Here is a 67,241-nt window from a genome sequence, read left to right as displayed (position 1 = left end):
ATCCTTTATTTCCTTGCTGGGAGCAGTAAGGCCCATTACAACAACTTCATAATAATGCAGTCTGTGATATTAATGTCTATCATTTGCCCTATGTTATAGGAAGAGAAGCTAGAAAGATGGCTTATAAAACATGCCAGGGTCTTCCCAATGCCCTCAGGACTCCAGTATTCTTGCCTGGAAAATTCCATGGACCGAGGAGCCTGGTGGGCTACAATCCATGGTGTTGCAAAGAGTCGGACATGACTGAGTGACTTTCACTCACTTCTTTATTTCATCTGCTTCTCTTAGATCCATACCATTTCTGTCCTCTATTGTGCCCATCTTTGCATGATATATTCCCTTAGTATCTCTAATTTTCTTGAAGAGATCTCTAGTCTTTCCCATTCTATTATTTTTCTCTATATCTTTGCATTGATCACTGAGGAAGGCTTTCTTATCTCTCCTTGCTATTCTATGGAACTCTGCATTCAGATGGGTATATCTTTCCTTTTCTCCTTTGCCTTTAGCTTCTCTTCTTTTCTCAGCTATTTGTAAGGGATCCTCAGACAACCATTTTGCCTTTTTGCATTTCTTTTTCTTGGCGATGGTCTTGGTCGGTGCCTCCTGCACAATGTCATGAACCTCTGTCCATAGTTCTTTGGGCACTCTGTCTATCAGATCTAATCCCTTGGATTTATTTCTCACTTCCACTGTATAGTCATAAGGGGTTTGATTTAGGTTATACCTGAATGGTCTAGTGATTTTCCCTACATTCTTCAATTTATGTCTGAATTTTGCAACATGATCTGAGCCATAGTCTGCTTCCAGTCTTGTTTTTGATGACTGTAGAGAGCTTCTCCATCTTTGGCTGCAAAGAATGTAATCAATCTGCAAATCAGCAGCAAATCAATGACCATCTGGTGATGTCCGTGTGTAGAGCTGTCTCTTGTGTTAGAAGAGGGTGTTTGTTATGACCAGTGTGTTCTCTTGGCAAAACCCTGTTAGCCTTTACCCTGCTTCATTCTGTACTCCGAGACCAAAATATGCCTGTTACTCCAGGTATCTCTTGACTTTCTACTTTTGCATTCCAGTCCCTATGATGAAAAGGACATTCTTTTTTTGGTGTTAGTTCTAGAGGTTCTTGTAGGTCTTCATAGAACCATTCAACTTCAGCTTCTTTGGAATTAGTGGTTATCAAGAAGAACAGCAAAGTGAAACAGTTATCTGGAAGAATTGCAAAGACTTAAGAAGTTTAGTGTATGGTGTTTGCATAATTGGGCTTCCCCGATGGCTTAGCGGTAAAGAATCTGCTGCAGTATAGGACACGTAGGCTTGATCCCTGGGTCACGAATATCCCCTGGATTAGGAAATGGCCACCAACTCCAGTATTCTAGCCTGGAGAATTCCATGGACAGAGGAGCCTAGGAATCTATGGTTTATGGGGTCGCAGAGAGTTGGACATTACTGAGTGACTTTCACTGTGAATTTAAAGTGACTCCAGTCAGAATGGTTGTGTGTTTTTCTCCAACTTGTTCAGCTCCTTGGGGCATCTGGTTCAGGGTCTCTCAAAAGGCTATGATCAAGATGTTGGCCAAGGGTTATCTTTCTGCTTCAAGATCTCACTGGACTGCAATCAAGGTGTCAGATGGGCTGCATTCTGGATGCTCAATTGGAGTAGAGTCCACTTCCAAGCTGTCAACTTTTAGCAGAATTTATTTCCTTATGGCCGTAGGACTGCAAATTTCTGGATTTTTGTTTGTTTGTATCTTTGCTGGCTGGAGGCCATTCCCAGCTCCAAGAACATGTGTGAAGCTTCCTCCCATGTGGCTCTCTCTGTAGGCGGCTGTCAACATAGTTTGTTTCTTCAAGGCCAGTAGGAAAGTGGAAGTACGTCTGCTAGCAAAACACCTTAAATAATACAGCCTATTAATTGGTGTGACATTCCAACACTTTTGTCATATAGCATAGTGTATTCATGGGAATGATGATCTCATCACCTTTTCCATATTCTGTTAGAAGTGAGTCACAGGTTCTGCCCACACTGAAGGGGAAGAGATTACACAATCCCGGAGGTAGGGATCACAGAGTCACTTTAGAGTCTGCCTGCTGCAGCATTCTAGTCCCAATACCTGATACGCAGTAAGCCACACTGAGTAAACACTATTTTTTAAACAAAACTTACTGAGCTCTTATTCTGAGTCAGAAACTGCTGTAAGCACTTTAAAAATATTAATCCCCACAGCAACCCTAGTAGGTAGGTATTAACATCCCCATTTTACAGATTGGGGGGTAAGGGACGGAGACATCAACTAACTCAGTTCAAGGTCATTTAATTAAGTAACTAAATGGGACTCAAACTCATGCTCATTGGCTTCAGAGTCCATATTCTTACCTATTATGCTAAGTGACCAAAAACAAAGTGAATGAATAAATGAATGCTATTGAGAGATACAAGAAATAGTTACCCAGCAGCTCTGAGAACCAAATAAGTTTTGAAGTTGCATTTTGTAGTTCAATTTTGATGCCATGCCAGTTGATACTATCAGAGAGTTTTATGATTTTAGGTCTTTTTTTCTATTAATATTAAGTAACACAGGTGGAGATGTGAAGACTAGAACAAAAAAATGTGAGGAACTTCTACTGTGCCTGAGGTTTCCTGGAGGTGACATGCCATTTTTATCTTTTCCTTAAAGATATTACCTGGAAGATATAAAGTAAATTTCAGCTATAGTAGGTTCATAAGGAAAGAACAGGTGACTAGGAGATACCTCCAACAAGAATAATACTGTCCCTTGTGTTTGTCATTTACATTGAGTTGAGAGGCATAAGAAGACAATGACCAGATAGGTGGTGAGACAGGTTTAGGACAAAACATGTTACAGTTCTGGTTTTGGTCCTGGCCAGATGCCATTCTAGGCTAAGTTTCTGTGGAATTTCCCCTGGGGACAGCCCCACTGTGCATTAGAAATATCAGTCAAGTGGCCTTTCAAGAGTGGGCATTAAACTGACCACTCAGAATGGTAGAGAGCCATTTGGCTTGAAGAGATACTCCAGACATTTATTATGGCGATTGATGTTTTTAGTGATTGGATTATTTTTCCATTCATTAGATCCAGAAAAACCCTGTTATACAACAATAGGCTTCCAATACTGGTTCCACTTCTTAACTCTAGGGGGGAGTTATTTATTTGTTTATTCATTCATTCATTCATTTATTGGCTCTGCTGCACGGCACGCAGGATCTTAGTTCCCTGATCAGGGATAGAACCCGTGCCCCTTGTAGTGGAAGCGTGGAGTCTTCCACTGGGCTGCCAGGGAGGTCTCATTGTTTCCTTTTCTATGAATTAAGGGAGATGGACCAGACAGTCTCTGGCTAACAGCACTGGAAGGGAATTTAAACTCCATTCTCCCACACCGTAACAGCCTACTCAATTTGGAGTCCTGAGGCTGTGCACCTCTGTAAGTATCACACACCAACACTCTCATCTACTCTCTCCAGGTTCATTTCTTTCTGTTATTTATTTACCTCCTAGATTATAGTCAGTTTAGAGGGACTGTACTTTGAGTTAAAAAAACAGTTAACAGGGTGTATTCGTTATTTCACAATATTTCAAAACACACTCTGAACTACAGAAAATTTAGAGAGTGGGAGGAGTGATGAGCTAAGTCAGGATGATTCCAAGTGAGAATGAAGTGTTCAAGTCCTAGGAAACTGTCAACAGGAAAGTTAGAGCCCTAACTCCTCTACTGCTCATTTATTTGTCTCTTGGAAACAGTGATCTAATGATATGCTCAGGCTTGGCTTCAAACTGAGCCTTGAGCTAAGCCAGAGGCTCCTAGTGATCTGATAAACTGCTGGGAAATAACCTTGGTCCTTTTAGTTGTTCAATGGCCTTGCTGAGGCCATCATGTTCAGGACAGTGAAGGGAGGACTCTGGTGTATGCTCGATAATACCAGCCCACTGTCTGAAAAGCCTGCGTGGGTCCTCACTCACTGTACAGCAATAGGAAGTATGGACAGGCTGGCACATATCTGACATGACCGCAGGGAAAAACAAGCAAGCAAATAGCCTCTATAGTTATGAAGTAACACATCTGCTTTTCTAAAATTAAAAATATATATTCTCTTAAATGTCAAACAATTTTCACTTTAGTAAATTTAGGAAAAAAGCACCCCATAGTCACCAAAATCCCACTGTCCCTAAAAGACAAAACATAAGACCTTCTTTTGACTTCTGAATTTTTGAATGTGTGTGATAATAGCCCATTTAAAACACCTCTCTTCTGATTTCACAGTTTATTTAGTACCATCTTCTACATAAATCTCTTGCCTGCTAAGTTCTCTGAGTACAAATCCCTTGGTTTCTTCTGCTGAGCAGGCATCAAGTGTTGCCAGGATGAACACAAATAACCGTCTCGTCTTCAGCCTAGGCTGAAAGCCTAGGGGTAGCCTTTGTAGAGAGTGAGGCTTCTCACCTCCTAGCTCTCTCTAAAACTCTATTGAATGCATGTCCTTTTAAGAAATGTCTTCATTTCTTTATTCTCTCTCTCTGAGCTCTGAAATCCTTCACATGTGCATTCACCATGGCACTTATGGCCCCCTGGCTTGGAAAAGGAATCTCTCCCCCACGCTTACTTTTGCACTATATATCCCCTGGAGACCCAGACACCCTAGCTTTTGATTCCCCATGGTTTCCATCACAAGGACCCGCACAGAACTACCTAATAAACATATTCTCAAGAAGCACCTGTTTGTTCTTGATTGAATGCTGAAAAAAATGTGTCAGTTTGTTCTTAAGAGAATAGTTCAACCCCAGGGACAGGCATATAAAATATCCAGGGGTTCCAGGCCATTCCCCACTCTGCACATGTTCCCACACCCCTCATCTAAGCCTACTGTTTTCAACTGGAAGGTTGAGAATTAGAGAAAAACACTTTCCTAGCATTATTCCTGTCCCAGGGGAGCACAGCTGCCACCCAGAACAGCACTGTGTGGTATCTACAGCTTCCCAAGTGATGTGTTTTCCCACCTGGTGGAGGAGCTTGTGACAGAGTCTCTCATCCTTGATCCTTTCTTCCAGGGTTGAGTGCTCCACGGGATAAAGATTTTCTTTTGGGCTGACAATGACAACCACCATTAGTTGTATTCTAATTTTTTGAACTTGAAAATTTGTATGTAATTTCAGCCTTATGGAGAAATTATTGAGCGGTATAAAGTTTCATATACCTGTTACCCAAATTCACTAACTGATAGCTCAGCCCCCACCCCAAATACACAGTTCTTCCACATATGCACATGCATCTATGCCAATTTCTGTATTGGGATGAATAATCATGAGTTCATGCTAACTTCAGTTCCAATCTTCACTTAAGAGGTTATTCTAGTCTCACTCCCTTTCCATATTTGTAATTAGCTCACATGAGTGTGGTAAAAATTAAAGACTTTATAGGGCTTCTTTGGTGATCCAGTGGTTAAGGATCCACCTTCCAATGCATGGGATGTGGGTTCGATACCTGGTTGGGGAACTAAGATCCTGCGTGCTGCGGGACAACTAGAGCGAAACCTCCACGCCTCAAGTAGCGAGCCCTCAAGCTCTAGAGCCTCTGTTCTTTATCAATAGAAGCCCGCACGGACCAACGAAGAGCCCTCGCACCACAGCGAAGACCCAGCAATGCCAAAATTTTTAAAAAAGACGCCATGTGCTGCAATGAAAGATTCTGCACGCCCAACCAGAACTGAGGGTAGCCAAACAAATAAATAAATAAAAATAAATATTTTTAAAAAGAAAAATATCTTTAAACAAGACTCTATAGTAGTGTCTGGAGTATTACAGGCAGTCTATTAATTTTAGATGACTGAATGAAGAGAAAAATCATTATTAAAGAGTTCATTTATTAAAAAAAAAAAGGTAGAACTAGTCCCAACACAAGTGTTTCAAATGAACTATTATAAACATTAATGGGAGCAATTTTGTTCTTAGTTATGAAAGGTTTAAGAGAAATGTTCTTTATAGTATCAGGGATCCAAACAATGAAAGGTTTTCCAAATGATGAGTATATCAAGGTTTCCAGGACCTGACAGCACGCGCACTCATATAAAAATTACAATTTATTTAGTATTTACTCTGTTCTACATTGTGTTATTGTATTGACTGATTTAGTTCTCACAACAACCCTAAGGGGCATTTTTATTATTGTCTATATTTTATAGATAAGAAAACTGATGAGTAAGAGTTAATCAACTTGCCGAAGATTCCAAGCAATAAAGAAGTTGGAATTCTGTCTGTAGATGTCATGTTCATAATCATTTATACTATAAATCGAACAAATGGATGACATTCTGGGATAATGAAAGATAGAATATTCAACCTCCTGAATGTATTACTACCAGCAGTACTTATCTGGTGTAAATTTTTCTGTTACTTAATGCAGTGGAAATGTTGAAATTGATAAAATTAAAAGGTATTTTCACTCAAGGAGGCAGAAGAAAGGCACCTAAGTAGCTGAATTTCTGTCAGGTGTTTTGTTAAATCTAAATGTTTTCGTATTTCAACATATTGGACTTCTTGCAAAGGCTGTGCCGCACGTAAACACAGCTTTTATATGCCAAGTACGTAATCTGCAGGGCACATCCACACAAAGATATATGGTACACACCCAATTATAAACAGTTGCACTGCCTTGGAGGGCCTTGGAGATCAGCCAGCCCAAAGACCATTTTCCTGTCACATACGGAGGCCCAGGCAGGTTAAGACCACAGTCACACAAAGCTGATGTGGGGGCTGTCTCAAGGGCGCACTCTTCATTTCCTCGGGCTACCTATTACGTTTGCTTTCATTTCCTATTTGTGTGTGCTTATTTATGCAAAAGTAAATGGGCCTGCTTCAGGTGCTTGGGACGTAAACCACGATTAAACAGAAAAGACGGTCAGGGCCCTGCCTATCTGGCCAACTCGAGACGAAACAGCAGCCCCAGGTCAGAGGGCCCGCCAGGCCCGCCCCTGGTGTTGCGCGCTGAGACGCTGGCCGACGCGCTTTCGCAATCCTCAGTGTGGGAGGTCGGAAATCCGCCACTCGATGACACAGCTCCCGGACTAACTCTGCGGTCCATTTCGGGAAAAGGGGGGAACGCCCCGAGCCGCGGGGCCACTGGGCTGACTAGGAGCCACGGGGCCACTGGGCTGACTAGGAGCCACGGGAGGGGCCCTCGAGGGACAACGCAGTGAAGCCAGGGCGCTTACAACCTGGCGGCTTTAGCTTCCACGGGCCTCGGGCCTCGGCCCTCAATCGGACGCAAAGGACACCGCTCGCGGCCTGGGCCCTGGGGGGCGGGGCCGCTTGCTGACAGGACCCCCGCGCTGTCCCCATTGGCCCGGAGGATGAGTGACGCGGAGGCCCCGCCCCGCCTCCCGGCGCTCCTCCGCGCGCCCGCGCCCTTCTTGTCGCCTGTGCTCAGGGAGCTGACGTGTCGGGGTGGGTGGTTGCGGCCCCTCCCCGCGCGGCAGCCACTCGTCGCGGAGACGGAGGGGCGGGGTGGCCGGGGCCGGCGCTCCCCCTGGCCCCAGCTCCCGGCCCGCCCCGCCGCCCCGGCCCCCCGGATGAAGGTATATATTAGGAGCTGGCGCTGGACGCAGATGAGTGGCCGCGCCGAAGGAGCCGGAGCCGGGCGGAGCTGCGGTGGAGCCGAGAAAGGTGAGGGGCGCCCAGCCCAGTCGCTGTCTCCTTCTCCCGCCATCCTGCGGTAGACGGCGGGATTCGGGACCTGGGGGGGTCGGGGGCCTGGTGCCGCCACGCACACGCTTCCAAGGCCTCGCGCGCGACGTGGACACGCGGTGCACGTACGTGCACAGAGCCGGCGTCCGGGCACACGCGGAAGAGCCCGCCTCACACCCACACCGCCTCCTGTGCCCCGCGGCGCTTCTCAGCCTCGGCTACCTGGCCGGGAGCGCTGGCGTGAGGGGCCCCAGTGGGCATGGTCTCGAATCGGGGGCTTGTCGTGCCGTTGGGCGTGGAGCCTCACCTGGACCAGGGACGGGGGACTTGAGGTTCTCAGCAAGGGACTTGGGCCAAGCTTGGGGTGGGATCCTACAGTGGGGAGAAGTCGTTGGAACTGTCCCGTGGGAGCGAGTTGGGGTGTCTTGAATATATGAGGAAAAGACTCTGAAAGCGTTGACAGTACACTAAGGATTCGAGATGCCTGTGGAAGACGTCAGATGGACAAAACCTACCTGTCACTTTTGTTTTAATACTGGTAATGGGAGAGGGTTGAAATTTCTGGCTTTTCCCTGGCTTGGCCAAGCAGAAAGATGGGATTGGAGGGTTTAGAGCGCACATGTGCTAAACATATGGTTTCCTGAAGATTTTATTAAGTTTGGCCTGACCCGTATATTTATTTGTACGTGGCTTATGATATCTGAAACCAGGTAATAGTGATTATGATACTAAGCATATGTTGTTACGTAGTGCCTTTAGTTTAAGGTCTTTCTGGTGAAATCAGGAAAATGAAGGCAGTTTCTATTCCTTCACTGTTGCAGAACTGTCTCGCTTAGCTAAGGCTAAAAAAGATTTAATATGGTATGCTCTGAAGTATTTATAGGATTCGATGGTTATGGCCCCTCCTGTTTTTCTAAAGGTTTGAGAGGTTTACTTACCAATTTGGGAGGCATAATATAGCAGCAGAAATAGGAGTAGAAAGGAAAGCAGAAAAGGAGCTTGAAGTACTAGATAGCTTTTATTCCTGCCTGCATGTGTTTAGTCGGTCAGACTCTTTGGGACCCCATGGACTGTAGCCCACCAGGCTCCTCTGTCCATGGAATTTTCCAGGCAAGAATACTGGAGTGGGTTGCCATTTCCTACTCCAGGGATTCTTCCCAACCCAGGGATTTAACCTGTGCCTCCTACATTGGCAGGCAGATTTTTCACCCCTGAGCCATCTGGGAAGGCCAGGTATCTTTTATGCTAGGATTTAAATTCCAATAAAGGTATATTTGCTTCCCTCATAGCTCAGTTGGTAAATCATGTGCCTGCCCTGCAGGAGACCCAGGTTCAATTCCTGGGTCGGGAAGATCCCCTGGAGAAGGAAATGGCAACCGACTCCAGTATTCTTGCTTGGAGAATCCCATGGATAGAGGAGCCTGGCGGGCTACAGTCCATGGGGTTGCAAGAGTCAGACACGACTTGGTGACTAAACCACCACCAAACCACCACCATCAAAGGTATATTTGATAATGGTGGACTAGTACAAATATGTCATTGTTACTGATGCATTGGTATGGGCATATAGGAGATTTTGTCATAATTTATAGATTTTTCAGATTTGGTTGTCAAAATAAAATTCCAATCTAGTCTCTTATTCACTACTGCTTACCATTACACACCTGCACACACCTCTTGTCAGAATTAATGGAGGAAGTGCTGCACTTTTTGTGGCATGAAGGCGGTTCTATCTGGCCCATCCTGTGAAGCTCCTCTCCTGCTGTCCTGCACGTGTCCTTCCTTTTCTGTGATGGCGTATGAACTCACTTGCACAGTGAGTCAGATATGAGAACATCAAATGTGTCTATTTTTCTGAATGAAGAAAGTCCAGATTACTTCTTTTTCTTGCCGTCTCTCTGTTTTACACACACACACATATACACACATAGACATGTACATGAAGATAACAAAGTCTTTTTCTCCTGAGAGGCAATACAGCATGATGGTCAAGAGCGTGCAGTTAGGAGTCAGGCTGTCAGGATCTGAGCCCTAACTCTACCACTCTCCTGGTTTTGGACTGTCGGCAAGTTATCTCTGTGGCTCAGCTTCATCCTCTGTAGAGTAATCGCAATCACAGTACCTAAGGGTTGTTTTGAGGATTAAGTGAACAGCTGTCTATAAAGCAGTTAGAACTGTGTTTCTGTATATCTTAGTGTTTGTTGTTATTGCCCCTTCAGGGGACACCCAGATGTAGGTTTTCTCAACCTGAGATTGTAAATGGTGTTTGATGTTTAATAGTCTTCATCATGTAGGGAGGATTATTAATCCCACTTTACTGGCAAAAGGGAACAGGGAAAATAAGCAGTTTAACTGAACTGCAGAATTTTGCTCTGAACTACATTTTACTGTTCTTAGAGGAGAAGATAGTTGGCTTTTGCCTTGGTAACTAGAGTTACCAAAAGTTTGGTAACTTTGGTAACTTTCTTTTCCTCCGTCCTTTATATCTAAGTAAAGTAATTATAATGCAATGATGCTTCTTTACCGTATGTCTCAAATTATCCTTCTCCCTTTATTTCCTCGGCAACAAATTCTGGTTCCTCTGTGGTTTCTCATGCCTGCGGATGACTTTTAACTTGTTTTCCTGCTTCTAGTTGCCTCTCCTGACCATCTCTTTTATGCCATGCTCTTTTCTCTCATTTCTCTAAAGCATGGTGGCCCGGCCGTGTTAATAATCTGTGTTGGCTTCCTTTTACTCACTCGGTTAGATCTGAATTGCTTAGTTTTCAGGGCTCTTCGCACGTTAGCTCTACCTTAAATCATTTCCCATCATTCTACATAAAACTTTAACTTTCTTGCCTCTCTCTGTCCTGTTGGTGTTTACTCCTCCTGGACACCAGGCTCTCCTTATTTCCTTGTTGTTGCTGTTTTTAGTCACTAAGTCATGCCCAGCTTTTTTGGACCCTGGGTGCTGTAGCCCGCCAGGCTGCTGTATCCCTGGGGTTTCCTACAAAGAATACTGCATTGGGTTGCCATTTCCTTCCACGTCTCATGCTTGGCAGATGGATTGTTACCATTGAGCCACTTGGCCCGCTTATTTCCCAATCTTATCTATATAATCTGCTCAGCCCTTGAGGCATCCTGCTTCCTTTGTGAACCCTTTCTGAACAATGCCTGTCTTCTCTTGCATTTATCTGTATTAGGTGAGTAGACTAAATATTTCCTCATTCTCTTTTTATTGTCTGCAGTTTAACATTTTGCTGGATTATCGTGGAATACTCTTAAAAAGCATTGTCTTATCTCTTTTGATTGTTTTGTGTATATTGCTTGTCCTTTAGGGTTCAATTCTTAGTAAAGATGGTCGACTTATTCCTTGTTTGCAGAAGTTGCTTTGAGATAAAATTGTATTTTTTATGACTGTGTTTCTGTCTCCTTGATATTGTTGTATTCTGAATTCTCTGTTTCTGTTCTTAGAGATAAAAGGAGAAAGGTTGAAAATATTAAACAGGTATTCTTTCAGTAGTAGTTTAGTGGTCAGAGGAGTGTAAAGAGGCAACTAGAGCCTTAGAATCAGACTGCCTATACTCGCACCTCAGCTCCACGAGTCAGCTGGGTTGCTTTGCTTCTCTGTGCCTTGGTCTTCTCACCTGGAAAGTAATGATAATAGTAGTATTTGTGTCATGTGTGTGTGTTCAGTTGCTCAGCCATGTCCGACTCTTCTGCGACCCCATGGACTTTAGCCTGCCAGGCTCCTCTGTCCATGATGTTTTCCAGGCAAGAATACTGGAATGCGTTGACATTTCCTATTCCAGTAAACAGGGTAAAACACTTCATTAGGTTAGCATAAAATTTAAGTTATGTCTTTCTTTGGTTTATTTCTTGTTTTCTACATCAGTAAATATTTATGTTAGGTTTCAAGTTGGCCAGGGCCCCGGGATAGCCAAAAATAAATCACTGTATAACAGGCAAAGATCAAGGGCCATGTGTGCTGTGCTGTGCCTAGTCGCTCAGTCGTGTCTGACTCTTGGCGACCCCATGGACTGTAGCCTGCCAGGCTCCTCTGTCCATGGGATTTTCCAGGCGAGAATCCTGGAGTGGGTTGCCATTTTCTTCTGCAGGGGATGTTCCTGACACAGGGATCGAACCTGTGTCTCTTGCGTCTTCTGCATCACCAGGTGGATCCTTTACTACTGCAGCACCTAGGAATAGAGTTGTTGAAAATAAAATGAGACCACGTAAGCAAAGTACTTGGTGCAGTGCCTGGTATATAAGAATAATTAGCATTGTCTTACAAGGTTGGTCTCTTATGAGTATGATCATGATGGAAAAGCAAAATTTCCTTAACATCAAGTGTTTAATTATTATTATTATTATTATTTTTATTTTATTTTATTTTTTTATTATTTTTTATTTTACTAAAAAAATTTTTTTTGGTCGTGTTGTGCTGCTTGTGGGATCTTACTTGCCCTAGCAGTGAAAGCATTGAGTCTTAACCATCAGGGAACTCTCCAGGTTTTTTTTTTAATGTACTTGTTTTTAACAGGAGGAATGTCTTTGGGTTTCATTGTTGGACTCTGACCTGCTGTTGGCTCCTTTTCTCTTTCAGTTTTACAGGTGCAGAAATTACACCTCCGTTATCACAAAACTTGGCCACTCAAGCATCATGAATGTCAATGACCTCAAACTCAGGTTGTCCAAAGCTGGGCAGGAACACCTGCTGGACTTCTGGGATGAGTTGGAGGAGGCCCAACAGGTAGAACTTTATGCGGAGCTCCAGGCCATGAACTTCCAGGAGCTGAACTTGTTTTTCCAAAAGGCAATTGAAGGATTTAACCATTCCTCCCAGCCAGAGAAAGTAGATGCGCGGATGGAACCTGTACCTCGAGAGGTGTTGGGCAGTGCTACCAGGGATCAAGATCAGCTGCAGGCCTGGGAAAGTGAAGGTACTAGCCTGGAAAGATTTGCCGTTAAGGTTTTTTATGAGATACACCATTTAATGGATTTAAATCCACTAAAGTAACTTGAGTCGCATCATTAACATTTTGACTTCCTTAAGACCTTAAACCAGGTGACTGATCCGGAAGTGACAGATTGTGTGGCCAGGACACTGGTGGCTCCTGTCGCCAGTCCCTCCCTTCTCTCTTCATTTCTGGTGCCTCAGTTCAGCCTCGGTCGTGTCTGACTCTTTGTGACCCCATGAACTGCAGCACGCCGGGCCTCCCTGTCCATCACCAACTCCCGGAGCCCACCCAAACCCATGTGCCTAGTTCATGGCTTTTCTCATTCAGGTCCAGAATTAACTCCTGTCTCTTTCCTTTCTCACTGTCTGTACTACTATTAGACTTCCCTTCCTGGAGCACAAGCTACATGTTTCAGTTTATGCCGGCTTATTGCAAAAACCTTCCCTCACCCAGCCCTAGCTTGTATATCTAGTCTTGTCTTTTATGTTTCTCTCTGAGTCTACTGCCCCACACATTTCAGCTGGAACCCATAATTCGTCTTTCTCTGAACACTCTGTTAGGCCCTTCCTGCCTTTGCTGGTGCTTGTCCTTAGCTGCATCTGGCCTTTGCACCTTCTCTGTGTGACTGGGTCTCCTTGTGAGGCTACCCGTCTCCTGGAGCTGTGTAGTGCGCTGGTTCATTCTCCATGGTTCATCACACGTACCGTTTGGTCCCTCACCCCTTTTTCAGTGTCCCAGGCTGGGGTTATTTGTCCACACTTTTCTTTCATTCTTTCTTATAAGGGTTGTCTATGTCTGTCTTCATTGGCACAACGTAAACTTTTAAAGAGCAGCCCGTGTCCTAGTTGTCTGTGTATATCCACAGTATTTAGAACAGCATTTTGCAGTTATAAGTTGGTTGATAAATGTTTCCCGAATTACTCCAGTGCTCAATGCTTTTTTCCTCTAAAGCATATCATAAAATCTGTCCCCATAATGAGTACTAATGAATGCTTTTGAAAATGGTAAAATAAATAAAATTTAGTTTTTCTTTGGTGGGGTTAAGAACTGTGGTTTTTATAATCTACTACTCTGTAAGTACAAGTGACTAAATATTGCAGCCCAGGCCCTTGAGTATTTGTCCATGCTTCTTGGCACATCTGGACCTTATTTCCTCAGCTGTAGAAAGAACAGGCTGGACTAATACTTTTCTTTCCTTTTAAAAAAAAATTATGGCAAAAATATTAATAATATCAAAGTAACAGCAATAACTGTAAAGAAGTTGCAGATAACCTCATCATATTTATGTTTTTATTTGCCCACATTGCCACCTAGTAGTTGGTGATAAACATATTTACTTTTATAGTATGATTTATATCCTGTATTCACACTACACTGTGGCTATTTTTATTTTGTCTTTTGCTCTTTGGCACTCTCTGCATCTTCCCAGAAAAGAAACATAACTACCATTATCAGCCTTCTCTACCATTATCTTCATGTCTTTCTCTGGGCTTACAGATTTACTCTTTTTCAAACTGTATTCCAAAGACCTCTAGGGTTTTGACTGCTGGTGAGACTGTTTGATGTGGGAAGGGCAGGAACAGATGCTAAGCAGATAGGTCTCCAACCCCTTCATGTCCCCACTCCAAGAGCAGTTCTGCTTTGACTTATTTTGATACATAGATAAAGCTCAACACCTGAGATTTTATTTAAAAGGGCTTGGAAATTTAAAATATTGAAATAATTGGATGATCTTCAGGGAGGGCCCTTTCAGATTTTAAAATGTTTGGTAGTGTCTAATGTAACTTCTCACTTAGAACAGGCTCGGCCACTAAGATGTGAGAGTGACTCGCAGACGGGTCCTTCTGAATGGAGGACTGTGGTGACACTGACCCTCACTGACTTGGGATTCATTAATCCTCCTCTTCCTCCCTGGGTTTCAGAAAGGCTTCTACTTCAGACCAAAAGCCACACAAGGCCTTTTCTTACCCTCTGGTATGCCAGCTGCCTATATTTCTCCTTGTGGTTTTATGGGGGTAAAGTCTTAGAATTAACTCTTCGGAAAGATAAAACTTTGACCTTGTATAATGGGGACCATGAGCAGCAATGAAGACTTATACTTTATGCCTTCACTGTGGTCTTTTCGTTGGAATCTATGGAACAAGCCCAGTGACCTTTCATTTAAATTAAAATGCAGAATGGTTACAAGCAAGTCTAGTATAAGAAAGTACAAAGCAAACTTCCTTTTGGCTTACTGTCAAGGGAGCAATAGGTAATTGTGGCTTCAGCAGTAGGGGTGGAGAAGGAGACTTTGGAACAGACGTTACATCCTTTTCCCTTAGAAACTACCATATGTGTGAAAATTCGTAACAAAATGAAGTTTCTTCAGTAAGTTATCTAAGGAAAGAGAGTTCCATTGCAAAGATTAGGATGCTTTATTTCAGACAGTAGGAGATTACTGATAATTGTATCAAAGACACCCGGACCCCAACCCCCGCACCCTTGCTGCCCCTGCCCCATCCCAGGGCCCCAGGACAGGGAAAGTAAAAGCATTCTATAGTAATTTCAAAGTGTCTGGTGACTACTGACATCAGACATTTTAACACCTAGGGTGGAAAATTCTTGCTGAAGGATGAATACGTAAGTGACCACTGTGGCCCTTACTGAAGAGAGTTCTTGTTTTAATTTAATCTTGAAGCACAGAAAATGAAATGTAGAGGAGTCTGAAAAATCTCTATCTTATAAAACTCAGATCTTAAGAGAATTTAGAAGCTTCGATGAGAATGTTACTTTAGAAAGGATACTTACTCTGGAAAAATATATTTGCTTAAAAAATTCCATTCTTTATTAAAAGCAACCCATGCTTAAACTGAACACAAAGCAATCTTCTAACTTTATGTATTAGTAGTCAGTATTAGCCTTTTTTTTGCCTATGAGACATTAAAAAACTAATTTATATAGCATTGTGGTAGAAAAGTAAATGGATTGTTTAGAAAAAAATGTATTAATAGCATTATTTCCTCTACGTTTTCTGAAATCTAGTGCTCTGATATATCTAATAGATTTGTTTTATTTTAAAAGTCACACATATTTTGGAGAGGTTGGAAGATACTAAGAATTACAAGAGAAAAAAGATAAATCTCTGCTGTCTCACAATCCAGAGATACTCACTAGTAATATTTTATAGTATTTTCTTATATACACACACATACATTAGGTTCATAGTTTATGTATAGTCCTGTAGCCTGCCTAAGAATTTGTTATTATGAAGAAATTTCAAGCATATTTGGAAACAGATATTTGGGGACAAAAAATGAAATTCCACATACGTATCACCTTAATTAAATAATTTTCAAAATTTTGCTTCATACATCCCTCTTATTTTTCTCTGCTATAGTATTTTAAGGCAAGTTGCAAACATTATGTTATTTTTATCCTCATAAAGTTTAGTATGAATCTCTTAAGTATAAGGACGTTTTCTTCCCCTAATTACAATGCCATCATTATACCTAATGAAATTTATAATCATCCCCCAGTATCTCAAACCAGTTCAAGTAGAGATTTCCCTTATTAGTCTACTTTTCATTCTTAATATTTTGGGCAAATAGTTATTCTATAAAATAATTGTTGAACCTGAGAAACGTGATTACAAATTAAACACTTAGAACACCTCCTCTTTCTTGTGCAGCCTCCCTTTGACCCCACCGGTTGATTAGCCTGTTTACCCCACCCCTTGTCCAGCAGTGCTGGCAGTTTAGACAGAAAATTCTGACGGTGCTCTATTTCAGAAGCACCTGTGCTAGCCTCTTTGTTTTAGGCACATGCCCAAAGCAAAGAGTATGTTTGAGAGGAACTAGTCCAAGCAGGAAGTTATCCAGGAAGCAGTTGACCTGGGAGAGGCTGCTGTAGACTCCTCTCTGTTTGCTGTAAGTGTTACTAGGAAAACCGTTCAGACTCTGTTGGGCCCACATGCCTGACTCTCTGAGGAGAGAGCTCTACCCGTGTCCTGGAAATTGCTCACTCTGGCTTGATTTCTTTCCTCTTTTCTTTTTAAACCTGTGATTTGATGTGTGTTAGGTCCTGACCTCTGTGGGAAGGTAATGAGCTCTCGTGTCGTATAATGAAAAGATGGGAAGGATGATATAGTAGTGCACTTTTCAAGTTTTTTTCCCATATTTTTGTGGAAGTTTTGAAATAAAAGTTCATAATTTCCTAATTGTCACATGGATTAAGTACGTTTTAAGACTGTTTATAAAAACAGTCAACATTTTTCAAATAGGTGCAGTGCTGCCTGTATAGAATTAACGTGATGACGCATACAGTTTGAAATCATGTATATTGCCATGTAACTACGAGGCTTACAGAATTTTATTGGCCCACTTAATTTCAAGAAGTATTTGGTCTGTCATAAAGCAGATACTAATTTATTACACACTTTTGATAAACAATGCAGTTTTATTGCAGTAACATGGATCAAGTAGATGAATACTTCAGCTCGGCAGGATTTGATATTGTTAACAACAGCTGTAGCTGCATTTAGTTCTTGAATTGCAGCTGGCTTTGATACTCTAGGGACTGCTTTCTTTCCTCTTGTTTTTCTGTCTGCTCATGAGTCAGATGTATAAGCAGGGAGAAGTTAATGCAGACACCTTTTTATCACAGATATTTATGAATTGTTATAATTCATTATGATAGTTGTGGCTAGCTGGAGATGAGTTGTAAATGTAGATCTGCCTATAAATGTACACTTGGCAAGCATGGTCTCAATGCTATTTTTAAGACATAGTGATTATATGGGTTATCAGGTCCACAGGTGGAAAGAAGAATTGGAGAAAGTATGGGGAAAGAATTGGAGATGTAAAGCAATTATCCTTCAATAAAAAATTAATTAAAAGAAATAAATAGATGAAAAAATTAGGAAAAAAAAAGAATTGGAGAAAGTGTGGCATTGGAGGGCTTAGGAAACAAACACATGCCACTTATTTGACTGAAGGAAGAGGCCACTACCAGCTGTTGGTTTGAAAAGCTTTAAAACAGAACCATTTGGAAATCTTGAATGAAGCAGTGGTTTAGGGAACTGATCCAAGGAAGGGAAAAGGTGATACAGTGAGAATTTAGATAGCTCGTTAGAACCTGGGGAAAGTGACGATTGATGTTGGGTGGCCATCAGGCGAGCAAGAGCTGAGACGTGGAAGTGACTCCGGGAGTGTGGCTCTTACCTCTTATAGGCAAGGGGCTGAGAGAAATAATGTGACTTTGGACTTTGGACTGAAAAGTCAGGAAGGATGACTGGAACCACATTAACAGTTTGTTGTTTAGTTGCTAAGTCACGTCCATTTCTTTTGTGACACCATGGACTATGGCTCTGCAGGCTCCTCTGTCTATAGGATTCTCCAGGCAAGAATACTAGAGTGGGTTACCATTTCCTTCTCCAGGGGATCTTCCTGACCCAGGGATCAAACCTGTGTCTCCTACATTGGCAGGCAGATTCTTTACCACTGAGCCACCAGGGAAGCCACGTTAATAGTGCAACCAATTAAAACACATGTTCTCTATAAAGAAATAAATAGTACAAAAAGAACAAAGACCTTTGTGTCCAGAATATTTATCTGGGACTTTTGGGGAACACATTTAGGAATATTTTTAATTCCAACACCTTTGGTGGTATATGAAGGTTGAGACAGTAGTAGTAGTAATAGTGTTAGTCATTCAGTTATGTCTGATTCTTGGTGACCCCATGGACTGTAGCTTGCCAGGTTCCTCTGTCCACAGGATTTTCCAGGCAAGAATACTGGAGTGGGTAGCCATTTCTGTCTCCAGGGGATCTTCCCGACCCTGGGATGGAACCCGGGTCTCCTGCATTGCAGGCTGATTCTTTACCTTCTGAGCCACCAGGGAAGCCGGAGATACAATTGAAAAACTTTTTTTGTCTCAATTTGATTAGAAGGAGCTGTCTCAGATCTGCTGGGTTAAAATATGAACATATTGTATATGTATTATATCTGTTTTCTAAATTTTGAAGAGTTCTGCATTCTGAAGTAAGCTTCTGAAATAAATCTAGTTTAGGTAAGGGTATGTGGACCTGTAATTTTAGATAATGCTTTTTGGGTCAGCGACGGCAGAGTTAAATTTATTTCCTCGAAACCATGGTTTCTTTGGTAACTGAAGAAATAACCAAATGGAAAATGGTTTTCAGAACTGCTTTATATGGTTCCCTGTTCCCTTCAGACTGCTTCCTCTCAGCCAGTCTTTGCTACGTGGTGGCTGTAGGGCCTGTTTGAGGGCAGCACAGAGCCGGAATGCTGTGAGAGATTCAGTCTTTGACACATTTTGGAGAATGTGGGCTCTTGGCCACCTCAGCAGCTTTTCCATGTAGGGTGATGGGTAAGAGATTTAAGAAAAGGCAGCACAACTTCTCATGAATTCAATGGAAAAGAGAAGGAGGGGCTAGAAGGCAATTGGAATGACAGTTATACAGCACCTAAAAGTTATGGTGCTGTATAATATATCTGTTAAATGTTTGGATATGACAGGAGACTGCTGGAGGCAGTGCAGTGTTGGCGAACAGGCCGCAGAGTCAGGTTCTAATCTTGGTTCACACTGTTTAGCTGTGTGACCCTGGGCAAGATCCTTAACTCAGCTGAGACTATTATGTCTAAAAAGGGGAAAATTATACTTACCTCTTAGATTATAGTTACTGTAATAATTACTGGAGTCTAGCATTACTCTTGATATTTTATTTTCAAACTCTAATAAGGTACAGTGAAATGGTGTGGAGAAAACAAAGACAGTCTCATCATAAGCAAGGAAGAAAGAGAGAAAATTAGTTCTCAGGAAGCTAAGCTCTCTGCATCCATATCAAAGGTGAAACTTGTGGCAGTATCTAATGTGCTTTTAAATGTATTGATTGAAAACATTGCCAGAAAGTTCCTGCATAATATCCTTGGCTATGCTTAGTTACTAGTGAAGACAGATTGTAGAATCAGGATAGTTTTGATTTTATATTAAGTTTATTAAGAATACGTCTCTGAGTTCACAATGTACTAGTGTATTAGCTGTAGGAAAGCCTAGGGCTTCCCTGGTGGCTCAGGATGGTGAAGAATCTGTCTGCAGTGCAAGAGACCTGGGTTTGAGCCCTCTGTTGGGAAGATCCCCTGGAAGAAGGGAATGGCTACCCACTCCAGCATTCTTGCCTGGAAGGTTCCATGGACTGAGAAGCCTGGTGGGCTATAGTCTATGGGGTTGCAAAGTGTCAGACATGACTGAGTGACCGACACACACACACGATATGTCAAAAACATGTAAGACCAACACACACACACACACACACACATAATATGTCAGAAACATGTAAGACCAACACACACACACACAATATGTCAGAAACATGTAAGACCAACACACACACACACACACAAAATACGTCAGAAACATGTAAGACCAACACACACACACACACACACACAATATGTCAGAAACATGTAAAACCAACACCCACACGCACACGATATGTCAGAAACATGTAAGACCAACACACACACACACACACACACACACACACAATATGTCAGAAACATGTAAGACCAACACACGCGCACACACACACACACACACAATACGTCAGAAACATGTAAGACCAACACACACACACACACACACACAATACGTCAGAAACATGTAAGACCAACACACACACACACAATATGTCAGAAACATGTAAGACACACACACACACAATATGTCAGAAACATGTAAGACCAACACACACACACACACACACACAATACGTCAGAAACATGTAAGACCAACACACACACACACAATATGTCAGAAACATGTAAGACACACACACAGACAATATGTCAGAAACATGTAAGACCAACACACACACACACACACACAATACGTCAGAAACATGTAAGACCAACACACACACACACAATATGTCAGAAACATGTAAAACCAACACACACACAATACGTCAGAAACATGTAAGACCAACACACACACACACAATATGTCAGAAACATGTAAGACACACACACACACAATATGTCAGAAACATGTAAGACCAACACACACACACACACACACACAATACGTCAGAAACATGTAAGACCAACACACACACACACAATATGTCAGAAACATGTAAAACCAACACACACACAATATGTCAGAAACATGTAAGACCAACACACACACACACACACACAATACATCAGAAACATGTAAGACCAACACACACACACAGAATATGTCAGAAGCATGTAAAACCAACACACGCACACACACACAATATGTCAGAAACGTGTAAGACCAACACACGCACACACACACAATACGTCAGAAACATGTAAGACCAACACACGCGCACACACACACACACAAAATACGTCAGAAACATGTAAGACCAACACGCACACACACACACAATATGTCAGAAACATGTAAAACCAATACACACACACACACACAATATGTCAGAAACATGTAAGACCAACACACACACACAATATGTCAGAAACATGTAAGACCAACACACACACACACAATATGTCAGAAACATGTAAGACCAACACACACACATACAATATGTCAGAAACATGTAAGACCAACACACACACGCACACGATATGTCAGAAACATGTAAGACCAACACATACACACACACAGACAATATGTCAGAAACATGTAAGACCAACACACACACACACACACAATATGTCAGAAACATGTTAGACCAACACACACACACACACACACACACACACACACACACACAAAGCATAAAGTTGGTAATTTAGACAGACAAATCAATCCTGGCCACCACTGCACCCTCTGGCTTGACCTGCAATTATGGATAGTGACCTGCCTCATTCATAGAATTTCTGAGAAGTTTAATGAAAGTGTGAAATTCAGAAAATAGAACAAAACCTGTCAACCATTGCTTTATCACATTTGACCTTTTACAGCTTTTCTAGCTTCTCAGAGATCCACTCTATATGTTACCTCTTCCCACAGGTTTTTCTCCCTTCTAGTGTTGAAACTGTCTACCTTAGAGAGATGAGGTAGTTCCTAGAAGTGGTATATGGCAAGATTTTATTTTTATTTTGCTTTTTTCAAATCCAAACTGAGAGTCTCTTTTAATAACATTTTTAGTTTTATTGTTTCACTTGCAGTTTCAAAAGAACTCTGTTTCACATCCTTCTGAGCTGCAGTAGATGGCCCCCCCCAAAAAAAGGCATTTTAAACAAACTTATTAAAGTATAATTACATGCAATAAAATGCACTAGTTTTATGAGTTTTAAAAAAATTTATACATCCATAAAACTACCACCCCAATCAAAATATAGAACATTTCCCTCATCCCACGAAGTGTCCTAATGCCCTTTTGCAGGCACATTCCCTAAGCTCATTCAGTTGGGTTTGGTTTCATACCCAGGTGTCCTCACTTCAGAGCCTGGCTTCTTAACCATTGTTCTACACTGCTTCCCCAACTCAGGATTTCTTGTCTTTCCATTTACTGCATGGTAGTTTGTTTAGTATATTTACATGCTAATTGATTAATCAGTTATTATTGATTGATTTGTAGGCTGGAGATAATTTAATAGCCTCATCACTCATCTTGAAGTCTGGGGATCTTCTGCTGTCCTTTTTCTTGACCTGCCACAACTAATAAGTTGTCAGGTGCTTATAAAACATTTGCAACGTCTCTTGGTCTTTGCCTTCCAGTCTTATCAGAATAACAATTATTGGTTCATTACAGCATATTATTAATTGTCTGGTGTTTGGTTGGATTATAGAAACTTCATTTTTTAATAATAAAAATGTTTTTATTAACAATGTAGTCATCCATGATTACTTGTGAATTCCTTGTTCTTTATGCCTTATGCAGTTAGGGTGACGCTTTGCAGCTACCTTTGTATATGTAACCCTGAGGTGTTGAATTATAGAGTGATACAAGTGTTTTCTTTTTTAGGACTTTTCCAGATATCTCAGAACAAAGTGGCAGTTCTTCTTCTAGCTGGTGGGCAGGGGACAAGACTCGGTGTTGCATATCCCAAGGGGATGTATGATGTTGGTTTGCCATCCCGTAAGACACTTTTTCAGATTCAAGCAGAGCGTATCCTGAAGCTTCAGCAGTTAGCTGAAAAATATCATGGCAACAAATGTATCATTCCATGGTAAGATATATCTCATTCACTATGGGAGAGTGTCTGAACATATATTGGCTTATCATATTCAAAATGCATATATACTTTATTCATAAGCAGAGGTATTTCCTGTTACTACAGATTTTCTTGGGAGCTGTACTTTATATGTTAAAATCAATCTGTATTATAGCTAGGTAGATAATCACTGTAGCCTTAATGAGCAATATATACTTCTTTCCAACTTTAACCCCTACCTGAGTACCTTTGGGTCCTCAGAGGGTTCTCTCAGTCTGTAAACGTCATACTTTTGGTAGTTTGTCTGTGTACAGAATATGATTGAAAATCAGCTTCCCTCTGAAATTTGGAGGCATTGGTCTATTGTTCCAACATTGCTTTTGAGAGATCTGTTGCCATTCTGATTCTCAGTCTTTTTTTCTCCCGTTTTCCTCTGAAAGCGTTTGGAGTCTTTTCTTATCTTTAGTAACTGGAATTTCATGATGACGTGTGGATCTGTCTCCAGTCACTGCTGTGGGCACTCAGTGGGTTCTGTCACTCTAGAAACTCGTGTCCTTAAGTGTTGGGTTATCTTGTCCTCCTGAAGCAACCCCGCCCCCCCCCCCCCCCCCCCCACACACACACACAAAAAGACAAACCAAAACCTGAAAGCCTCACTGATTTCTCTGCTGTGGGCCAAACTTGGATTCTGTCTCTGCTTGTATGCCAGCTCCCCAGGGCCTATCTCAGCCATTGTTCATCTTCTGAACACCAAGAGATTATGGGAAATTCTGCTCTGTTTTTAAAAGGTTTTGATTTAGCTCTTGAATCTGTTTCTCAGAGCAGCTTTGGAAATTGTCATGTTTTGAGGGGGGAACCAGCTGTGTGTTTGAAATCCCTGAAGTCACTCATCTTGTTATTTTAGCCCCAGGTGACTAACAAAAGCTCTGCTGGTTTCTCTGTCCAGCCTGGTCCAAGCTCAGATTCCTTACCACTGGCCTTTGCCCCAGAACAGCAAATACCCCCAGGAAAAGGCAGCTGTGTATCCGAAGGTCTCCTTTGAAAGATTCTAACTATCTTAAATTTTAAGTTCTAATCCATGTTGCTTTTGTAGCTCTCTGATGCCTTTAAAAATAGGCTTTTTATAATTACCTCAGCTTTTCTAGTTCTTAAGAAGGGTATTGGCCAGCTGTGAACTGTTTTTTCTTTTTGTTTTTTTTTCATCTTGGTTCCCTGGGGGACTTTTGAGGGACATCTGTGTTTTAAGTGGCCAAAATTCTACTTACAAGCCTTACTCTCCCACTTTCATGTTGGATTTTCTTCTCTTTCTTTCTCCTCACAACTCAGAATTTTTCTTACATGGACAGTTTAGTCCCTTTTCGTTTGAATCATGATGCCCAAAGTTTTTCTGCCCAGAGTTCAAATATCCAAGATAATTTGTTAATCAGGCAGATACTGACTGTCCTGGGGAATTTTAGTTTTCTTCATTTTTGCATTTAACAGGTATTAAGTGAGTACCTGCCTCTAGGTGCCACCAGGGAAGTCCCATTTTTTTCTTGTTTTTTTTTTTTAAGTGAGTACCTGCCTCTAGGTGCTGGGAATATATCAGTAACCAGAACAGATAAAAATCCCTACTCACACATAGTTTACATTTCAGTAAGTAAGGGCAAAAGCTATTGTAGTCACTAATTACAATTTTAGACAGAATTTTTTTCTCTTTTACTACATTGGCATGGGTTGGATTTTTGTGACAACAGAGTATATATTTATACTTTTATGATTGTAAATAAAGGGTGAGCAGAGCCCAGATGTCATTTCAAAATTTTAGTAAAAAGAACCATAAGAGGTAATTAGAATGTATTGCATTTATGCCTTTATCCCTTTTATTAGAATAGGAGAGATTTTGACTTAGAATATACTTTTCACAGAGTTCTGAAATGTTTTCTTGAGCCTCTCTGTTGCAGGCTGTCTGTTACAGGAGGTGTGTTTTAATATTGTGGTGCAGAGTTATTTTACAGCTCAAGCAGCAGAACTTTATTAACAGGCAGCAGATGGTATACTTCGGAGACATGGGAGCAGGCCAGCCCCCGAGAGGAGGGCACAGGTTTATTTTATACATAAGGATTAATGAAGTTACTAGAAGAAATTCCCATTGGGTAGCAACTAATGCTGCCTTATTCAGGAAAAGGATGAAGGAAGTGAAAACAATAAACAGTGCTCTCAAAGATTTTCTTTGTCTTAGGAAATAAACTTTATTTTGCCCTAATTCACATAGCATTATTGCTTAGAAGATCTGCTTTTCTCTTGCAAGGTATATAATGACCAGTGGCAGAACAATGGAATCTACAAAGGAATTCTTCACAAAGCACAAGTACTTTGGTTTGAAGAAAGAGAATGTAATCTTTTTTCAGCAGGGAATGCTGCCTGCTATGAGTTTCGATGGGAAAATTATTTTGGAAGAGAAGAATAAGGTTTCTATGGCTCCAGGTTTGTAACTGTGCTTACTTAATGGTGAATAGAAATGGACTTAACACAATTCATTAACTTTTTTTTTTTTTTGAAGTATGGTTGATTTACATAGTGTAGGTCATTAAGTTTTGATTTTTTCACTAGGTGATTTTGATGTCAAAAATTAATATTTTGCTTAATATAAATAAATTTGTCAGTGATTTTAAAAAATGGAAATGCCCATGGGTGAAATGAATATGCTTTTATACTTCCTGTGCTCTTGACAGCAATTTGAGCATCATTCAGAGTATTTATTCTCTTTACTCAGTATTTTATATACAGTATTGTTCATAGCCTCATTATTTATCATAGTGAAAAATTGGAAACCATCTGCTGTTTAAAAAATGAGGCTAGATTATAGTTTATCTGTAGCATTCATTCTTAAGCAGTATTAAAGTAATCACTTGTAGGTAACAAATGACAGTGAAATAGTTTCAGTAAGTTAAGTAAGAGAATGGGAAATACAAAACTCACAGATTCTCATCTGTGTGACTCACTTCTTGGAGAAAAGGGTGAAAGGAAATAAAAAATAATATTTACAGGGGTGCTCTGCAGATGTAGACTTTTATTTCATCTCAACTCTTTTTTTTTTAACCCCTGATTAATTCTTTTTAATTAATGGAAGAGTTTATTATTTTTAGCTTAGTTTTGTGAAGTTGTCTAATTTTTTTTGTTATCATTTAGGCTGTAACTGAGGTTGTTATGGAAGAAGTATATTAAAGCAGCACTAAAAATAGATGGAGAAAGAAGAGGCTTTGACCTGTATTTAGTTTAAATCACCGTAGACCTTCATATTAATCTGCTTTCTTAACAAATTGTTTGTTATAGATGGTCATATATTTTTATTATTGAGGTATATGAAATTGGCAGTGTTGGGGCTGTAAATACAGAGCTAATTTGAATCATGCAAATAAAACTTGAAATGTTATAAAATAATCGTTGCCTGATAAAGAATTTTATGTTTCACTGTGTATTATGGGCCAGATTGTTAAAAGAACTGAGTTAAAAGTATGTTCTTCAGGATTGCCCAGTCTTATATTAATAATGTTATTCTCTGTATACTTATGGTAAATTATCTTCAAAATCACATAGTATAACTTTTTGATCTCTGAATCCTTACTTATGGATACTCAGTTTTTCTTGGCCCTGTCATGTAAAACTGGTTTTCAGAGATCTTCTGCCCTGTTTAGAAACATTGAACTATCTTTGAGTTACCTTCATAGTGAATTTTGGTTTGCTACTAACAGGCAGTTTTTTTTTTTTCCCCAGATGGGAATGGTGGTCTTTATCGGGCTCTTGCAGCCCAGAATATTGTGGAGGATATGGAGCAAAGAGGCATTTGGAGCATTCATGTCTATTGTGTTGACAACATATTAGTAAAAGTGGCAGACCCACGGTTTATTGGATTTTGCATTCAGAAAGGAGCAGACTGTGGAGCAAAGGTAATGCCTTTCTCAACTATAATGAGGCTTTATGTGGCCTTTCTCTTGTCAGTATATATGTTCCAGGAGTCAAGCTAGACTTTTTAGGGTGATTTGGATGTTTTAAAACCATTCATCTTCTAAAGTAGCTAAATTGTCCCATACCTACTTTTTCTTTAATTTTGCAGCATTTGATTCTATAAATAATGGTATATGCTTAGTTCATAAGTATGAGTTTACAATATGTGAGGATGATTTGTAAGTACCTGGGAAAGTGAATGGTCATCACTGGGTCTGGGATGGACTTAATAACATCAAGTTGTTGGATTCATTAATATCAAGTTTCTTCCTATGGCAAAGTTACTGGAGTAGTAAGTAAAAGAAATATGGTAGAAATAGCACATGAAGACTTCAACAAGGCATTTGACAAGGTAACTCATGATAGTCTTGTGCATTAAGATGGAAATATGCAGATTGGGTGGAAGGCAAGTTAAGGAGATTAAATAACTGCTTGAGTGCTCACAAACATACGGATAGTGAAACAGAGGGAGGTTTGTAATGCTGTATAAGACTGTCCTTGCCATAGTAATCTTTAGCATTTTTTTCTTAGTTGCACAGATGATAATATAAGAGACTTGACTTTGTGACATGAAAGGCCTTAATAATACTTTTGGAAGATTTTAAAATGCTAATGTAAATATTACTTTCCTGGAAATCTGTAAAGGTATCAGGTCTCACTGAATTAAAGTATAACATAATCCTGATCAAAGTCCCAATGAGACTATATTGGGGACATTTGAAAAAATTATTGTAAAGTTTAGAAAAAACATGTAAAGATGACCAGGAAAATGTTGAAAAAATGATAATTAGGAAGGAAGAGTTTTAACAATCTATCAGCTATTAAAATGGGTTGTAAATAAAAAGTAACTAGGAGTGTAGTGCTGAAATCAGAATAGAATGACAGAATAATGGAACAGATAATCAGAAACAAACTCACATATATATAAGAATGTACTGTATACAAAGATGGCATTTCAAATCGTTGCAGGGAAATTAATGGGAAACTGGCTTAAAATAAACTAAGATGTCTCCCTCAGAGCTCATATCAAATCAATTTCAAATGGATTACAAAGTGAAAAACCATAAAGATGTTAGAAGAAAGTTTAAAATAATTTTATTTATTTATTTACTGCAGTTAGTTGATTTACAGTATTGTTGGAATAATTTTATAATTGACATGAAGGGGGCCCTTTCTGCCAAAAGCAAAAGCCACATACAAGTTTCTGATAAAAGCAAATTAAGCTACATATAAATTTTAAATATATGAATTTAAAAAGAAGTGCTGCACTGTTGGGAATGTAAATTGATACAGCCACTTTGGAAGACGGTACGGAGATTCCTTAAAAAACTAGGAATAAAACTACCATATGACCCAGAGATCCCATTCCAAGGCATATGCCCTTAGGAAACCAAAATTGAAAAAGACACATGTATCCCACTGTTCATTGCAGCACTATTTACAATAGCTAGAACATGGAAGAAAACTAGATGTCCATCGACAAATGAATGGATGAAGAAATTGTGGTACATATACACAATGGATAAAAAGGAACACTTTTGAGTCAGTTCTAGTGAGATGGATGAACCTAGAACCTATTATGCAGAGTGAAATGGGTCAGAAAGAGAAAGATAAATATTGTATTCTAACGCATATATATAGAATCTAGAAAAATGGTTCTGAAGAATTTACTTACAGGGCAGCAATGGAGAAACAGACATAGAGAACAGACTTATGGACATGGGGAGAGGGGAGGAGAGGGTGAGATGAAGGGAGAGAGTAAGGTGGAAACCTCCATTACCATATGTAAGATAGATAGCCAACGGGAATTTGCTGTGTGGCTCAGGAAAGTCAGACAGGGGCTCTGTATCAGCCTAGAGGGGTGGGGTGGGGAGGGAGATGGGAGGGAGCTTCAAAAGGGAGGGGATACATGTATACCTATGGCTGATTCATGTTGAGGTTTGACAGAAAACAACAAAATTCTGTAAAGCAATTATCCTTCAATAAAAAAAATAAAGAGAAAAAGAAGTGCTACCATAAGAGATGTATCTTTGTTTGGAGATTTTCTGTTATAAAGATGCCATTTCAAAATTAATCTACAAATCTAATGCAAAGTCATAGAAGCTGAAGTCTTAAACTTTCCAGTATGTTTTGAGAGATTAAGCTGATAGACCTAGTAAGACTCCTCCTGACTCTGAAAATTAAGGGTTTAGCTCACTGATTGCAGATCTCTGTCCCTTTCAGTACTCTATGAGTATCTGTGCCCTATTGTGAATAGCTATTGAACTGTAATAGTGCGTTGGATTGTATTCGCTGAGGTTTGCTCCACCTCGAAGATTCTAGGTTTGGTGTTCAGTCCTCCTGCCTGTTCTGGAGTGGGGCTCAGCTCTGAGTGGTTTCAGGGTGCTCTCCACTTTGGAGAAAAGGGGGAAGATCAGAAACTACTCACCTGTGCCCTGCCAGGGGCGCCCGCTGGTGACCAATAGCAGCCCACAATTCCTTCTTCAGAACGGCTCTCCCCTCCCCTAACAGGAATAGTATGTTAACTTTTTAAAGCTACTAAGCTTTGAAAAAGAAAACAAAACTGTATTTCTGACTTTGTTCCACATGGTGTCACTCTTCTTTCTAAGACAGAAGCTTAAAGTTTTACTGCTCTGAGCTTCAGCGTGTGCGTGCTCAGTCGTGTCTGACTCCTTGTGACCCATGGTCTGTAGCCTGCCAGTCTCCTCTGTCCATGGAGTTTTCTGGGCAAGAGTACTGGAGTGGCTGCCATTTCCTTCTCCAACTCAGCTTCAGAATCAATTTAAATTCTAAATGATCAGAGAATGCGGAACCTGGGAGGGACCTCAGAGATCGTCTGGTCAGCCCCTTTGATCTAGAAATGAACACTTTGAGTTCCAGTACTAAATGCATTCCAGGCTCTAGGTCCATCATCACATTAGCAGAGGCAGAATTAGAAATGTTTCCCAAATCTTAGTTTTAGTATTATATCACTTTAATAAATCAATTCGTTAATTTTGTTTTTGCCGGCAGCTCAAAAAACTTTGAATTGGTCTGCTCACTTTTTTCAGTATTCTAATCATACAGGGATGTAAATATAACCATTCTCTCTTTACATCCCATGGGTCCTCTAGCACAAATCCGTTCTCAGTCTTCCTGCTTGTTCTGTGTCTAGCATAAAATGTGGTGGTCTCTCAATGAATGAATAAATAAATATTCAGATGGAACTGAAATATTAAGAGACTGGTATATGTTAACAAATTTTAGAGATGTTAGAAACCATTTATTTAATCTGTCCTCCCACCCTTTTAATTTAAAAAATCATACATGTTAAAATATACTTTAAAAAACACCTAAATTAGGGAGTGATTCATAGAGGGTAGTAGACTTCTTTGCAGAGAATTCATTTTAGTTCTTATTTAATAGTCTCCTGCCTTGGGGAATGAAGCATCTTTAATGAAGTGAGAGCCTTGAGAAAAGACTTAGTGGAGTGCTTTACAGAAGTCCGTAGCTGAGAGAGTAGGAATGATTGTTAACTAAAGATAATTTTGTAGAACACTTATAGTAACTTTGAGGTTAAAGTTATTATTTTGAGCTCAGCTTTTCAGGACTTCACTTGTAGGAAATCAAGAGACCTCTTAATTCTATGCTGCATATCTTTTCTGTAGAATATAAACTGACTTCCAACTTCATGTACTTTACAAATACTTTCTTTTATAATCTAGACTTTTACAGTATTTGGAGGTTCATAGCTGTTATAAAAGCAAACCTTTCACTGGCAGATTAACACTTGGAAAGTTATGAATATGCTTATTTTTATTTTCCATGGCTGGTCAGGAGTAGGGTTATATAGAAGTGATTGGAAAACTAACCTCATGTGTGTGTGTGTGTGTGTTTTAATGTGGATGGGAGGAATCTATTCCAGATGCCCTGTCTACTGAGATACCCACTGTATAGAATGTGAAGTGAGAGGTGGTGATGGCTTGATAGACTGGAGTTGGAAATAGGCTCATGATTGGTTTGAATCATTTTGCTGCATGTTCTCTCAGTTTTATCCACTTCTGTGGGAGAAGGGTTCTTTTCACTGGATACTGTACCCCTTTCAGGGTGGCAGACAGTGAAACTACACAGCAGGCCAGCGCGTCCAGTAGCCCAGCCTCACTGCGTACACTCAGCGCCTGTATCTCTAATTGCAGTGTAAACGAAGGGCTCAGTAGTGACTTTAGTTGTCTGGAAGGGACTGACTGGCTGTATTTATTTTATGAAATCAGTTGCTGAAGAAAAGCTTTAATTTCGTTGGTATAATTTCATGTATACTTTGGAGAGACTTTTCAAGTTGGGGACAGTTTTTTCAAAATACTCTGGAGTATGCTGAATTATTAATAGAACAAGGCAAAACAAATATTTTCAAACCTTTTGATTGTTTGATTCTTCTGCTGAATATTCATCTCATCTGAGGCTTGAGTTTTCTATTAGTGCATTACTTAGGGTTCCTTTATAATTTTATTCTAAACACTTAATTTAGGTCAGTGATACATAAATAGGGTGGTGGGGTATCAGAATCACCTGTGAGGTTTTTTTTAAAAAATTATATACTCTTATGTTTTCCCTCTGATTTTGACTAAACACTTTTCTCTCAGCTCCCTCACCATCCTAGAGCCTTTGCTAGATTATCAAATCACTGGTTTTCAGACTTTAAAAAAGCATAGAATCTCTTACTTCAAATAAAACCAAGCCTGCAAGACATAAATGTGAGTGGACTTTTCTGATTCGAGTTGGAGTGGGAACCCTGTGACCTACCTGCTCTAACCCTGCTACCATCTAGCCAAGTGCCTGAAAAATAAGGAATTTGCCATATTCATGAATGAAAATGAAAGCAACACTGTTTTCAAATGAAATAATGACTTGTGCAATATAAAATGAGAGGCAAAATGCCTTACTTCTTTTGTCTTGTGAATCTCACAGAGATTTTGTTTCATTTATTCTCAAAGTAGTTGAGTGTGACTGAGGATCAATTCAATAGTGAAAATATATTAGATGGGGGGATGTAGTTATTCACAGTCCAGTGATTTCTTCTGGGCCCTGTGTGTGTGATGGAATTTCTACTCTGCAGTTAGTTGATAAATAGGAGGGAAATAATTTGCCTCTTTCTAGTTGAAAAGTAGTCTATCAAATATAAAGATAGATGATTATCTAAAGATTCCTCTTGGTTTTATACCTTAAAGATAAAGTAAGCAGAACTGTAAACATGATCTTGGAAAATGACAGATCTCCAGCATAGCACCTGATCAGATTTCTTTCTCTACTGTTTTCTTCCTTTGGTGGGTAGGTGGTGGAGAAAACAAACCCTACAGAACCAGTTGGAGTGGTTTGCAGAGTGGATGGAGTATACCAGGTGGTGGAGTATAGTGAGATTTCTCTGGCAACAGCTCAGAAACGAAGCTCAGATGGACGACTGCTATTCAACGCTGGCAACATTGCCAACCATTTCTTCACCGTACCATTTCTGAGAGATGTTGTCAAGTATGGGCAAGCTGGGGGCTTTTAAAAACTTTATTTATTGTTCATCGGAAGCTAAGTCACCTGAGAAGTAGGAAGAAACTTCAGATCCACAATTCATCTTCCCTTCCTGAGGATCTCCTTTATCAGATAGAAGTTTACTTGACACTGTGGTTGTTTTTAGTAAGCTGTATCACCAGGTGCAAATTTGTAGTAGCCCATTCTCCTTCTGCATTAACTGGAGTCCAAAGCACTTCTCCCTTTTCTTCTCCTTCCCTCTAACTGTGCTCAATTCTGGTGAAGTAACAAGTAAGAAAGGCAACACCCTCTCTCTCTACAACTGGAAACCTCAAAAGATACCCATATCTACCCTACATCTACTGAATCAGAATTTCTGAAGGTCGATGTAGACATCCGTATTTTTGAAAAAGCTGCCCACGCAGTTTAATTTAACCGGTTCTCTGACTAGCATTTAGGAACTAGTAGGTTGGAAAGTAAAGAAAAAGGAGCTTGAGACCAAGCATGGAAATCAGCGCAGTGGCGTCAGCTAGTATAAAGAGTTGTTTTATCCCACCAGATTTTTAAATGAAGGACCTTCTCAATATCTGACTCTTCACTCGATTGCTTTTCGGACCAAGATGACTGCCTACTGTTTAAAAAGTTACTAGCTTTACCTCACAGTTTCAGCTCCAGTTCCAAAATACTTCCTGCTGGGCTTTTCGTGGCTGTGTTACTGATTCACCCATAGTAACTATAAATACTCATCTTTCCATCTAACACCTGACAGGATCCCAGTTGGGAAAATCGGGGCTGAGAGTGGAACATTTTTATATAAGACATGGAAATCATGGGAGAGACGTTGTTATGAGCTGTGTGTGTGTGTATTTTTTTTATTGTAGAGATCATCATTTGATTTTTTTAAAGAAATGAATAGGGAAATCTGTTTATTTAATATTTAAATATGAACTGAAATTTAATGAATGCCCTTCCCTTTGAAAGTCTTAGTATTTGTTGATGCATTAGCTCCTGAGTGTGATTAGTAGATTCTTTGACATTTTAAATTTGGAAAATGATTGTCTTTTTTTTTTTTCTTTTTTTCCCTCCATAGTATTTATGAACCTCAGTTGCAGCACCATGTGGCTCAAAAGAAGATTCCATTTGTGGATTCCCAGGGGCAGTTAATTAAGCCAGACAAACCAAATGGAATAAAGATGGAAAAATTTGTCTTTGATATCTTCCAGTTTGCAAAGTACGTTTTGAATAGCATCAGTAAGATTAAGTATGTCTTGAGATGTTGCTTTTTGCTCTTCTAGGCAGGACACTGTTTTCAGAAAACAGTTGACAGCAGGTATGTCAGGCATGGCGTTTTCACTGTGAGTATATAGTTTAGATTCATTATCATTCTCTGGTATGAAACCACCAAGGCAAGAATATGGTTTGAGTTGCCTGTGAATGCTTTTTAAAAATTTTCAATTATTGTATTATCTGGCTCTCCTGAAAAATTGTTAAAGTCTCTTATTTTGGCTGAGAGATAAAAAAGATTGAGATAGAGAATTGGCGCATTTTGTGGTTAGGCCTTTACTGGCCTATGAGTAAATGTTTCAGTGAGCATGTTTTTAACTTATGATTGCTCTCTGTTCTATTGATTAAAGATCACATTAACTTGAGTTGAGATTTGTGTCATATATATATTGTTGGGGAAGGATTTCTCATTTTGTGTGAAGAAGATAATTCCAAATTTATTTCATCCAAGGATGAACATTATTTCTTTCAGCATTCATTAGAAATTGCATTAAGAGAGACTGTAATTGACTACCAAAGGCTCAGCTGTGTGGAGAAAAGTCAGAAGCTGTGTGCAGTTTTGCTTCATAATAAAGCCGTGTTTGTATGGTTTCACTCTAGGAAGTTTGTGGTATATGAAGTATTACGGGAGGATGAGTTTTCTCCACTGAAGAATGCAGACAGTCAAAATGGGAAGGACAACCCCACTACTGCAAGGCATGCCTTGATGTCCCTCCACCACTGCTGGGTCCTCAATGCAGGGGGCCACTTCATAGACGAAAATGGCTCGCGCCTCCCAGCAATTCCCCGGTAGGTTGCTATCTTTGCTTCTTTGTGTGGCTGCCTCCTGTACTTGTCCTCTTGGGCTTCTTTCTCCTCTATGTCTGATGTATGCCTAGAACTTTTAAAAGAGCTGAATATTGTTGTGGCAGTTCATGATGTGAAGTAATGAAGGCTTGGCCCCTTATAGAGAGAGCAGTAGCTTTACTTCCCCTGAAAGAGGAACCTTCTGAAGCTTTTGTTTTTTTGGATGCCGCTCTACCATGTCCATGAAGTGACTCCTACTGAAGAACGGTCAGAAGGAAGTTCTTTTGGTATGCCACAGGGTTAAGACCATCAGCAGCCACTGTGCCACAGGGAATGAGGATTGATTATTGCTGCCCATATATCTGTGGCCTCAAGTGTTACCTACGAACCCCCACCCCAAAAGACCTGGCACCCACAGGCTGCCTCTGAGACATGCGCATACTTCAGTTCTCCCTGTGGCATTTTAAGATTGCAGAGGGAGGTGCCAGGAAGGAATGTGCATGCTACTTATATTCACTGATATTCAAACTGTTGAAATGTTTAGGATTTTAGAAGTTTAAAAAAAAAAAAAGAAGATCTTTGGAGCTATTCAAATATGAGATAAAGTGCTTTTCAGCTGTCTTATATTTTATGATAAAACCTCCCTTGATACTTAGAATTCCCCCTTTCTAAATTATTTGATGTTTCTATACTTTTGTCAAAAACGTTTTGCCATGTAATATATAATTCTTAAGGGATAAAAAGACTGTATGCACAAAGTGCTAGAATGCCTTGTTAAATGTTCGAACATTGGGTATTGGAACTTACTGGGTAAGTTATAAACAACTGTCTTTATTAAGAAGGAGCAGTGGTTGACTGTCTCAGTCCAAGGCCACTTTCAGGCTCTGTGTTGTCAACAAGCTAGCTCTGCGGCATGTCAGATGGTCCTCATGCTTCATCTTTGACCACTGAGGGGGTTTTTTTGTTGTTGTTGTGGGCTTTTTTGTTTGTTTGTTTTGCCCCCTCAGATCTCCTTTGCCAAGTTTATAATTTACCGTGAATACATGCCTTTCAGTCAATTATATTTTGCAGTTCCACTTCATTTTTATTGTTTGGTTTGTTTCCATTCCCATTAATGCTTATTTATTCCTACATAGCAGTGCTACACATGGAAAGTCAGAGGCCATCACAGCTGATGTCAATCACAAGTAAATATGCCAGCCTGCCTGCAGTGCATGGTGGTGGGGCTGTGCTTCCCTCGGTACTAACTGGCGGCGTAGTTTAGTGCTCTCTGCCTCTCGGTGATCTGGGGTGAAGGGCTGAAGCTGTGGTGGGGTTACTGCTTCCTTGGTGGCAGGTCTGTCTGGATGGCACTAACCCAGAATCTCAGTGCATGCTAGAAAGGGGGAGCATGCTTTTCTAAAGACTCTCACCATAGGTATTTGAGCCTGTACTGACAAGTTTACAAGTGAAAGATAAAATCTAAAGCAGGTTACAGACCAGGAAGAACAAACGTGGGTCCGAGTACCCTTTTTAGCATAAGCATCAGCTGGATAAAAATGATATTCTATGGATGTGTCTTATAGAATTAGATATCTGCTCTCAGTACAAAGGCTAACTGCTCCTGACATATTTGATGGCTCTTAATGTGGAGAAAACTGATCTTTTGATTTAGTTTCATAGTAACTGCTCCATTTTTGGTATCTCTGTGTTTATTTTAGTCAGTTATTATCCTTCTCCTAAAGAAAGTACCTTTTTGTCTTAACAGTTGACAATTTTTAGCTAGGAGTAGCATACTCCTTCTCTTACTTGGGTACTGACAAAGTTTGAAAAAGTCATTATCTTTATAGCCAAAGAGACAGCTTGATATCCTTATTACACTTTGAAAGTTATTGGGTTTAGTTTGAATTTTAAATTTTTAGGATAATGTGGGACATGTGTACAGAGCCATGGATCTGGAGATGGCGTTTATCTCAGAAATAGAGTAGCAGGGATGTCCGTTTCATTGTTGTGTTTTCTCCTGCCTGTGCCACTCATCCTGACCCTGCAGAGACAAGTCCCTGTGAGTGTCAGGTGTTTCCGGGACGTGGCCCTGGACGTAAGGACGTAGACTCAAAGCTGGCTAGTTCTTAGAGCAGCCGTAGGTGACTATTGCCCCTAGTGCCATGGTGGCTGGGACGTAGAGCCTTTTGTCATTTTCTGTCCCATCCATCATTTTTAATATGTGGAAGCAAGCTGCTTTTACAATTTGAAAAAATAAAGTTTTGATCCTGAATTTCCTTTTCATTGAAACACAGCTTTCAATCTGTTAAGTGAGATAGCTGCTTAAGTATATAGCTGAAAACATGCAGCTATCTCAGCTAAGATACAAAATGTTTTAAACATTATTTATTTCTTGTTTGAGTTCTTTTATTTCACACTCCCTCACCCTCATTTACTTCATTTGTAGTCATTTCTTGAATAGTTAAACTGAAATCAAAGTTTGGCCCAAAATGAGATCATGGACTTAGAAATAGGTCTTCCTAAATTCTTAGCACTAAAGGATACCCTCAAAGAATAGAAAAAGATTATTTAAAAGTGAGAGATGAAAGGGAAGTATTTTTTATAAAAGTGGGAAGAAGCAGCTCGGAGGTATTCTGAAAGAAGGGAAGCCAAGATGCTAAATTTTGACAAAATGAAATTATTTTTATTTTTCACCTTAACACCTGCTCAGCAGTGTTAGCTACCAAAACTAAAGAATAGGGGACAACTAATTTGCCTATCCCCTGAGATTTTACATTTGGTAATGGTAGCTCCTGTCTTCTTCTCTCTGGCATCCAACTTGCTGAGTTTTGTGGGGGATATCTGTGGTATGGAAGGGAAGTTATATTCAAGTTGGTTATGTGTTCCTTGGATTCAAAAACACCTTCAGTTAATTATTGGCACACCAAATCCTTTAGGGGTTCAGGTGGGACTGGGCTATATACATCTTATCAATGGAATGGGCCATCATTTTCCCGTCTGGTTTTATGTGACTCCAAGCTGTCCCCAGAGGGTCTGGACCTCTTGAGCTCTTTTGATACAATCTGACACAGCTACATCTCAGGCTGCAGACACACGTGCTCCATTTCTTAATTCATCTTTTACTTGAATTAGTCTCCCATCTGTCTACCCTCATAGTTCATTTGTTCATTCATCCAACATGCATTTGCAGGCCTGCACACAGACCTTCAGGTACTGAAACCGCAGGGGCTGAAGTAGCATACATAAGAGAAATTAGTCATTTCTTACAGCCTCCTGGGAGATTCAGGATGCACATACATTAAAGTTAAGTAAATCATCAGACAGTGATGTTGTTTATGTGTTAAATGTGTGGTATAAATAGTAATTACCCTAGGAGGCATGTGACTTACCACATGTCTAATAAATTTATTTATTTGTTTTTATAAATAAATGAATGAGAACAATTACTGTAAAATACAGTGGTCAAGGGAAAGTTGGGGCTTGAGTTAAGTCTTGGAGGGTGGGTATGATTTAAATAGTTAAAGGGACCATAGTTGAGAATGACTTGCAATAATCTAAAGTGCCTATGTCTGGTCTGGTTTGACTGCGAAGTAGCAGGCAAGTGAGTCGGAGTAGGTTATAGAGTGCCTGGAAGGCTCACTAAATGGTTGTTTGGAGAAAGATTGGGTGTGGCTGACCTCAGAAGGTCTCTGATTTTATTGACCCCACCAAAGCGTCAGACTTGCATATTTGGTGAAACAAAGGAGAGCTAGCTAATGGTTTGAGGCTGCAAAAGACTAGATTTTTTGTGTGCCCTGTATCTTACTGGTAAAATTCTCAAAATGGTGAAAAATCTCGAGGTTAGTGACTTTAGGAATATTAAAAGCACTCTTAATTGACTTTTGTGTTATGTAATTTAGGAACTCAGTATTGCAAGTGGATGTAAATGTTAGAATGTGATCTAGAGGAAGCAAGTGGTGACTTCAGCTTTGCCTTCACTGGGGTGCAGTAAAGGGACTTTGGTCCTTGAAACACTGAATAAGTCAGCTCAGCTAATCTAGGAGATGTGGGCTGTACTGGGAGATAATTTAACTCACCTTTTAGTCCAATTAGAATTTTCTGCAGTGAAGGAAATGTTCTATATCTGTGCTGTCCAGTTTGGTAGTCGCTAGCTGTTCATGGCTACTGAGCACTTGAAATGTGGTTATTATGAATGAGAGACTTAATTTTGAATTAATTTTTAAAATTTTAATTAATTCAAGTTTAAATAACAATATGTGGCTAGTGGTCATTGTATTGGACAGGGTAGCTTTAGAATGCTGGTCAGCATTAGCACCTAACATGTGAGGTTGTGACAAGGATTAAAATGAAATTCGAAGGATTCAAATTGTCTAGCTGTGAGCCTGGAATACAGTGTATACTCAACAAATAGTCCTTTCTTTATGGAATTAAAATTTGGAAATGATAAAAGATAGTGTGTACATTCAGGGATACGTACTTCAGGGTTGGTGAGGGACTGGGAAGAGCCCCTGCTGATTACTGGCACATATCCCAAGCAGTGCCCTTTGAACCACGATGAGTTTGTGTTAACTTGCTCCCCAGGAAGTTTAGTGATCATGAGGGTAGGAGCTACTCTAATTGTTTAGGAGAATTTTGTTACCTGCAGGCTTCTCAGAGGGAAGTTACAATGTGTATTTTCACTCTGGCAAGCAACATGGGAAGCAGAATCTTTAACATGTCTGATTGTTTTCTTAGCTTGAAGGATGCCAATGATGTGCCAATCCAGTGTGAAATCTCTCCTCTTATCTCCTATGCTGGAGAAGTAAGTCTGCTTTGTTCTTTTCCCTATTCTTTTAAAAGTAGGATTGTGATATTGTTTTATGATGAAGTAGAGTTGTCCTTGGGCTTCCATGGTAGCTCAGCTGATAAAGAATCCACCTACAATGCAGGAGACCCCGGTTCGATACCTGGGTTGGGAAGATCCCCTGGAGGAGGGCGAGGGCATGGCAACCCACTCCAGTATTCTTGCCTGGAGAATCCCATGGACAGAGGAGCCTGGTGGGCTCCAGTCCTTGGGGTCCCAAAGAGTCGGACACAGCTGAGCGACTAAGCACAGCACAGAGTTGTCCTTGGAGAAGATACGGCATTTTCCAGTGGGCGTCCCCTGAGGAGCTCATCCTGAGAGTGAGAAGCCTCTCGGGAAATTCCCCGTATGGCTTTGTACCAGTGCCTCAGTGCCTTGGTTGCTATGAACAGAATGTTTAATGTTTAGTTCATTTTACTTGTACATCGAAATGCAGTGGTCTTTTAAAAATAAGCCTTGCTTTTTAGGTAAATATTCTGGCTTTTTTCAGTGCAATATAATTTTTTTTAAATTTTTTTCAGTGGGTCTACTTTGTTCATATGCTTAGTACTTTCACTTTTAAGACCAGGGGATGTAGGGGTCCTTTTATTCTAATATGTACTGTTTTTTTTGTTTTGTTTTGTTTTTCTGGAGATCCTTGTCAGGTTGCTTAGTTCTAGCATCAGAACTAGCCACCTTGCTTAGAATGTTAACTGTTGGGTGATGATTATAGGAAGAATGACTGTCATCTTACTAACTTTAAATATTATGTTATAATCAGAATGCTTTTCCCTCTTTTTGTTGTTTGTTTTATGCTTCCATAAATAGGCCATTAAACCCAGTTTTAAAAGTAAACTAGAGTTTTTTATTGACTTTTAAATTTCTGTATCTCAATCCAACTTTGAGCATTCATGCCTTATGTCATTATTATAGCCACTAAGTCCAGCACTGCGTGACGTGTTGATCCATTTTCTAACTATGTTTTTATTTCGACCCTCCTTTTAGGGACTAGAAAGTTATGTGGCAGATAAAGAATTCCATGCACCTTTAATCATTGACGAGAATGGAGTCCATGAGCTGGTGAAGAATGGTTTATGAGCCAGATACTAAATAAGTTCCACCACGATAAGAGTAGCTTTTATTTTTGATAGACTGACTGTGAACCTACAGGACCTCTCCTACAATACTCATGTTTGAATATACACAGGCTTTCATTTTGCTTGTTCAACTCTTGTAACTACTACATATTTCATAAGATCCAGGTGACTGAACTTCAGAAAGCATTTTTATGATTCACAGCTGATGGAAGGTATTATTTATATTTTTCAGTTGTATTTTTTTCCAAGCTAAGGAAAACATTGGCTATCTTGGATATTTCTTACAACTTATGTATAGTCATGGTGTTCAACATCACTTTACTTGGAAGCATTTGTTTTGAAGTTGTACATAGTAATAATATGTCATTGTACATGTCGAAAGGTTTCTATGGTACTAAAAGTTTGTTTTATTTTATCAAAAATTAAATTTTTTTAAGAAAATAATTGGACAGTAAAATAAACTTTTCTTCTTGTCTCAAGTGGCATTGGTACTATGAAGAAATTATTCCACTGGGAAAATATGAAACTTTGGAGAAACTTTGAGATAGTACAAGAAAAACCAAATTAATACTGCTGTGACTGCACTCTTCCAGCTTTTTATTGATTATCGAACTTTGGACTTTATCCTCCTATCACTTTATAATAGTAGCCCTCAGCCAAAGATGGCTTTGCCCTTCTCCAGGACATATTTGGCAGTGTCCTGAGACATTTTTTGTTATCATAACTGGGAGGGTGGAATGGTTGTACTGGCATCTAATTAATAGAGATCAGGAATATTCCTACCTATCTTACCATGCACAGGACAACCCCAATAAACAAGAATTAATCTGGCTCAAACTGTAAAGGTTGAAAAACCTTGTTTCATATCACTGCTTTATTCTCTTGCTCAAATATTTGGTGACACTTGAAATTTCAAAAGATTGTAATTTTTGCATTTCCTTAGCAAGTTAATCACTAACATCCAGGTTTTTGGTTGGTTGGTTTGCTTTCAGCTAGAGGATTAAAGGGCTTCCATGGTGGCTTAGGATCTGCCTGCAATGTGGGAGACCTGGAATTGATCCCTGGATTGGGAAGATCCCCTGGAGGAGGGCATGGCAACCCACTCCAGTATTCTTGCCTGGAGAATCCCCATGTGCAGAGGAGCCTGGTGGGCTACAGTCCATGGGGTTGCAAAGAGTTGGGCATGACTGAGCTGTCAACTAAGCACAGAGGATTAAAAAGAGAAAGGTGGTTCTTTAAATATAGGCCATAGGTCACTGGATATTAGTAAGGGTCCTCTGTGGTCAACACCGAAATCAGATTGATTATATTCTTTGCAACCAAATATGGAGAAGCTCTATACAGTCAGCAAAAACAAGACCAGGAGCTGACTGTGGCTTGGATCATGAACTCCTTATTGCCAAATTCAGACTTAAACTGAAGAAAGTAGGGAAAACCACTAGACCATTCAGGTATGACCTAAATCAAATCGCTTATGACTATACAGTGGAAGTGAGAAATAGATTTAAGGGACTAGATCTGATAGACAGAGAGCCTGATGAACTATGGACGGAGGTTCATGACATTTTACAGGAGACAGAGATCAAGACCATCCCCATGGAAAAGAAATGCAAAAAGGCAAAATGGTTGTCTAAGGAGGCCTTACAAATAGCTGTGAAAAGAAGAGAAGCGAAAGCAAAGGGGAAAAGGAAAGATATTCCCATTTGAATGAAGAGTTCCAAAGAATAGCCAGGAGAGAGAAGAAAGCCTTCCTCAGCAACCAATGCAAAGAAGTAGAGGAAAACAACAGAATGGGAAAGACTAGAGATCTCTTCAAGAAAATTAGAGATATCAAGGGAACATCACAGGCAAAGATGGGTTCGATAAAGGACAGAAATGGTATGGACCTAACAGAAGCAGGAGATATTAAAAGAGGTGGCAAGAATACACAGAAGAACTGTACCAAAAAGATCTTCATGACCCAGATAATCACGATGGTGTGATCACTCACCTAGAGCCAGACATCCTGGAATGTGAAGTCAAGTGGGCCTTAGAAAGCATCACTACGAACAAAGCTAGTGGAGGTGATGGAATTCCAGTTGAGCTATTTCAAATCCTGAAAGATGATGCTGTGAAAGTGCTGCACTCAATATGCCAGCAAATTTGGAAAACTCAGCAGTGGCCACAGAACTGGAAAAGGTCAGTTTTCATTCCAATCCCAAAGAAAGGCAATCCTAAAGAATGCTCAAAGTACCGCACAATTGCACTCATCTCACACACTAGTAAAGTAATGATCAAAATTCTCCAAGTCAGGCTTCAACAATATGTGAACCGAGAACTTTCAGATATTCAAGCTGGTTTTAGAAAAGGCAGAGGAACCAGAGATCAAATTGCCAATATCCTCTGGATCATCGAAAAAGCAAGAGAGTTCCAGAAAAACATCTATTTCTGCTTTATTGACTATGCCTTCGACTGTGTGGATCACAATAAACTGTGGAAAATTCTTCAAGAGATGGGCATACCAGACCACCTGACCTGCCTCTTGAGAAACCTATATGCAGGTCAGGAAGCAACAGTTAGAACTGGACATGGAACAACAGACTGGTTCCCAATGGGAAAAGGAGTATGTCAAGGCTGTATATTGTCACCCTGCTTATTTAACTTATATGCAGAGTACATCATGAGAAACGCTGGGCTGGATGAAGCACAAGCTGGAATCAAGATTGCTGGGAGAAATATCAATAACCTCAGATATGCAGATGACACCACCCTTATGGCAGAAAGTGAAGAGGAACTAAAAAGCCTCTTGATGAAAGTGAAAGAGGAGAGTGAAAAAGTTGGCTTAAAGCTCAACATTCAGAAAACTAAGATCATGGCATCTGGTCCCATCATCTCATGGAAAATAGATGGGGAGACAGTGGAAACAGTGGCTGACTTTATTTTTTTGGGCTCCAAAATCACTGCGGATGGTGATTGCAGCCATGAAATTAAAAGATGCTTGCTCCTTGGAAGGAAAGTTATGACCAACCTAGATAGCATGTTAAAAACCAGAGACCTTACTTTGCCAACAAAGGTCCATCTGGTCAAGGCTATGGTTTTTCCAGTGGTCATGTATGGATGTGAGGGTTGGACTATAAAGAAAGCTGAGCGCCGAAAAATTGATGCTTTTGAACTGTGGTGTTGGAGAAGACTCTTGAGAGTCCCTTGGACTGCAAGGAGATCCAACCAGTCCATCCTAAAGGAGATCAGTCCTGGGTGTTCATTGGATGGACTGATGCTGAAGTGAAACTCCAATACCTTGGCCACCTGATACGAAGAGCTGACTCATTGGAAAAGACCCTGACGCTGGGAGGGATTGGGGGCAGGAGAAAGGGACGACAGAGGATAAGATGGCTGGATGGCATCACCGACTCGATAGACATGAGTTTGAGTAAACTCCAGGAGTTGGTGATGGACAGGGAGGCCTGGTGTGCTGCGATTCATGGGGTCGCAAAGAGTCAGACACGACTGAACCACTGAACTGAACTGATGTCTAAAATGTAAATGTAGTTTGCATAAAAATATTGAGCTTTATAAAAGCATTTTATATAGCCTTTAAGTATTGATGAAAAGCATAAAAATTGATATCTGGATAAATGAAAAATTTTTTAAATTTTGTCTGGAGAAGAGATTAATAAATCTCATTTTCCATTGATAAGATATCACAAGATAGAATGTCATGGATGATCCTCTGTTCTCTAGAGGCACAAAGTTTAAGGATCCCTTTTTTCCTTTAGTTCAGCTCAGTCCAGTCACTCAGTTGTGTCCGACTCTTTGCGACCCCATGGACTGCAGCACACCAGGCCTTCCCGTCCATCACCAACTCCCGGAGCCTACTCAAACTCATGTCCATTAAGTCGGTGATGCCATCTATCTCATTTGTTCTCCCCTTCTCTCCCTGCCTTTAATCTTTCCCAGCATCAGATTCTTTTCAAATGAGTCAGCTCTTCACATGAGGTGGCCAAAGTATTGGAGTTTCAGCTTCAACATCAGTCCTTCCAATGAACACCCAGGACTGATCTCCTTTAGGATGGACTGGTTGGATCTCCTTGCAATCCAAGGGACTCTCAAGAGTCTTCTCCAACACCGTAGTTCAAAAGCATCAATTCTTCAGCGCTCAGCTTTCTTTATAGTCCAACTCTCACATCCATACATGACTATTGGAAAAACCATAGCTTTGCTGGCAATGTAATGTCTCTGTTTTTTAATAAGCTGTCTAGGTTGGTCATAACTTTTCTTCCAAGGAGTAAACATCTTTTAATTTCATGGTTGCAATCACCATCTGCAGTGATTTTGGAGCCCAAGAAAATAAAGTCTGTCACTGTTTCCATTGTTTCCCTATCTATCTGCCGTGAAGTGATGGGACCAGATGCCATGATCTTAGTTTTCTGAATGTTGAGTTTTAAGCCAACTTTTTCACTCTCTTTCACTTTCATCAAGAGGTTCTTTAGTTCTTCTTGGCTTTCTGCCATAAGGGTGGTGTCATCTGCATATCTGAGGTTATTGATATTTCTCCCGGCAATCTTGATTCCAGCTTGTGCTTCATCCAGCCTGGCATTTCTTATGATGTACTCTGCATGTAAGTTAAATAAGCAGGGTGGCAATATACAGCCTTGACGTACTCCTTTTCCTGTTGGGAACCAGTCTGTTCCATGTCCAGTTCTAACTGTTGCTTCTTGACCTGCATACAGATTTCTCAGGAGGCAGGTCAACTGGTCTGGTATTCCTATCTCTTGAAGAATTTTCCACAGTTTGTTGTGATCCACACAGTCACAGGCTTTGGCATAGTCAATAAAGCAGAAGTAGAAGTTCTTCTGGAACTCTCACTTTTTCAGTGATCCAGCAGATGTTGGCAATTTGACCTTTGGTTCCTCTGCCTTTTCTAAAACCAGCATAAACATCTGGAAGTTCACTGTTCATGTGCGGTTAAAGCCTGGCTTGGAGAATTTTGAGCATTACTTTGCTAGTGCATGAGATGAGTCAGTTGTGCGGTAGTTTGTGCATTCTTTGGCATTGCCTTTCTTTGGGATTGGAATGAAAACTGACATTTTCCAGTCCTGTGGCCAGTGCTGAGTTTTCCAAATTTGCTGGCATACTGAGTGCAGCACTTTGACAGCATCATCTTTCAGGATTTGAAATAGCTCAACTGGAATTCCATCACCTCTACTAGCTTTATTCATAGGGCTGCTTCCTAAGGCCCACTTGACTTCGCATTCAAGGATGTCTGGCTCTAGGTGAGTGATCACACCATTGTGATTATCCCGGTTGTGAAGATCTTTTTTGTATAGTTCTGTGTATTCTTGCCACATCTTCTTAATATCTTCTGCTTTTGTTAGGTCCATACCATTTCCGCCCTTTATCGAGCCCATCTTTGCATGAAAAGTTCCCTTGGTATCTCTAATTTTCTTGAAGAGATCTCTAGTCTTTCCCATTCTATTGTTTTCTTCTATTTCTTTGCATCTTTCACTGAGGAAGCCTTTCTTATCTCTCCTTGCTATTCTATAGAACACTACATTCAAATGGGAATATCTTTCCTTTTCGCCTTTGCCTTTCATTTCTCTTTTCTTAGCTGTTTGTAAGGCCCCTTCAGACAACCATTTTGACTTTTTGCGTTTCTTTTTCTTGGAGATGGTCTTTATCACTTCCTCCTATACAGTGTCGCACACCTCCGTCCTTAGTTCATCAGGCTGTCTGTCTATCAGATCTAATCCCTTTAATCTATTTGTCACTTCCACTGTATAGCTGTAAGGGATTTGATTTAGGTCATACCTGAATGGTCTAGTGGTTTTTCCTTTAAACTATATGATATTTATATCTATTAATAGTGTTTGTGCTAAGGCTTAAATAGTATGTCTAGCATATTTTCTGTTTTATTTCAAAATAATAGCTCAGTTTTGCTGTTGTTATCCATTCCATTTCTCAAAAGGATGTAGGATTTGAGTTCTTCATCAGAGCAAGCTCTAAAATGGATTGTTGAGGACAGATCTTCAGAGTCTTTAGCCTCTGAATGGTATGCTTGCTTTTCCTTTTTCTGAACCTTCATCTCCTATTTCCTGTCTCCCTATCTTAAGATCATATATCAGTAGTGCTGGGAAGGGGAGCTCTGGTAGTGTGGGGTTGTGGCAGTGGTTTCACTATAGAGGAGCAATCGTTGGGCAATACGGGATGTAAGGCTAAAGAGTTTGAGAGCCTCTGAGCCATGAAATCATAAGGTAGTAGCATTGTATATATTCATGAGTCCTTGTCAAGTTATTGTTCTAATTCAGCAAATACAGAACCAGGTAAAATGTTTATTAAAATATGAATTGGAATCACTTGGCAACAGCATGGTAGAATTTATGTGAGAGTTAATAACCATTGAGTTTGGTCAAAATCACCCTTACTATGTGTTAATAACTTTGCTGATAGTCACAAATGAACATCTAAGTCCAGCTGAGTGTGTTATTTGAATGCTTGATTTTTTTCTTCATTTCCCTCTTGCTTCTCAAAATTGATCCAGTTTTGATGTCTAAAAAGGAATTACTAGTGAAGTATATAGGAAGGGGAGCAAAAAGAATCCATTTCCAATTTCTAGCCATTCTGTTCCTGGAAGTTTGGGCTGTTGCTGGTAATATGTGATTTCATTTCTAACCCTAACTTATTATCTCCAGCATTTTCTGTTGATGATTCATCATGGTAGAGTAAGATCTCGATTATTCAGGTAAAAAGAGGCAAGGAAGAATCATGCATAACCCAGGAGAGTGACTAACACACAGATCATTCAGTTGGCTTGGAAATCTGTTTTTGCTCAGACTGAGACGGATGCTTTTACAGTTCATGGCCCTCTTTAGAGCTCCAGTTTAGGAAAAGCATGTTGGGAAGTGATGAATGAATGAGTCAGCCAATAAAGGTTGAATACCTGTCACGTGTCCGGCACCACTGGGGATAGAAAGTGTAACATAGGGTCTTCTTACAAAGCTTGAATGCTGCCTAAAGAAATAAAATTAACCCACTTAACACAATGGGAAGATACTCTAGTACTAAAATACTTGGAATGAAAAAGCCCAGTAATAGTTAAAGGTCATCATTATGACCTGGAGTTTGGTGTGGCAGAACTTCCCAACAAACCTCATCATTTTGAGAATAGAGCTATTTACTTCTCAAATTGGGATCAGAGGTTTGTGTTCTAAAAAGATATACTTCAATCATTTCAACATGTGTTGTGAAAAATCAGTGAGGTTTTTAGTCATTGGAATCCTGTTTTGCTCCTAGTAAGCACTCAAGTAAGTTAACTCTGATTTATTGATTTTAATTACCTTAAAATGCAAATGATTCAGAAATGGATTATTAAAGGGGTATTGATTATTATTATGGGAAGGAGTCACTTGCCTTGTTAGGGTGTCAGGTTATGCCCAAGTTAAGAGTTAATAAGAAAATCTGTGACAGCAATTTTCTCAGTGTAGTCCTCTGATCAGGTACTTCTGTTTCCAGTACCCCTGGAAACTTGTTTGAAATGCAAATTCTGAGAACTGCCATAGTACACATTTGTGGGTGGGGCCCAGAAGTTTGTGTTCTAACAAGCCCTCCAGGTGATTCTGCTGCACACCTAAACAACTACCATAAGAGAATTCAGAGTAGCTAATCGAAAGTTCACAGATAGTACCATAAAGAACAAAAATCAGGGGGAGAAACAGAGAGGTCAGAGTTCTGGAGCAAGAATAGTTAAGCCAGAAGCCAAATAGATATGTCCTTTGTGAGCTTTATCCTTTAAAATGCCAAGGGAACGTACTGATACTGGTAGAATGGAGGATGGAATTTGTAAGACCTGATCAGGACAATTATAATTGTTAGAATAGTGGTTTCCAAGTCCTGTGGATTCTCTGAATTACTTGGAGAGCCTTCAACATACTCCAGTCCTAGAGATTATGATTCTGTGTAGTGGAAGGCCTAGATAGCTGATTATAAAAAGCATTTGACGATTGTAAAGGGCAGCTAGAAGTGAGAGTCACTGACTTGAAGATGTATACTTAGTGCAGAAATCAACAACCAAGGGTGAGACGGGAAAAGTTTGAATGTGTTCTGGCTTTGGAAAAATAGACAAGGGGTGTGGCAAAGAGTGAGGAAGTTTTCACATGAACAGCACAGACAGGATGGGCAGATGAGGCCTGGATACAAGTGTGCTGGAGGTGATTTGATTTTGCAGATATCTCACACTGCTAGGAAGGACCCACCCTAAATGGTGCTCTTCCTAAATCTTATCCCTCATTGACTTAGCATTTCCTAAAACAAGGAATGGTAGGGGAGAAGGGAAAGTTATTTCATAATTTGGTTAAAAAATATTATGTTTCAGGCTGAATGAGAAGTAAAAAGTAAAATAATGTGTTAAGGTGATGGCATAATGGGTGCGTTTTTTTTCCCCTATATTGCATAAATTTTTGGATAATGCATAATTAGTAATTTTATGATCAAAAGTTTTACCTTTTATGAAGGCTCAAGAGTTAAGTAAACCATGGGTATCCACATTAACTAGTTAGGTGCAGCTGTGAGAAAACTTGGAGGTAAAATTGGCTGTGGTAAACTTGAGGGGATGTAACCATACTTTCAGATAATAGGATGTTGACAAGGTACCATTGTCATGTAAAACAACATGGTCTTCATATGCTACTAGCAAGATAATGCTCAAAATCCTTCAAGCTAGGCTTCAACAATACGTTAAAGAAGAAGACCCAGAGGAATCGGGTGGAGAGGAAGGTGGGGGGGGATCGGGATGGGGAATACATGTAACTCCATGGCTGATTCATGTCAATGTATGACAAAACCCACTGCAATGTTGTGAAGTAATTAGCCTCCAACTAATAAAAATAAATGGAAAAAAAAAAGTATAAATAAAAAAAAAAAAGAAGAATTTCCAGATCTACAAGTTGGATTTAGAAAAGACAGAAACCACAAATCAAATTGCCAACATCCATTGGATCATAGAAAAAGCAAGGAATTCCAAAAAACATCTGCTTCATTGACTACGCTAAAGCCTTTGTGTGGATCATAAATTGGAAAATTCTTAGAGACGAGAATACCAGACCACCTTACCTGTCTCTTGAGAAACCTGTATGCAGGACAAGAAACAACAGTTAGAACCAGACATGGAACAACAGAAAGTTTCAAAGGGAGTACATCAAAGTTGTATACTGTCACCCTGCTTATGTAACTTATATGCAGAGTACATCATGTGAAATGCCAGGCTGGATGAAGCACAAGCTGGAATCAAGTTTGCTGGGAGAAATATCAATAACCTCGGATACGCAGATGCCACCACCCCTACGGCAGAAAGTGAAGAGGAAGTAAAGAGCCTCTTGATGAAAGTGAAAAAGCTGGCTTAAAACTCAACATTCAAAAAGCAAAGATCATGGCATCTGGTCCCATCACTTCATGGCAAATAGATGGGGAAACAGTGGAAACAGTAACAGATTTTCTTGGGCTCCAGAATCACTGCAGATGGTGACTTCAGCCAGGAGATTAAAAGACACTTGCTAAAAAAAAAAAAAAAAGACACTTGCTCCTTGAAAGAAAAACTATGACAAACCTAGACAGTGTTTTAAAAAGCAGAGACATCACTTTGAGGACAAAGGTCCATGTAGTCAAAGCTCTGGTTTTTCCAGGAGTCATGTATGGATGTGAGAGTTGAACTATAAAGAAGGCTGAGGGGTGAAGAAATGATACTTTCAAACTGCGGTGCTGGAGAAGACTCTTGAGAGTCCCTTGTACAGTAAGGAGATCAAATCAGTCATTCCTAAAGGAAATCAACCCTGAATATTCATTGAAAGGTCTGATGCTGAAGCTGAAACAATACTTTAGCCGCTACCTGAGCTAAAGGAAATCAGTCCTGAATATTCACTGGTAGGACTGATGCTGAAGCTGAAACTCCAATACTCTGGCCACTTGATGTGAAGAACTGACTCATTGGAAAAGACCCTGATGCTGGGAATGATTGAGGGCAGGAGGAGAAGGGAGCAACAGAGGATGAGATGGTTGGATGGCATCACTGACTCAAATGGACCTGAGCTTGAGCATATTCTGGGAGACAGTGAAGGGCAAGGAAGCCTGAAGTGCTGCAGTCCATGGGGTTACAGAGTAAGACACGACTTAGCAACTGAGCAACCGAGCTGGGGCATTACTTGGAACGTCTTTGTGAAAAATAATAATGTCTTAATTAAGAAGGGTGTGTGAAGCACATTTGCAGTAAGAATTCTGGGTAACACACTTGGAGTTAAAACCTTTCTGCAAGAGGCTTAATATGAGTCCTCTGATGTAATACATGAATTGAGTAGTTTATTATGGCCTCTTAAAGATGAGAGGCCTAGTAGGCTAGCCAAAAGCTCAGTGAGTCAGTGGGGACACCAAAGATGTTTATATAGACATAGTGTTTTCAAAGTTCTGAACAAAATGAGGACAATGTAAGAACGGGAAGTCTATCATTATAACTTCATGACTTATTGTTTCCACATCGGTTTCTTATTTCTATCTCAGTGATTCTACTTCTCAGGATATGTTCCTTTGCAGATTTTGTTCTGGTGGACAAAGTTTTGTTTTTTTTTTTTTAATTGACAAAATGATGTGTAGAACTCTTCATGTATATATATTATATGGTAAAATATATAATATAGGTGGTATGAATAAGATTGTAATGAGACTTGATAGATTTCCTTTTAAAGTTTAAAATTTCTCCTAATTTATGTATTTCTAAAAGATCTGAAATTTGACAGAAAGGAAATGAAATCTCACAAACATAACAAGTAATTAAGTACTGATGACTTTGCCCAGCATCTTATTATGGTGCTTACCCGTGAGCCAGGCATTGTGTTGAGCATGCTATGTACACACTGTCTCATGTATCCTTATTACGTTCCTGTGAGATGAGAACCCTTACTGTTCAGTCCTTGAGGAAACTGAGGCTTAGAAGTTAAGTAAATTGTTCAAGATTATATGACTAGTAAGAAGCAAAGCTGGAAAGTGAACCCAGAGTCTGAATCCAGAGACCTCCTCTTTTTGTTAATGTTTTTCCTTAAAACTTTCAAACATACCCAATAGTAGAGAACAGAATAATGACTGCCTGTTACTGAGTTTCTAACAACTAACATTGGCTAATACTGTTTCATTTAATGCTCACCTCCCAAGCCTCCAGTGAATTACTTTAAAATTAATTCTACATGTTGGATGTTATACTTCAGATTATATCTAAGAGAGAGATTTCTATTATATATATGTATATACATGTGTGTGTGTGTAATCAATCTATTATATGTATGTATATATACGTGTGTGTGTGCATGTGTGTATGTGTGTGTGTGTGTATGTGTGTGTGTGGGCGTGTGTGTGATCAATCTATTATATATATGTATATATATGTGTGTATAATCAATCTATTATATATATGTATATATACATGTGTGTGTGCGTGTGTGTGTGTATGCGTGAGTGTATGTGTATGTGTGTGTGCGCACGTGCACATGTGTGTAATCAATTATATCTATGTATATATACATGTGTGTATAATCAATCTATTATATATATGTATATATACGTGTGTGTGCGTGTGTGTATGTGTGTGTATGTGTGTGTGCGTGTGTGTATGTATGTGTGTAATCAATCTATTATATATATGTATATATACGTGTGTGTAATCAATCTATTATATATATGTATATATACATGTGTGTATGTGTGTGTGTGTGTATCTATATGTGTATATGTGTGTGTATATGTATATGTGTGTGTGTGTATCTATACGTGTGTGTAATCAACCTATTATATATATGTATATATACGTGTGTGTGTCTGTGTGTGTGTATGTGTATCTGTGTGTGTGTATGTATGTATGTGTGTGTGTATGTGTGTGTAATTAATCTATTATATATGTATATGTGTGTGCGTGCGTGTGTATCTATATGTGTGTGTGTGTAATCAATCATATATGTATATATACATGTGTGTGTCTCTCTGTGTATGTATGTGTGTGTGTGTGTGTGTGTGCGTGTATGTGTGTGTATGTGTGTGTATAATCAATCTATTATATATATGTATATATACATGTGTGTATGTGTGTGTATGTGTGTGTGTGTACAATCTATTATATATATGTATATATACATGTGTGTGTGTGTGTAATCAATCTATTATATGTGGGTTTCCCTGGTGCCTCCAACAGCAAAGAATCTGCCTACAATGCAGGAGACTCAGGTTCAATTCCTGGGTTGGGAAGATCCCCTGGAGAAGGGAATGTTTACCCTCTCCAGTATTCTTGCCCGGAGAATTTCATGGACAGAGGAGCCTGGTGAGCTGCATTCTGTGGAGTCACAGAATCTGATACCACTGAGTGACTAACACTTTGATATATATATAATCACATACCTTAAAAATATTTAATATCATCTGCTGTAGGTGGGATGTTTATGTCCTCTCAGGATTCATATTTTGAAAGCTAACCCTCAATGTGATAATATCAGGAAATGAGGCCTTTAGGAGGTGATTAGGTGCCCCCTCCATACTGCAAGGATACAGTGAAAAAAAGATAGCCATTCATCTATGAACACCAATAAGTGGGAACTCACCAGACACCAAATCTGCCAGCACTTTGATCTTCCCAACCTTCAGAAATGTGAAAAAGAAATTTCTATTGTTTATAAGTCATACAGTCTATGGTATTTTTGTCATAGTAGCCTGAACAGACTAAGATGTTATCTAATATCAAGCCAAAGTTCAGATTTCCCCAACTATCACATATACATCTTTCTAATATTAAAAAGCAGAGACATTAATTTGTCAACAAAGATCCATCTAGTCAAGGCTATGATTTTTCCAGTAGTCATGTATGGATGTGAGAGTTGGACTATACAGAAAGCTGAGCGCAGAAGAATTGATGCTTTTGAACTGTGGTGTTGGAGAAGAGTCTTGAGAGTCCCTTGGACTGCAAGGAGATCCAACCAGTCCATCCTAAAGGAAATCAGTCCTGGGTGTTCATTGGAAGGACTGATGCTGAAACTGAAACTCTGATATTTGGCCACCTGATACGAAGAGCTGACTCATTGGAAAAGACCTTGATGTTGGGAAGGATTGAGGGCCAGAGGAGAAGGGGACAACGGAGTATGAGATGGTTGGATGGCATCACCGACGCAGTGGACATGAGTTTGGATAAACTCCAGAAGTTGGTGATGGACAGGGAGGCCTGGCGTGCTACGGTTTATGGGGTGGCAAGGAGTTAGACATGACCGAGTGACTGAACTGAATTGAATATTGATGTATCTGAATCAGGTTCTTTTTTTTTTTTTTAACGGAGGCTAATTACTTTACAATATTGTAGTGGTTTTTGCCATACATTGACATGAATCAGCCATGGGTGTACATGTGTCCCCCATCCTGAACCCTCCTCCCACCTCCCTCCCGATCCCATTCCTCAGGGTCATCCCAGTGCACCAGCCCCGAGCACTTGTCTCATGCATCGAACCTGGACCGGCAATCTGTTTCACATATGATAATACATGTTTCAATGCTATTCTCTCAGATCATCCCACCCTCACCTTCTCCCACAGAGTCGAAAAGTCTGTTCTTTACATCTGTGTCTCTTTTACTGTTTTGCATATAGGGTCATCGTTACATCTTTCTAAATTCCATATATATGCATTAATATACTCTATTGGTGTTTTTCTTTCTGACTTACTTCACTCTGTATAATAGGCTCCAGTTTCATCCACCTCATTAGAACTGCTGAATCAGGTTCTTTGTTAAGACTCTTAAATGGTTTTTAACCTATCCATGTCCTCCTTTAAAAAAAAATATATTTGTTGGAAAAAAATTTATTTTTACATTGTCACTTTGTAGATTTTGGAATTCATGTTCATGGTATCCTTTAACATTTTCCTCTGTCTTCCTTATTTCCCAAAAACTGTAGTTGAATCTGAGGTTTGATCAGATTCAAGCTCTCCTCTTTTCTTTTGATGAAAAATACTTTGTAGGTGGTTCTGCATTTATTTAATGTCTTAGCAGATATTGATGACTGTTTCCTAGAGCCATTATCTCATTAAGGGATGAAAAAATGGTGATTTTATTAGTATTTCTTTTGTGTTTATTAGCAAGATTATTTGTAAAGAAACATTGTCATCAATTATTTGATTAGTTACAACAAAAGCAGTTGTAAGAGCTTTTTCCTTTGCTAGTATCCAGGATGAGTTATATCTTAGCAGAACTCCCAAGATGATCAATGAAGTCCTCTCCAACTCCGAATATCATTATGAATTCATGGGTTTAAAAAAAATACTTGATGTGTTTCCACCCATTACATTCATTATTAGTTTTGGCCAGTGAGCCCCTTTGAATTGTCTCCTATGTTCTTCTGACATAACTCATAATATTATTTTGTATTGATAGCTTCTTTGCTTTCTGGTATCACAAGATGTCTCAGGACAAAATTAATTATTTCTAGCCCTACTCTAGACAAATTTCTTAAAAATATCAGTTTAGATGTTTTATAAAATATGTTTACTAACTCATTTATTGTGACACATTTGTTTTCCTGACTTTAATTCGGAAAAATCCAAAAAATTTAGGTTTGTAAGTCTAAGTTTACCTGTGGAATCAAGCCTATACTCTTGAACCAAAGGGATGAGATTACATCCTAGAAAGATTGAATCCTCTCTGGGATGAGAGTGTAACTATTGAGTAGAGTCAGGAGATGTGCCAGGAGTCAGATTCCTAGGAGTTGTGGCAACTGCACTTCTCTCTGCATGTCCCTAGGAGCTGTGACTCACCCAATACAAGTTAAATCTGTGTGATTCCTACAGACTTCACTGAGGTCATCTTCAAATGTGACTGCAGGCCCTTTAAAGAGAGAGGTACCCCGGGGTGCCTAGCAGTGGGAAAAGGGTCCAACCTGTCAAAGGAAGCCTTTTTTTCAAGAAGTCTTTTTCCTTTTAATAAAAAAATGATCTCTAGATACTGTAGGCCCTAGTAGTAATTATTGCTAATAATTTTTTTTGTTATGAAAAAGAAAAATATAATTATGCTGATAATTCCAAATTTTAAAAACCAGGTACTTTTTAGACTTTGTGTCTCTTAAGCTGAAAATCTTGGTTACTAACAATCAATGTAATTATTTATTTTCATTATATTATTCTTATGGTTAATTTTATGTGTCAACTTGTTTGGGCCATAGTGCCCAGCTATTTGGTCAAGCATTATTTTGGATGTTTCCGTGAAGATGTTTCTGAGTAAGATTAACCTTTACATTGTTGTACTTTGAGTAAAGCAGATTGTAGAGGCAATTGCTTCTCAGCTGAAGTCCCTGACAGAACAAGACTGATCTCTCCTGGGCAAGTAGGAATTCTACCAGAAGATGGCCTTTGAACTTGAGTTGCAACCTTGGCTCTCCCCTCAGTCTTCAGACTTCTGGCTTACCCTACAGATTTTGGACTTGCCAATCTCTACAATTGCATGAGCTAATTCCTTAAAAGAAATCTCCCTTTATATACACATATCCTATTGGTTCTGTTTCTCTGGAGCTTAAGAGAGACTAATTGGGTTGGCCTTTCCTACCTGAAACAACTGAAAAACCAAACTAAATAAGTGAAGCAATGACACTGAAAACATTGGCCATCAGGCAATGAAGGTCAGTGATCCCTGGGAGACAGGAGACAAATTAGGTAAGTCCAGGGATTGTCCCAGCTGGTTGCCTGAAGGGAATTTGCAGAAAGGAGGAACCAGGAAATTTGAGGAGATGAAGCTGGGAGTTAGGGAATGCCAAGGCAGCTGGAGTTCCTTGGACAGACTACTGGAGAAAAGAGAACTGCAGAAGGAAAACAAGGTCTGCAGAGGCACTCCTGTGAGTGTTGAGTTCTGTACGGTCAGCACACGTGCGCACAGAGAGACTCCCTGAGGCTGAGGAGCGAACCACCTGAAAGAAAGAAGTGGGAAACCTTATAATTCCCAGAATACTGGGTAGGGTACCAAGGAAGATCTTGCTTGGACTAAGTACAATTCTTATGTAGCCTAACAACGTTTAAAAGCAAGACTGGTATGGATCAAACTATCTCCATATAAAGATGTCTGTATTATTTTTTATTGCTGCCTAACAAAAACATATATATTTTCTTAGAGTTTCTGAGGATTTGGAACCCAGACTTTAGCTGGATGGTTCTGGTTAAGTTTCTCTTAACAGGTTGCGATCAGTCCATCATCTAAGGTCAAAATCATTTGAAGTCTTGACTAAGGCTGGGGAATCTGAGGCTAAACTCATTCATGTGGCCACTGGCAAGAGTCATCAGTTCCTCTGCTCTGGGGCCTCTCCCAGAGGGCTGGTTAGAACACGGAAACTGGCTTTCCTCAGCACGAGTGATCCAAGCAAGAGAGAGCAAGCAAGACGGAAGCCACAGCGTCTGAAAGCTAATCTCAGGAATGAAATAGCAACATTTAGAGAATACTGTGCTGGTCATTTATTGTGCAGTATGGGAAGGGGCTGTTTCAAGGTGGGAGAGATCATTGGGGGCCATCTTAGAGGCTGACTGCCATGAACATAGGTATAAAATTCTTAACAATATTTTAGCAAATTGAATCCAATGATATATAAAATGGGTGATGTATTATAACTGAGGTTTATCTTGGGAATTCACGATTGATTTAACATTTGAAAATTAATCAATGTGATTCACCATACTGGCCTAGAAAAGACAAACTATAGATGGTGGCTCAGCTGGTAAATGCTGTCCTTGTTAGTATAGGGGTGAGTATCCCTGCCTATCACACAGGAGACTGAGGTTCAATTCCCTGACAGGGAGGGCTTCCCTTGTGGTTCAGCTGGTAAAGAATCCGCCTGTGAAGCAGGAGGCCTCGGTTTGATCCCTGGGTTGGGAAGACTCCCCTGGAGAAGGGAAAGGCTACCCACTCCAGTATTCTGGCCTGGAGAATTCCATGGGGTCTCAGAGAGTCAGACACGACTGAGGGACTTTCACTTCACAGCTGGTAAGTGCAATGCAGGAGGCCCCGGTTTGATTTCTGGGTTAGAAAGATCCTCTGGAGAAGGGATAGGCTACCTGCTCCAGTTTTATTGGGCTTCCCTGGTGTCTCAGACAGTAAAAAATAAGCCTGCAATGCGGGAGACCTTGGTTCCATCCCTAGGTTGGGAAGGGAACATCCTTGGAGAAGGGAACAGCTACCCATTCCAGTATTCTCGGTGTAGCCTGGTGGGCTACAGTCCATGGGATCCCAAAGAGCCTGGCACGACTGAACCACTCTTCACTTTCATAGATTAAGAAAATGCGTTTCACAAAATGTAACATCTTTTCCTGATAAAAAGTGTTGGCACTAGGTAGGGATAGAAGGGGTAAAGTGTGATAAATATCATGTATGTAGAATTGACAGTTTAATATGGCAATGGTGAAAGATTATATATTCCAAATCAGGAACAAGACAGTGTGTTAGTCATTGCCACCTAAATGTTGTATGGAACTTTTAGCCAGTGTGATAAGGCAAGAAAAAAGATATAGAAGGCATCCAGATTGGAAAGGGTGAAACAAACCTGTATTTGTAGATGACGTGACCATCTACCAAGAAAACCCTATGGGATCTATGTAAGTCATTAGAACTAATACGTTAGTTTATTCTTCAAAGTTATATCTCAAGAAGAAAAAGTAAATATCTTTCTCCCTATGCACTTTGAAGTTTTAAAATATATTTAAAAATAATTCATTGATCAAAGAGAAAGTTTAAATAACCTACCTAAAATTCCATAACTTAGTAAAATAGTAGGGAAGTCTATCTGACTCTAAAATCCCTGTTTTTCATTATGAACCTATCTGCTGCCTGCCATGCCTTCTCCTAATCCCAACAATGTTTTAAAAAATAATATATGCACTAACTATATTTTGAAAGAGAAAAGGAATGTAATAGTTGTGTGTTGCAATTCTTAAGCTGCCCGAGTTGAGGAGGAATGGAAAAGAATAATAGTGAAGGGAGAGCAGTTTCTCTCTGTGAAGTTCACAATTAGCAGTTCAAGTGAAAGGCAAGTTGGTAAGAGACTGATTTGGACTACAGTTTCAAAGGAGGAAGGATCTCAAGCACGAGATACAATACGATGATTAGGACCAGATGGCTATTGCCAGGGCCATGCTCCAGTCAACGTGAAACAAGGGGAATCACGACAAGGTTATGCAACACCAGTCCCAAGCCAGTTAATGTTCTTGAGCCTACACTATGTTTCTTCTTTACAGGAAAGTGTGTGTGTGTGTGTGTGTAGTAGTTTCAGGGAATAGCAAAGAGCGGTTACGGGAATAACTAATCAACATTTGAGAGTAGAATTGGGCTATATTTAGATAAGGGTAGTTGTTTCAGTGGAAAAGTTTTTCTCATACTTTTTCCCCTCCCTCTCTGATATTCTGAGCACACATCTATCCACTGCTTATAAAAGACATACTGAGGGGCAGTGTGTTTGGCAGGCTGAGTTTGGCACTGCCTAGATTGTCTGAGTAGGGTCACACGACACTAAATTCTATTCAACCCTGTCTAGTGAGCCACCGGGACATGGAATGAGAATCATGATAACTTGCTTCTGGGGAGTAAGTAGAAAAAAGCACAAACTACAATTGTGCCTTGGACCCTGCAGAGAACAAAGCTGTAAGACTAACTGCTTTGCTTATGTTCTTGGTCAGAGACGAAAATATCCAAGTGGTGATCAAATTAAAGGCTCAATATTCTCTCAACTAACAGATATTAAGATAAAGCTTTTTTTTTTTTTTTTTTTGCCTCCCGCTATCCTTGCATCCATATTTAATTGGCCTCCAACTATAACCCTCTCAGAGACTTGTTTTTGGAGTCCTCCGGAATATAGCAGCAGCCCTTGGTCCCCTTTGCTTGTCCTACCTTAATCTGCCTTGGTGTCAGGGGGCTGGCATAAGCAAAACTTAAGGGTAATGATGAGGTCATATCTGAAGTCCTAGAGCAGAATGTATTTGCTTAAGTGAATTTTTATGGCTTGATTTTTCACTTATTTTCTAACTGAAGTATAGGCTAGTTCCTGTGACTAAGCTACTTCCCTGGGGGCATTGTCCTGGCTAGCTTTGGTTACTGGAAACCTCCCAGTCTTCCTGGGGACCTTCCGTGGTGGCTCAAATGGTAAAGAGTGTGCCTGCTGTGAGGGAGATCCGGTTCGATCCCTGGAGAACGAAATGGCAACCCACTCCAGTATTCTTGTCTGGAAAAATTTCTCTTTCTTTCTTCAGCCTTCCTAGTAGGGCTGTTTCTGTGCAGTAGAGGGCAGCATGTTCAAATGCTTAGCCATTAGGAGAAAAGTGGGAACTTGACGTTTGAGAGTACTGGGATATGTATGTGTATCTCAGAATACCAGCATAAATGTTCCATAAGCACTCTTCCCACTCCAGATCAAGATTTCAGGAGGAGTCCTACCACACCCAGACCCACACAAACATGTCACTTTCGTTACACCTTTCATCACAAGAGACCTAAGAGATTACTTGCGTGAGTACTTCACTTACAGAGAACGGAGGGCCAAAAAGGAGCGACTCCCTCAAAGTCACACAACATCCAGACTAGATTCTAGGTCTGTGCTGGAGTTAGGATTTGGGGGCATGAGTTTACTGAGAGCAATTAAAGGTCTGAAGTGAAGCGAAGTGAAAGTTGCTCAGTTGTGTCCAACTCTGTGGTCCCATGGACTATACAGTCCGTGGCATTCTCCAGGCCAGACTACTGGAGTGGGTAACCTTTCCTTTCTCCAGGGGATCTTCCCAACCCAGGGATCAAACCCAGGTCTCTGCATCGCAGGCAAATTCTTTACCAACTGAGCTATCAGGGAAGCCTAGATGTGGATAAAATGGTAGAGACTATTAGAGTAAGACAGGGAAAGCCAGGTTAGAATGGGACCCTGGACCCAAATAGTACCAACAGTATGGATTAAAGAAATTAGTGAAAATTTTTTATTTTTGCATGCTTTCTCCAGATTTCACTCCAACAAAAGCCCTTTCACAAAAAGTATCTGATACATTTATTTATACTAAAATGCTGCTTCACAGATGAAATTTATTACTTATCTTGGGTTTAGAAAATTAAATAATAGTTAAAGGATTAATAAAACAATACTAATCCTCTACCCCACTTCTATTCAACTTCCCCTCAGTCCTATTCTGTAGAAGTAACCACTTTAAACTCTTGTAGCTTTTTCTTCTGATATTTACTTCCATATTTCCATATATGGATCTTCCTCAACTTACAATGCAGCTATGTCCCATCTCAGTTGAAAATATAAGTCTTAAGTGCATGTAATACAACTAATCTACTGAATATCATAGCTTAACGTTACCTACTTTAAACGTGCTCAGAGCACTTACATTAGCCTGCAGTTGGGTGAAGTCTTCTAACTCAAAAGCCTGTTTTATAGTCAAATGTTGAGTATCTCATGTAATTTATTGAATACTATACTGAAAATGGAAACAGAATGGTTGTTGGGGTACAGATTGGTTGAAAGTGTATCAGTTGTTTACTTTCCTGATTGTGTGAGTGACTGGGAGCTATGGCTGCTGTTGCCTCCCAGCATCACAAGAGAGTATTATATCCCATGTTGCTAGCTGGGAAAAAAATCAAAATTCCAGGTTCAAAGTATGATTTCTACTGAATGCATATTGCTTTTGTACCTTCCTAATTTTGAAAAATTTGAGTTGAATTACAAGTCAAGGACCATCTGCATATGTATGTATATATATACACTATGATTTATTAATTTATTAATTTTAGATGTTATCTATTAACCTCTTATTTTGGTAGATGAGTAATCAGCTTTCTAACACCTTCTTTTAGCTATCTCTCCTTCATCCTCTTAATGTCCTTCTAATGTTACATCACAGCATTTGGTCAAATCAGTATTAGCGTTTATCATATCATGATGGTATAAATATGTCCTGCAGTTTTTCTAAGTAGTGTGCTGTGATTATGCTTTCTTTTATACATACCTTTTTGTAAACCTAGGGTCAATAATTTCCTTTTTTCCATTTGCTTTTCTTTCTGTTTACCTACTGCTATTTTATCCAAATGCTCCAAAAGACCTGTCAAATGCAAAGCAATAGTATTTTTAAAATTCTCAAACACATGAGACCTCCCTTCCACTTCCTCACCTGAATTGGTTGTTTTCTAAGCCTATTTCATGGTCTTTGTCCAGGCTCTTTCTTTTGTACCTTTTCTATGTTGGATTCTCTGTTTTCATGTCTTCTTCACTGGCTTACTCCCTTGCAGTGGTACAGAACATACTCCAGTAACACTTCCCAAGAAATGGTGCATGACAGGTAAATTTTTTGAGTTCTTGCATACTTTAAAATATTTTTGTTTATTGCCATACTTGATAGAATAACTTGGTTGGGTACTATTTATTACATTAAAAAATATTTTCTTTCAGATTTGGGAGGCATTGACTCATTGTCTTCTGGCTTCCAGTACTGCTGACTTATTATTTGTTTACTTATCGGCCATGCTTCATGGCATGTGGGATTTTAGTTCCCCTACCGGGAATCAAACCCGTGTCCCCTGCAATGAAAGTATTCATTCTTAATCACTGGCCCACCAGGGAAGACCCTGGCTTCAAGTACTGCTGCTAAGAAATCTGATGGAACACTGATTCTCAGAATAGATCCCTGTGTGTATTGTTTATAAGCTTTGAGAATCTTTTATCTCTATTGTTCTGATTTCATGCTAAATTCCTGTCATTGATTTTTTTGACCTCTTGAGAATGCTGTCAGACTGGAGATTCCTGTCTTTCACTTTTAGAAGATCTTTTGCCTTATTTCTTTGATAATCTCCTCTCCTTCAATCTCCTTCTTTTTCTTTTTCTGGAACTCCAATGAGATATTAGACCTGCAGAATTTATCCTCTAATTTCTCATATTGTCCAATCTATTTTCTTTTCTTTTTGTTCTGTTTTATGGGGAATTTCCTTATATTTAGTCTCTAGCTTCCCTTTTCCTTAATTTTCATGTTGTCTATCATATTCGTTTAATTTCTAAAAGCTCTTCCTTAATCAGTTATGCTTCTTAAATATATATATATATGTATATCCTCCTGCTCTTGTTTTATGTGTAGTGTAATTCCTCTACTTTGTTCCCTAAAAACATACTTTATCTTGAAGTTTTAAAATTTTGTCTCTGTTACCTCTCTTTTCTACATTATGTATGTTTTTTTCCAAATCCCCTTCATTTTGGCTTATTCCAGTATTTTCATGTCGGAAGTTTTCCTCTAACATTTATATATAGTAATGAATGTATTTTTAATTTATAAGTATATTCATATTTAAGAGTAGTTCTAAAAAGAAATAGGAAACTCCATGTGCACGGTGAGGCTCATGTTCGTGTAAGCTTGACTCTGGGGTCTTGATGGGTTTTAGCTGGCAATTTGGATGGTTCAGGATGTACAAACAACTTCTCCAAGCTCAGTCTGTTTTCAAACCTGTGCCTTCTGCTGCCCTATGCCCTGTCATGGAACAACGGACTCATTCAAAATTGGGAAAGGACTATGTCAAGGCTTTATATTGTCATCCTGCTTATGTAACTTATATTCAGAGTACATCATGCGAAATGCTGGACTGAATGACTCAGAAGCTGGAATCAAAGTTGCTGGGAGAAGTATCAGCAACCTCAGATATGCAGATGATACCACTTTAATGGCAGAAAGTGAAGAGGAACAAAAGAGCCTCTTGATGAAGGTGAAAGAGAAGAATGAAAAAACTGGCTTAAAACTCAGCATTCAAAAAAAGAAAATTATAGCATCTGGTCCCATCACTTCATGGCAAATAGATGGGGAAAAGGTGGAAACAGTGACAGATTTTCTTTTCTTGAACTCCAAACTGCAGACAGTGACTGCAGCCATGAAGTTAAAAGATGCTAGGTCCTTGGAAGAAAAGCTATGGCAAACCTAGATAGTGTATTAAAAAGCAGAGACACTACTTTGTTGACAAAGGTCCATCTAGTCAAAGCTATGGCTTTTCCAAGTAATCATTTATGGATGTGAGAGCTAGACCATAAGGAAGGTTGAGTGCCAAATAATTGATACTTTCAAATTGTGGTGCTAGAGAAGACTCGAGAGTTCTTGGACTGCAAGGAGATCAAATCAGTCCATCTCAAAGGAAATCAACCCTGAATATTCTTTGGAAGAACTGATGCTGAAGCTGAAGCTCCAATACTTTAGCCACCTGATGTGAAGAGCCTACTCATTGGAAAAGACCCTAAGGAAAGATTGAGGGCAAGAGGAGAAGGGGGCAGCAGAGGATGAGATGGTTAGATAGCATCACTGACTCAATGGACATGAGTTTGAGCAAACTCCAGTAAGGACAGGGAAAGACAAGGAAGCCTGGTGTGCTGCAGTCTATGGGGCTGCAAAGAGTCAAACACAACTTGGCAGCTGAACACTGCCAACAACAATGCTGGCCTTATCAAATGAGTGTAAAGTGGCCCCATCTCTTCTATATTTTGCAGGAAGTTGAGAAGAAATTCTTCTTCACATGTTTGGTAGAATTCAGCAGTGAAATCATCTGGGTCTGGACTTTTCCCTTTGTGTAGTTTTTTGATTGTCAATTTAGTTTCCTTTATTATTTTGGATCTAGTCAGACTTTCTACTTCTTTAGTCAGTTCTTGTACTTTGTGTTTTACTAAGAAATTGACAGTTTCATCTAGATTTCCAGTTTGTTGGCATACAATTGTTTATAGTATTCTCTTATAATCTTTTAAAGTTATTTTTGTAAGATCAGTAATAAAGTCCTTCTTTCATCTCTGATTTTGGTAATTTGAGTCCTCTCTCTCTTTTCTCTTGGTCAGTCTAGCAAAAAGCCTGTCAATTTTGTTGATCTTTTCAAAGAATCAATGCTTGTTTTTCCTTGATTTTCTCTATTATTTTTCTAATCTCTCTTTTATTTCTATCTGCTCTAATCTTTATTTTTTGTTTGCTTTGGGCTTAGCTTTCTTTCATTTTTCTAATTTGTTAATTAGAAAGAAGTTAGAAATCAGGTTATTTAATTTCAATTTTTAAAATATATACATTTACAGTTAAAATTTCCTTTTAATCTTTTTCTGTCCTTTCACTATAATCTATGTGTTTGAATCTAAAGTGGGTCTTTTGTAGGTATTATGTTCATATACACACAAATATACATATAAACATTTTAATTTTGGCCTTTTGATTGGATCTTAATCCATTTATGTTTAATGTTATTACTAATAATATAAGTTTTGCATCTGCCATTTTGTTACTGTTTTCTATTTGCCTTGCATCTTTCTTTCCCCTCTGTTCCTTTATTAATACCTTCTTTTGTGGGTTAAATAGATTTTTTTTTCTCTTAAAATTTTTAAATTTTATCTCAAGAATTAATATAAATACATTATTATGATGATAGATAATTTTACTTAGAAGTATTACCTTCTTTTAAGTACAGTACTAGCATTTCATAAAATAATGACAGGGAGAGCTAATATCGCTGGGATTTTTCAACCTTCATTTCTTTGGAAAAGAAAAAACATTCTCAGATAATTATTACCCATTGTGATACATGCCTTAGCTGCATCATCCAAGTTTTTGACGTACTGTGTTTTCACTTTATTAATCTCCCAGTATTTTTATTTTCTTTGGATTTCTTGTTTGACCCATTTGTTTAATTTTCACACGATATGAATGTTCCCAAATTTACTTCTGTTACTGACTTCTAATTGAATTCCACTGTGGTCAGAGAACATACTTTGAAGGATTTCAATATTTTTTAACTTAGTAAAGGTCATTTTATGCCCAATGTATAGTCTGTCGTAGAGAATATTCTGTGGGCACTTGAGAAGAATGTGTATTTTGCTTTTGTTAGGTAAAGTGCTCTGTTGATGTCTGTTAGGTCTAGTTGCTTTATATTGTTGTTCAGTCTTTTATTTCCTTGTCAGTTTTCTGCCTAGTTGTTCTGCCCATTATTGAATGTGGAAAATTGAAGTCTCCAACTATTATTGGTCAATTACCTATTTTACCCTTCAACTCTGCCAGTTTTCACTTTATGTTTTTTTGGGCTCTGTTGTTAAGTGCATGTTTGTTTATAATTGTTTATAATTATGATGTATTCCTAGAGGATTGATCTTTTTATCATTATAAAATGGATTTCACCTCCAGTAACTTTTTTTTGTTTCAAGTTCTACTTTGTCTGATATCAGTAAAGTTACCCCAGCTCTCTTTTTGTAATTGTTTGCATGGTATATCTTTTTCTGTCCTTTAACTTTAATCTATGTGTGTGTTCAAGTCTAAAGTGAATCTCTGGTAGGTAATGTATTATATACAAACACCAATATACATATATATGTTTAATCTTGGCCTTTTGATTGGGTATTTAATCCATTTACATTTAATGTAATCACTAATAATGCAGGATTTAGTCTGCCATTTTGTTACTGCTTTCTATTTGCCTTATGTCTTTTTTACCCTCTATTCCCAGTATCAGGGTCTTTTCAAATAAGTCAGTTCTTCACATCAGGTGGTCAAAGTATTGGAGTTTCAGCTTCAACATCAGTCCTTCCAGTGAACACCCAGGATTGATCTCCTTTAGGATGGACTGGTTGGATCTCCTTGCAGTCCAAGGGAATTTCAAGAGTCTTCTCCAACACCACGGTTCAAAATCATCAATTCACACACAACAAAATACTACTCAGCCTTAGAAAAGATGAAATCTTGCCATTTGTGATAATATAGATAGAGTTGGAGTGTATTTGCTAGGTGAAATAAGTCAGATGGAGAAAGACAAATATCATATGACTTTACTCATGTGTAGAAAACAAACAAACAAACAAAACAAAATGAAAGCAAGCACACAGATTCAGAGAACAGAGCAGTGGTTACCAGCAGAGGGGAAGGAGGATGGAGAAGGGAAATGAATAAAGGGGCTCAACTCTGTGGTGACCAGTAGAAACGAAACTTTTCCTTGTGAGCATGGTGTAGTGTATACAGAAGTCAAATTGCAATGTTGTACACATAAAACTTATATGTTATAAATCAATGTCACCTCAATAAAAAGCCACCAATTTAATTTTAATAATATACAAAAAGTAGTATCCAGTATTGCTCTGCTCCTAGCCAACTCCTTTCTGCTCTGATTATCTATGCAATATATATTGTTATACATTATAAGTCCATCAACACATTTTTATAATTCTTGCTTATATAGATATCTTAGATCAACTAGAAGAAAAAATATTGAAACCAAAAATACATTTATACTGTTTTTAAATATACTTTTGCGGTTACTCTTATCTGTCCTTTTAATTTCTTCAGGTAGCTTTGAGATTCTGCCTCTAATTCTTTCATTTGAGCCTGAAGTACTCCCTTTAGTATTTCTTTCAGAGAATGTGTGCTAGCAATGAATTCTTTCAGTTTTAATAATAACTGGTAATATCTTAATTTCTTTTTCATTTTTGAAGGATAGTTTTACAGTACATAAACTTCTTGATTAGCATTCTTTTTGTCTCAGTACTTTAAATATGTTATCCTACAGCCTTCTGATCTCTGTGGTGTCTCATAATATCTGATGAGGAGTCAGCATTTAATCTTAATTTGGATCTCTTGTCATGATGAATCAATTTGCTCTCCATGCTTTCAAGACTGTTTTAGTCTTGAGTGTTCAATAGTCTGACTATAATGTATCTAGGTATAGATCTTTTACAGGGTTTTCCAGGTGGTGCAGTAGTACAAGAATCCATCTGCCAAGGCAGGAGATGCAGGAGACAAAGGTTTGATCCCTGGGGCGAGAAGATCTCCTGGAGGAGGAGATGGCAACCCACTCCAGTACTCTTGCCTGGAGAATACCATGGGCAAAGGAGTCTGGCAGGCTAGAGTCCATAGGATCGCAGAGTTGGACACAACTGAGTGATGGTGAATGCAAGCATAGCACTTTTACATTTATTCTCCTTGGAGTCTATTGATCTTGGATATATAGATTAATTTTTGTCATAAAATTTGGTA

The 67,241-nt window shown here is 39.4% G+C and overlaps 1 protein-coding gene across 4 annotated transcripts; it reads left to right on the top strand.

Moving 5' to 3' along the window:
• The first annotated feature begins 7,393 nt into the window (after window positions 1-7,393).
• UAP1 (UDP-N-acetylglucosamine pyrophosphorylase 1) lies at window positions 7,394-40,715 on the top strand. 4 transcript variants are annotated; one of them, XM_043876772.1, is made up of 11 exons: window positions 7,424-7,670; window positions 12,277-12,613; window positions 22,593-22,797; window positions 25,073-25,248; window positions 26,539-26,711; window positions 32,078-32,271; window positions 33,356-33,496; window positions 34,150-34,338; window positions 35,475-35,522; window positions 39,052-39,118; window positions 40,145-40,715. In XM_043876772.1, the coding sequence occupies exons 2-11, from the start codon at window positions 12,334-12,336 to the stop codon at window positions 40,235-40,237; spliced, it is 1,566 nt and encodes a 521-aa protein (XP_043732707.1). In that variant the 5' UTR covers window positions 7,424-7,670; window positions 12,277-12,333; the 3' UTR covers window positions 40,238-40,715. The 4 variants fall into 4 exon arrangements, with proteins under 4 accessions (XP_043732708.1, XP_043732707.1, XP_043732706.1 ...); XM_043876771.1 differs by having other exon boundaries at window positions 7,434-7,670; window positions 35,472-35,522; XM_043876773.1 differs by lacking the exon at window positions 35,475-35,522 and having other exon boundaries at window positions 7,394-7,670.
• Window positions 40,716-67,241: the final 26,526 nt, after the last annotated feature.

Source organism: Cervus elaphus, chromosome 20 (assembly GCF_910594005.1).
Source record: "Cervus elaphus chromosome 20, mCerEla1.1, whole genome shotgun sequence".
NCBI lineage: Eukaryota > Metazoa > Chordata > Mammalia > Artiodactyla > Cervidae > Cervus > Cervus elaphus.
This window is presented reverse-complemented; position numbering and strand designations above follow the sequence as displayed.

Bases quoted from the DNA above. Each gene is read 5' to 3' on its own strand.
- UAP1 (XM_043876771.1), top strand. From the start codon at position 12,334: ATGAATGTCAATGACCTCAAACTCAGGTTGTCCAAAGCTGGGCAGGAA. The intron at 12,614-22,592 runs GTACTAGCCTGG...TTTCTTTTTTAG, and splicing joins GCAGGCCTGGGAAAGTGAAG to GACTTTTCCAGATATCTCAG. The intron at 26,712-32,077 runs GTAATGCCTTTC...TTTGGTGGGTAG, and splicing joins GAGCAGACTGTGGAGCAAAG to GTGGTGGAGAAAACAAACCC.